The sequence below is a fragment of the Micromys minutus genome (genome assembly GCF_963924665.1).
Source record: "Micromys minutus genome assembly, chromosome: 27".
NCBI lineage: Eukaryota > Metazoa > Chordata > Mammalia > Rodentia > Muridae > Micromys > Micromys minutus.
The window spans coordinates 21,276,745-21,331,144 of record NC_137962.1 but is presented as its reverse complement, the minus strand read 5'-3'; the positions used below and the strand labels follow the sequence as shown (position 1 = coordinate 21,331,144).

The 54,400-nt window shown below is 50.6% G+C and overlaps 2 protein-coding genes across 2 annotated transcripts in view; one reads left to right on the top strand and one right to left on the bottom strand.

The window, feature by feature from the left end:
* Positions 1-8,854, top strand: part of TMBIM6 (transmembrane BAX inhibitor motif containing 6) — a 16,241-nt gene extending 7,387 nt beyond the window's left edge. Inside the window, exons 2-10 of the mRNA XM_080939134.1 lie at positions 943-1,028; positions 1,390-1,498; positions 3,280-3,400; positions 4,530-4,578; positions 4,676-4,773; positions 4,932-5,011; positions 5,308-5,408; positions 6,000-6,075; positions 7,322-8,854. Coding sequence (XP_080795260.1) covers positions 973-1,028; positions 1,390-1,498; positions 3,280-3,400; positions 4,530-4,578; positions 4,676-4,773; positions 4,932-5,011; positions 5,308-5,408; positions 6,000-6,075; positions 7,322-7,345 — 714 coding nt within the window. The 5' untranslated portion in view covers positions 943-972 and the 3' untranslated portion in view covers positions 7,346-8,854. The remainder of the gene's footprint in view (positions 1-942; positions 1,029-1,389; positions 1,499-3,279; positions 3,401-4,529; positions 4,579-4,675; positions 4,774-4,931; positions 5,012-5,307; positions 5,409-5,999; positions 6,076-7,321) is intronic.
* A 9,624-nt stretch (positions 8,855-18,478) lies between these two features.
* Positions 18,479-53,756, bottom strand: NCKAP5L (NCK associated protein 5 like). The gene is made up of 14 exons (XM_080939093.1): positions 53,658-53,756; positions 53,315-53,367; positions 31,400-31,459; positions 29,716-29,865; positions 29,244-29,312; positions 29,120-29,158; positions 28,522-28,641; positions 25,833-25,946; positions 22,324-24,938; positions 21,018-21,177; positions 20,779-20,860; positions 20,209-20,517; positions 19,989-20,131; positions 18,479-19,764 (listed from the first exon to the last, which is right to left on the bottom strand). Exons 4-14 carry the CDS (start codon positions 29,824-29,826, stop codon positions 19,555-19,557), a joined length of 3,972 nt encoding a protein of 1,323 aa, XP_080795219.1. The 5' UTR covers positions 29,827-29,865; positions 31,400-31,459; positions 53,315-53,367; positions 53,658-53,756; the 3' UTR covers positions 18,479-19,554.
* Between the last annotated feature and the right edge of the window lie 644 nt (positions 53,757-54,400).

Sequence of the window (54,400 nt, the reverse complement as noted above, 5' to 3'; positions counted from 1 at the left end):
ATAAGGGAGTATGTATATGATTATAATCTTTCTATAAGAAAGAGTCCAGGGAAGCCAGGCACAGCGGATGCCTTTAACCCTAGCATTTGGGAGGCAGAGGCAGGCAGAGCTGAGTTCAAGACTAGCCTGGTCTGCATAGTCAGAGCCTCATAGACAAACAAACAGAAAGGTTTGGAAGGAGCAGCAGAGGTGAGTCAGCAGTTAAGAATGCTTGCAGCTCCTACCGAAGCTCGCACTGGTTACAAGCACCCGTATTAGGTGACTCATACTCTCCTGTAACTGCAGGGCCAAGTAATCACATACTCTCTTCTGGTCCTCGGGAACTATGTGCATGTGGTGCTCATGCTCATATCTATTCATGTGTGTGTATACATGCATGTACATGTATGCATATATACATGCATGTATACACATACTCAGGTGCGCACATGCCCATGAGGCCAGCTAGAACTATGTAGTGAGACCATGCCTGAAATGAGTAAATGCCCTTATAGCTTTTATTTTAATCTTTGAGGTTCCTTTTCTGAGAGCGTGCTCTAGTATCTTAAAGCGGTGGCATAGTTGTTCCAAGGCTCTGGAGGTCTTAGCTGTGCTGCCCTGAGTTCAGTCCTTCACACCAGTGCTGTGCTGCCTTGGGAGGTGAGGACTCACTCCCCGAAGTTGACCTCTGCTCTCCATGACACTCACTCAAAGAATAAAACCCAGGGGGGAAATGCCCTAATGGTCGGAGGTTCCTTTAACTAGATTGCTAATTGAAAGTTTTTCTTATAAACTGTTTTTTTTCAAGGAGAATGATAGTAAAATACTTTTAGGGAGAAGGTGTTTCATATCTTTTGAAGAGTGATGGGGAACTTTTAATTTTTCAAAACTTTTTTTTTTTAATAAGAACAGTGTCTGTGCTGGTGTCCACATGTCTATAAATACGCTTTTCTTTCTTCTCAGCGGAGGCTGTGCTGAACAGACTTTGGAGCCATGAATATATTTGATCGGAAGATCAACTTTGATGCCCTCTTAAAATTTTCCCACATGTAAGTGATTTAACCTTGCTGTGGCCCTTGGGTTTCTGGTCATACCTGGTTTCTTTTCTCTGCATCAGTAAACAGATCTGCCAGGTTCTGGGGATGCTTCGTAGTCTCTGGCAAGTCATTGGTTTTAGTTTGGTCACTTAGTGCTCGTGTATTTTGGGTTTGGGCTCTTCTTGAGCATTTAAAAATTCTGTTAACTTGATTTTTAAACATTCCTTTTTAATTATACTATGTTCTTCCCAAAGTATCTCAAACTGTTTCTTAAACTTGCACTTACTCCTCTGGCAAAGGGGAGAGAGGAGTAGTTTGTAGCTTAGGTGAGTAAACTCATGGAGCCTTGACGTGTGACACCATTCTTTCCTAGAACGCCCTCAACACAGCAGCACCTCAAGAAGGTCTATGCCAGTTTTGCACTTTGTATGTTTGTGGCGGCAGCAGGGGCCTATGTCCATGTGGTCACACATTTCATCCAGGTAAGTTTCATTCATTCAGTCCTTCATTCATTTCTGTCTCTGGGTGCAATAGCACAGATTCTAACAGGCCTGTTCCTCTAATATCTTTATCAGTAGTTTGATTTCAGAACTCAGCCAGTATTCAGGACATTACTAAGCCTTTTGAGTTTATATTTAGTGGATGTTTCCCTCTGGACACTCACTGAGCACTGTAATCTCTTCCACTGGGCACTTAAGACTAACCCTAAAGGTACATGGCTGATGTCAGCTGACGGACAAGACCCCATCCATCCTCAGCTTAAACTAGGTGCTGGCACTCGTTGTCATGGTGCTGTCCCATCTTTTCTTTTGTTGCCTCAGTGACTGTGGAACACTTAGAACAAGATTTCAGTTAGACAGTTGTCAGAAGAGGCAAGGGTGGGGCGTACAGATTTGACCCATTTAATTATCTTCTTGCCTGGGTGAAACCTTTAACAACCCGCTGTCTTACAGAAGAGAGTTTGGGTTTGGATCTCTGGAAGAGCAGTCAGTGCTCTTAACCTCTGAGACATCCATCCAACCCCAGAAGGCACATTTTTTATTTTTAAAGAATAACCAAGAAGTTTGAAGTTTCTTAGCAGCCAGGTTTAGAGTGCCTGTTTTCAGCATAGGCACAGAGGTGTGTCTTTGTTGGCATATGCCACTGTCATGGACTGCCTTTTGTTCAGGCAGTCCCTGCCAGGGACTATATGAAAAATTGCTCTAGGCACTCAGAAGGGCAAGTTCTGGGTCGGTTTATCTTCTGGTTGTGTGTTCTTTGTTTGAAGTAATGTAAAGGCAGTCCATTGATTTACTAAATGTGTGACTGGAGGGTTGCAGATGCCTGTTTTCTGGAGCCCTCAATTCCTAATTCAGTCCACTTGGACTTAGACCTGCTCTCAGCAGTCAGAACAAAGCTTCATCTCTAAGGGCCACTGAGCATCCTCAGTGAGTTATAATACCTGTGGGCATGGTTTCCTTTAAAAAGATTATTATTGTCAACAAAACTGATGTTTACTGTAGGAAATTCAAAAGTAGCAATTTTAAACTTAGAAGGCGGGAGCTGGTGAGATGGCTCAGTGGTTAAGAGCACTGCCTGCTTTTCCAGAGTTCCTGAGTTCAATTCCCAGCAACCACATGGTGGCTCACAGCCATCTGTAATGGGATCTGATGTTCTCTTCTGGTGTGTCTGAAGACAGCTACAGTGTACTCATATACATGAAATAAATAAATCTTGTAAAAAAAACCAAAAACCTTACAAGGCAGACAGTACTATGTGTACCTGTGATGGCACACCGCAGAGGTGGATCCCAAGAACACCCACCTCCTACCCACCAGTCTTCCACAGTCCCATCAGCCATGAGGATGTGTGTGTGGGCCACAGTGAGAGAGTTTCTGCCTTTGTTTGAGCCCTGGGGATCAAACAACTGAGCTCAAGACATGAGATGATTCTTTGTGATTCCCCCTTTTTCCTCTAAGTGGACAAAGGGGTCGTTTCTGCTTATGGCAGATGCAGTGTCAGTCTAGCACTTCATGGTTTGGCTCGTCTTCTGTCTGTCTTGAGTAATTCTGTAATTGATGGACCACAAAGAGCCTTTGGCACCAACCATGATCTTAGCCCTCACCTTCAAGGCTTCTGGTTTCCCTGCCCTGTTCACTCCGAGAACAATGCTGCCTTTTCCTCTGCTTCTAGGTAAAGAAGCAGATGTTAGAAATGTCAGATGAGTGTTTAAACATATAAGTGGGAATCTTTCAACTATGTGTTGTTTGGCTGGCTCCCACAGGCTGGCCTCCTCTCTGCTCTGGGCTCCTTGGCCTTGATGATTTGGCTAATGGCAACACCTCACAGCCATGAGACCGAGCAAAAAAGGTTGGGACTTCTCGCTGGCTTCGCCTTTCTTACAGGTATGTGAACATGCTGTCCCATGGGCAGGAGAAGGTGTTAATATTAACTCTGACTGATGTACCCAACTGGCATATCTTTTTGTCTTTGTACAAATCTTTCAGAACAGCTCTCTGTGTAGTTTCCCTAAATTCCATTACATTGCTGGGATTTCTCCCTCCCAGGCTCTTTTCTCTGTGCTCACTGGTCCTGGTTGGTTGGTTGCTTTGCTTTGTACTGTTTCCTTGTTTGATGCGGGTCCATCTTGCATATACAGTTAAACATCTTCTAGTAGCACTTTGTAACTAGTAACTGAGTTATTTTTATATATTAAAAAAAAAAGATGTGGCTCAAATGAATGAGGCCCATGACTTTAAATGGTAGACATAAACTAAGAAAATCTAGGCAAAAGTTTTTGAGTGTGGTGACACATGCAGGCAGATCTCAGATAGAGACCAGCCTGGTCTACAGAGCAAGTTCCAGGACAGCCAGGGTTACACAGAGAAACCCTGTCTTGGGGGGTGGAGCGGGGTAGAGTTCATCTCTTTTAGAATTCTCATTAAAGGAAACAAGTCTGGAGCAATGTAAGTAAAACACTTTAGAACGCTGGCTCATAGTAGGTTCTCAGTGACAGTCTAATCTATATGGTGTTACGGGAATTGTAGAAAGGAAGAAACTTAGGAATTAAGACATAAGACTCAGGGAACACTAGCTTTTAAGGTATTAGGGTAGATTATCAGGATAGAAGTATTGGGCTGAGACAAATTGCTGCCTGTTGCCATGTGACACCCTGCACAACTGGTCTGGTTGATCCTGCAGGACTTTCAGTGAGGCTGCTGGCTTACCAGACCCTGCCTGCTTTTACCCTGTTCTCTGTTCTGGTCTGGCCCACGTTATAGTCTCAGAGACACCTTTGACATTTGCCCTTTGCTGTTTCTAATTTCTAGTCTTCCTGAAGACATCATAGTTTTGAGCTACAAGGATAGATATATCAATTACTCTAGCTGTTTATTCGCTTGAAAAATGAGGAAAGGGTAGAGTAAGAATTGTTTTAGTTCATGTGCTTGTGCTGTGATTCGAGTGAATGCCTGTGAGCAGCGTTTAGAGGCCCTCTTGAGAACTGACGGGTGTGTGTTCCGGGTTCCCTTCTAGGAGTTGGCCTGGGACCTGCTCTGGATCTGTGCATTGCTGTCAACCCCAGGTAACGGTACTGTCTGTGTCTTCACACCCTTGTGATATGCCTGCAAAATACAGGCCTCACAACTGTCGCTCCCAGCTCACGGCCTTGTCCTTCACAGCATTCTCCCCACGGCCTTCATGGGCACAGCCATGATCTTCACCTGCTTCAGTCTGAGTGCCCTCTACGCCAGGCGCCGGAGCTACCTCTTCTTGGGAGGTATGGGCTGGAAATGGGCTCTGGGCTCTGCTCTAGCCATGCAGTCGGGGATTCGGGTGAAATTAAAAGCCTACATTTGAGGAGAGGTTAAAAATGGCCTGTGGTTGTTTGTGGCCTGCTTTGGCTTTTCTCATGGCAGCTTTTGCCGTGTCTTACAGGTATCTTGATGTCAGCCATGAGCCTCATGTTCTTGTCCTCTCTGGGGAACCTTTTCTTTGGATCCATGTGGCTGTTCCAGGTGAGGTTCTATAGAGAACTTTCCTTACCTAACTCTAAACCAAAGGAGGTGGACCTTCTACAGCACTCACTTCCTTTGGGCAGTGCCCTTCAAACCTTCAGAGCCGTCACAGGACGTAGCCTCTGCATCAGCAGGAAGGCACATGGCTAGCAGCTCAGGAGGAACGGCTTTCCTCAGTTCAGACTAGTGACCCCAAGGCATGACGGCAGGATTGTGTTCTGGGTCAGTGTGTGATATATTTGCAAGTTCGTTCGTTGTTTTTCTACTGCACTAACTACATCTCTTACTTTTGTTAGGCAAACCTGTACATGGGGCTGCTGGTCATGTGTGGCTTTGTCCTCTTTGATACTCAGCTCATTATTGAAAAGGCTGAAAACGGAGATAAGGATTACATCTGGTAAGTGTGAGACCCACTCTATCTGGTGAGCACAGGTTGAAGCACACCGTTCCATCCCATAACTGTACATACGTGTGAACTCATTGTATAGCTAAGTATGACCTTGAACTTAGTATCCTCTACTTCCTGAGTGTTGGGTTAAAGGCACCAGCAGTTCATGCGGTGCCGGGGATTAGAGACGGGGCCTGACCGGTGCTAGGCAAGATTTGGACTAGCAGGAGACCAGGCCTTCCACCAAGCTCCACCCCCCAGCAGGGCACAGTGGTAACAGCCTCCACCTCCAGGCAGCCAGAAGTAAAGGAACAGCCTTCTTTTTTCTGCTTTCCAGTGTACTGAGAGGGCATCCTAACTTGTCAAGTAGAGCACCTTTCGGCCTCATCACTAGGTAGTGGTACTGGGTTGTTCCAGGCTCAGACTTGGTCTCTGTTCAGAGTGTGGTCTTCTGATGCTTTGTGGATTAATTGAGTTTAAAAGGATCCCAACTATTTCTTGGTTGGGTGGAGTGTTGGAGAAGTGACCCCCGAGTTGGGTGGCCCCCTGGGGTTTCCTGCTGAAGGAGAGAGCCGAGAGTGAACTGTTCTTCTCTTTCAGGCACTGTGTTGACCTCTTCTTAGATTTCGTTACACTCTTCAGGAAGCTCATGCTGATCCTGGCTTTCAATGAGAAGGTTAGTCAGCCTGCCGCCTGCACGGGAGAGAGGGGCTCCTGCTCAGCCTCTGTAGATGGGAGCTGTTGAAAAGTGGGTTGTACATATGTAGGACAGAAGTGTGTGAGAGGTAGGCCGCTCACACAAAAGGTAAACCATTTTACCTTTTGTAAATTTTGTAAATTTTGCCGACAAAGTAAAAACACCTTTCTTAAATCTTAACTAACTCCTGAGGTGAGTTTCAAATGGCAGACAACTTTGGTGTCTGAAAGCAATGTTGCACCTTATGAAGAATTTAAGGTTACAGAGATGGTTAGGTCTCAGAAAAGGATGTTTCATTAGATGTGTTGTGACAGCTATTATTGTGAATGTCAGAAGTGGATCCGTTTATCTATTTGTTAATTTCTTTGAATTTTTTTTAAAAGTATTTTTGTTTGTTTTGTTTTTGGAGACAAGGTTTCTCTGTGTAGCCCTGGCTGACCTGGAACTCCACTCTGTAGACCAGGCTGGTCTTGAACACTGGGATCTGCCTGCCTCTGCCTCCCAAGTGCTGGGATTTAAAGGCATGCACCCTACCCTGCATTTTTAAAGGCTGTTTTTTAATGAACATGTGTGAGTGCCTGCATGTATACCACATGCACTGGATTCCCCGGAACTGGAGTTAGAACTATGAGCCGAAGTGTGAGTGCTGGCAATCAAACCCAGGTGTGCCTGGGCAGCCAGTGCTCTTAACCACTGCTTGTCTCTCCAGCCCGGTCGTGGCTGTCTTCAGGCACACCAGAATCAGGCATCAGATCCCATTACAGATGGTTGTGACACCCCATGGTTGCTGGGAATTGAACTCAGGACCTCTGAAAGAATAGTCAGTGCTCTAACCACTGAGCCATCTCTCCAGCCCCCAGTCTTATTTTTTAATCTTATTTTTGCTGATCTTAATTCTTTCTCCCCAAAACTAATTTACTAGTCAGTGTAGTCCAACGGTAGAGGAAGGAATCTATGAGCTTTTATTTATAAACACGATTTAGAAATACCAGACAGTGTGCAGTAGAGGTACCAAGCCATGTTTGCTGGTTCTGTGAGGTCACAACTGGGCACGGTGACGCTGTGTGCTTGGTTCCTCCCGCTGCTGGGCTGGGTGGCTGTGTGTTGGACCCACACCTAGGGTTGGCAGGGCTCTTTTGTGTTCCCCAACACCCTTGGCCAGCGCTCACTCATTTGGGTTTGTGCATGGGGAGGAAAACTAACTGGGTGATTGCTTCCTTTGTAGGACAAGAAGAAAGAGAAGAAGTGAGGTGGCCGCCAGCCCCCCAGCTCGCCTTCTCCCTCCACCCCTTTTCTTTGCGCCCATCACAGGTGTCATGTTCTATGATAATGAAAAGCATCAGGAAACCTTTTGTACTTTGTGGTTTTCTCTACTTTGAATTTTTTGATCAAAAAACTGATTAGTGAATATAGTTTGGAGTTTGGCTTTGTATCCTGGGGTTCTTCCCGCTCCCTTCTCTGTCAGCCATCGTTCACAGCTACTCGCTCTGCCAGGCAGCCAGTGCACCAGAGTGAGAAAAGAGCAGATGGTAGTGCCCTGCCGAGCCTCGCAGACGGACCCCTGCACCGCTGGCCCTGGGGTTCGGTTCTCACAGTTCCAGTGAGCGCTTGCCTTGGAAAGGAGCTTACCTATCCTGAGCTGCCAGGCCTGCCAGAGTGGACGCTGGGGGTGCTTCCTTCCTCGACTGCCCAATTCAGTGTGGCAAATGCCTTTCTTCCTGCCTCGCCATGATGAAGGGATGCAGCTTAGTGGGTGCTCTTTCCACTCCTGAGTGGCCCTCGGATCTGCCTGCTTCCCATCGGGGGGAGGGGGGAAGGTTTGAGTGCAGGAGGGACATGCCGTGGTCTGAGTGGATGGCAGGGCAGAGAGAACAAGGTTCCCCATTGTATCTTTCTTTGCTGTTTTTCACAATTATCAACCTTTGTTACCGATTGGTCTCCACTAGGTGGCTGTGGTTAAGTCTTGGGAAAGGGTAGGAAAGGAGACTGGCCGAGCCCCAGGGCTCATCATACTGAGTCCTGCCAGACAAGCTTAGGTAAGGGCTGCAGCTCCGGGTGACCATGACCATGCAGGGTCAGTGCATTTTTATCTGTCTGCCTAGACATAGTCGGGAGTGCCAGGCCAGGGCTGTGAGGCTGTGGGTAACAGTCGCTAACAGATGCACTTTAGTTATTTGGGTTTATCCACCTGTTTCCAGAAATTTTTGGTCTCTTAGGCGGAAGCCTGTTGACCAAACTGTGGGCCACCACAGTCTGCACAGAAAGGTGGCACCCGGAGTGGTCGTGGCCCTGGCCACCAAGCCACTGGCAGCCCATTCCCAGTAGGAGGGAGGTTTTGGCTTTCTGTGCTCACAGCCAGTACAGTTGACACAGTGCACTAAGGTGGCACCCTGTTTGCCTGATGCCTCCTCCTGGCTGGAGCTTACCTGAGGGATGGCGTTGTGGGGCCTCAGGACCTGACCGAGTTCCACCTTCTGAAGCCAGACTCCATCTCTTGTGCTTTTTTGCTTGGGAAAAAGGAGTTTTTCTTTAGAAACAGTGCCAAGAATGATAAAGATATAAAAAACTACTTTTAAATAAAATGCCTAATAGGTTTTTAACACAGGTATCCCTGCCGTCTCCATTCTGTCCCTGGTTCTTTGTTTCCAGCTCAGGCTGTGTTCTCTAACTCATACTGTGAAGACAACGGTGTTTTTGATTAAAAAATATATCTACATAGTCTTAATTTGTAAAAAATAAAGAAACTTCCTTAACCTTTCCTGCTGTCGTAGTGTGTCAGTCAGGGGCAGGCTGGGTTGGGGTTGGCGCTCTTGTCATTGGTAGTGGGAGCCGGGAGCTGTGGCCAGTGTGTTCTTGGCAGACAGAAGCAAGGAGCACGCTTCGGGCTCCCGCTCGGGAGTCCCTAATGCCACTAATGGTGAAATTTTCTCTGTCCAGCCCAGGCCTCCTCCAGAGCCCTCTCCTCAGCCTGGCCTTTGCTGGGGTTGTCTGTGGTTGTGGCTGCTACAGTTAGGATGAGCACCAGCTTCCGGACTGGAGGTGCAGCTCACTCACCCTGCAACACTTGGGTTCACTTCCGGGGGCCAGGCTCCTCCCCAGGAGCATTGGTGAATAAGTTGTGTCAGGACTTGTGTCATGGCTTCGGTCTGCTCTGCTCGTCCCGTGCAGCTGACACATAGCCATAGCTACATGGTGTAAACTGTAGGACCTTGTTCATAGTGACTTAGTTGGACCCATAAATCACCATCTGTAGCAGCACCGAGACTGGAGGAGGGAGGAGAGTGCTTACAGTGACTGGAAATGGTGAGAGTCTAGAACTCGCAAGAACCTTCACAGACCTCTGCCCAACATGGTCACACCTCCCAAACTAAGGGCCAACTGTTGCGGTGTTCAAACCACCACGCTATCCCAGCTAAAGGCAGCTAGTTCTCCCAGCTGAGGAAAGGCATATTTATCCTTGTGTGGGAGGGAGGCATGGACACACTTTTTTTTAAATTTATTTTTAATTTCAGAGTGGGTCCCTGGAGCTGACTCCAGAAAAATGATGCTCTGAGTCCTTTTCACAGAGCCCCCGGGCAGTTTGACCTGCTTGGTGTGCATGCTGGGAATTGAACTTGGGGCCTCTACTGCAGACCATCTCTCCAGCACATCGGATTTGACTGCTTACAAATGTCAGGTACCTCCAGAGAGACGTGTAACTGCATCTTTGAGGCGGTTTTATTTTGTCTTCAAGCACCATTTCTTTCATTTTAACCATTTTAAGTTTGTCAGGGCGGGGGCATGACAGTCTATACACAAGCTAGGTCAGAGGATGGCCGGAACAGGTTCTCCACATTTCCGGGCACGCTGGCCGCAGTTCAGGCCCCCAGGCCTCTTGTAAAAACAGAATTGGTGGGGGCAGCTTCTGCGAGGCAGACATGGAATCCCCGGACACACACATACTGTATGGGTGGCCACTGAGAGAGCAGTGGAAAGCAGTCCTGCTGGGTCCGGGATACTCTTTGGAGATGAGTTAAGGCTAAATCCTGAAGGTTGAGTCAACGTGAGACAGAGTGAAAGGATAAGGAAGGCAATGGCGGGGAGGCTTCAGCTAAGAAAACACATGAGGCAAGGCGCATGCGCGCACCTGACTCTGCGTGGGAAGCACGGGTTTTGCTGGCTTTAGAACAGCTGGAAATGGGAATTAGGGTTATAATTAGTAAGTAGGCCATCGCTTACCAAGAACTCCGATGGGAGGCACTAAGAAGTAGACTTTCCTGTGGACAACTGAGGGAACCAAAAGCCGGAGAGAAGCTAGGTTTGATTTTCCACCCCAAGACTGGAGACTGGCAGGCTAAAAGGCCGGACTTCCTGTTTCCGGCTAGAGTGGATCAGGTCTGTCAGCGTTGGTGCTGAGAAGTCTGTGAAAAGAGATGCAGAAAATGAGCCTGGGATGCTCCCTCCGAGGCAAGCGCAGCAGGCCCCTATCACCTAATAGAAGGCAAACCTAGGGAAATGAGCTCAACACAGAACAATTTAGGGATTAGTAAGAATCATAATGGGAAAACATCCCTGCTCCATCTTCACAAGTGCTGGAATTAAGACATTCTGCCTGTTTTATTTTACTCCATTAGATTTAGTTTATGAATATGTTGCCTGAATGTATGAGAGTGTGCGCACCATATATGTACCTGGTGTCAATGGAGGATGTCCCTAGAGGACTGGAAACACTGGAACTGGATTTACTTGCTCTCACTTGCTAAATTGCCTCAGATGGCCTTGATCTTCTGACCCTCCTGCCTGAACCTCCCAAGCACCCGCCACTGCCTCATCCGGTTTTATTTGGTGCTGCAGTTTGAACCTGAAGCTCTTTACTAACAACTACATCCTCCGCCATGGCATGGTGTGTGTGGATCAGTTTTACCTGGTTTTGTGTGTGTGCACGCGTGTTTGCTATGTCTGTGTGGGGTCGGAGGACCGGCTATAAGGTGCATCCCCGAGGTTCCTGTATCAGGCTTGGGAGCAGGCGTTTCCCAGCCCCATCTCACAATATTCTTAAGATACCGACCACCTTTGGAGGAGCCTAGCAACCAGCCACTCTAAATACCTGGAAAGGGGAACAGCATTTTACCCTTCCTTTTCTATTCTAACTTTATTTCCGGGGATGTGGGCAAGTATCCCCCCAACACACACACACACACACAGACATTGCATCAATGTATCTTTAATTTGAAGACCACCAGTGTCATAGTACTAGAGACGATGTAATATTATGCACCTCCAGGCAGAAGTAGATAACTACCAATAAAAGTTTGTTGTTGGAGCCTGAGGAGTCAACATATGCAAAGCCCGCGCTCCTGAACGTAAGAATTTTATGGACGGGGGTTGGAGAGATGGCTCAGCAGTTAGGAGCACTGCCTGCTCTTCCAGAGGTCCTGAGTTCAATTCCCAGCAACCACATGGAGGCTCATCTGTAACGGGATCAGATGCCCTCTTCTGGTGTGTCTGAGGACCGCAACAGTGTACTCATATATAAAATAAATATTTTTTAAAAATTTGTTATGGACAAGAATTTATCATCATTGAAGTTAAAGGTGGCAGACATATACGAGGAATGCTACAGGGCTCTGCTCCCATTATGATTCCTGTGATTGGCGAGTGGGTGGAGACGGTAACTAGTGGGCAACAGAATAGCATCAGAATGGTGGTCACCCAGGAAACAGCATCATCACCTGAGAAGCCTTGGGAAGAGTTCAAACACTGCTCAGCAGCGGTATCTACCTCTCTCTCCAAAGGCCTGTCTGAGTGTGAATTGGGTTATGGACATTTTCTTTTTCTTTTTCTTTTTTTTTAAAGATTTATTTTATATATATGAGTCACTGCAGCTGTCAGCAGCGGTATCTACCTCTCTCTCCAAAGGCCTGTCTGAGTGTGAATTGGGTTATGGACATTTTCTTTTTCTTTTTTTTTTAAGATTTATTTTATATATATGAGTCACTGCAGCTGTCTTCAGACACACCAGAAGAGGGCATCTGATCTCATTACAGATGGCTGTGAGCCACCATGTGGTTGCTGGGAATTGAACTCAGGACCTCTGGAAGAGCTGTCAGTGCTCTAACCACTGAGCCATCTCTCCAGCCCATAGACGTTTTCATATGAAACCTTTTGCTAGATAAACTTTTGTGATGCCCAGAAAAAAAAAAGTTTGTTGTTTTGTTTTGTTAATAATAAATCTGAATCACGGGAAGCTCTAAGGCTTAAGTACCGTTTACAGAAAGATGTTAGAGGAACATTCGGAACCTCTTAATATCCTGCCTCATCCAGAAGCTGTAACAAGTAAAACCCAGTAATGGGTGGTAGTGCTGTGGAGAGATGCTCAGCAGTTAATAGCATTTCCTGCTGCTCCAGAGGATCTGAGCTCCTTTCTAACACCGCTGTCCAGCACTCAAATATAGTTCCCATAGATCTGACGCCCTCTTCAGGTCTCTGTGGGCACTGCACCATGTGCACATAACCCCACACAAATATACATGTAATCAAAAATAAGAAAATATACTGGGCGGTGGTAGCCTTTAATCCCAGCACGTAGGAGGCAGAAGCAGGAGGATCTCTCTTAGTTCAAGACCAGCATGGTCTACAGAGTGAGTTCCAAGACACCCAGAGCTACACAGAAAATTCCTGTCTCAAAAAAAAAAAAAAAATAAAATAAAATAAAATAAAATAATGTAAAGGCACTTAGTGGCACACTAAGAAAACTGGTGCATTGGTCGTATGTTTGGTGGCAGAGTGCTTGCCTAGGATGCATAGGATGAGGCTGGAGGTTTGATCCCCAGTATATTATGTGATATGATTTAGTTCTACAATGGATATACACATTGTGATAAAATTTATGTCAGTTAAAATTAATTTTAGGGTTTTGAATGAACTTCAGTGCTACAGCCCTTGCCTAGGCTGTGTGATACCTGAATTCAATTTTGAACTGAAAAAAATAAAAATAATTTTAAAAAGACAAAATTCTAGCTAGATCCGGTTGCTCATACTTGTGATCAAAGTATTGAAGAAGCTAATTCAGGGGAATTGCCAGAGGCTTGGGGTTATCCTGAGTTATACAGTAAGTTCTAGACTAGCCTGAATTGTAAATCCAGCACTTGGGAGGTGGAGGGAGGCCAGAGTATAGCAGCAAGTCTAGTCTAGCTGTCATGGTAGATTAGCTCATCAAACACTAGGGTAGTGTAAGTTAAAGCAGGCATAAAATATAGCTAATACATATGCATATTATAATATATGAAATTATTACATGGATACATATATGTAATATATGTATTCAATGTATATATATATGTGTGTGTGTGTATGTGTACATATATGTAAGTATTGATAACACTGAGTGTTGCTGAAAATGTGGAGCAATATGCCCCTCACTGACGATTGCTGCATTGCCTGATGTGCTAAGAGGCCTTGGAGAGAAGTGGCTAAGGGTTTGTATTGCTCTTGCAGAGGACCTGAGTTCTGTTTCCAGTACCCATGACCTGGCTCAAAACTGCCTATAACACTTCCAGCTCCAGAGGGTTTTTCCCCCTTGGCACTGACATTAACCATTCAATCCAGCAATTACAGGGTTAGGTACAACTGCATACTACCCCTGTGTGCATGTGTGCATACACCTGGAGATTCGAGTTGTCAAATCCCCCGTGGAGCTGGTGTTCCAGGCAATCGTGAGCCGCCAGGTACGGGGGGAGGGGCTGGAAATCAAACTCAGGTCCTCTGCAAGAGCAGTGAGTTCTTCTAACTGCTGGGTTATCTTTCCAGTTCCATATTTTTATTTTGAGACAAGGTCTCATATAGTCCAGGCTAGCCTCAAACTCACTATACAGTAAAGGATGAACTTCTGATCTTCCTGCCTCCATTGGGCTAGCTCTGGGATTACAGGCACCTGCCACCACATCTCGTTTTAGGCAGGGTTGGAAACTGAACCCAGGTCAGGCTTTGTGCATTTTAGGCAAGTGCTCCCTCTACTTAGTGAACACAGCTCGAGTGTTAGTTCTAATAGCCTAAAACTGGGAACAATTCGGTTATTCTTCCAGCATTGACTGAATAAACAGGCTGTATATCCTTGGTATGAAAATTAACCCTGTCATCTGCAACAACTGAGACGCATCCGAAGGCATTTTTGTTGTATGGTTTCCAGAGAGCAGAGGATGTGAGGGCACTTGGGAGAGGAAAGCAGAGGTCTCAGCACTCTGAGCCCCTCACACGCTGGTCCACAATGCAGCTCATAGTCAGTGTCCATCTGCAGGCCGCACGGTGCTTCCCACCTACTGGATGCCCCTGTGAATGTCTGTTGCAGACCTAACAGGCATCAGGGACAAATATGGGCAGGTCACCCATAAATATCCTGACTTCACAAGGGTTTGTTCGGAGTGGTCCAGCTGCCTTGACATCCCGTCTATGTTGAGACTGGCTGTAGGAATTATGTCTCCCGTGATGCAAGACTGGTGGGGAGAACTGACGGAGAGTTTCAGTCGTGCGAGATCGACAGAGTATTCATAGTCCCCGGCTTCATCCAAAGCTTACCGAAGCTGTCAAGAGGTGAAGGGTGGACACCCTGTATTTCTCCCAGTAGCCACACAGGGGCAGTGCAGCCCCGCAAGCCGAGAAGCTGACTCCCTTGCGCCATCTACTGGTAACATTTTCCCAATTGAAGAGAAAGAAATTTTAAAATTCTGCTTAAAGAATGGAAGGTTTGATATGGTTGGTGGCCCAGGACTTTCAGGCCTAGAGCGGTCACAGTAGGGACAGGAATATTGGCATGAACTCAAGGATGTCCTTGGCTACATGGTGAGACCCTGTCTCAAAACAAACTAACAAACAAAAGATACATTAACTTCTTGATCTTCCACCCTAAGACCCTAGCTGCCTTCTCTTGGCTTACACAGTTGCTCCTCCTCCACACATCACTTTGAGACCCTCCCCCCTTGGCTTCCTTTGACAGTTCTTACCTCTGCCTCATCTCATTGGCATGAGATGGGCAAGGCTCCACTGCTAATGACACAGCTCATCCTCCTGGCTCGCCACCCAGCAATCTCTCCTCACCCTTGCTTTTCTTGCTGTAGGAGCCCAGCCCTCTTTTCATTTTTCAAACTCAGGGCATTGTTGCTAAGCAAACATCCTACCACTGAGTGAGTGCCCCGGTGCATGCGTGCGTGCGTGTTAGGTTTTTTTGAGACAAAATTTCTTCTAAAAAATATAATTATATGAAGGGGGGACGCTGTTGCTCGTGAGTATAGGTGCTTGTTAGAGATGCCAGAGATGTCCGATCCCTCCGGAGCTGGAGTTACAATGTGATTGTGAGCCAACCAGTATGTGTACCAAGCTTTAGTCTCCTGAAAGAGCCCCATTCAGTCTGCACTACGGACCCATCTCTCTAGCCCTGGAGGTGGGTGGGGTAGAGTGGGGTGGGCTGGGCTCTTGCTTTGGCTTTGTCGTCCAGGCTGGCTTGGAACGCTCCATCCTCTTGCCTCAGCCTCCCAAGTGTTATCTGGTGTCGTTTTTGAGTGTGCTCTGGAGCCATCGTGTCTGGGCTTGCATCATGGCCCTTCCGTGCACAGCTTTAACCGTTGCAGCTCTCCCTGCCCCATCAAACCCGGGTAACAGGATCACACACATGAAGAGACTGTACAGAGGATTAGCTGAGTATCCAACATGCACGGCTGAGGTGCTGGCACACTGTAGGCGAATGTTTGCTCTTGCTCTGAAGCCAGAGATCATCCCTCCTGGCCCCAACTTGACACCCCGGTTCCCTCACTGGAAACTCTTCCCTTGGATTAAGCCCACAGTCTTTCTTTTCTAGACCTGAAACCAGTGTGCACACCTGCTAGACCCCAAAGCCTGGTGCCAGAGACTCCTCGACTCTGCTCTCCACTGGCTCCAGCCCCGTGAACATGGGATGAAAATATTCTCAGAACTCCATCTTTGGGTAACCTCTCCACATCCCTTACCTCTGACGTATGAAACCAAAGGCTCAAAGTGTCCATTGGCAAACTGTAAACATGGCTGCCCCTGAGGTAATGGGTGGCAAGATGGTATCACACCAGAAACATTCATACAACCATTGCTTCAGAAACACAGCTTATCAGTGATGCACACCTGTGAGCCTCACACTGGTGAAGCGGAGGCAGGAGGATTGAAAGTCTGAGTCAGGTCTGAGCTACATAGCAAGACTATGTCTTGAAAACTAACAATCTAGAGACTGGCCTGCTCCTGTCTCCTGAGTGCTGGGGTTAAAGATGTAGATCACCACTGCCCAGTTTTTAAACAAATATTTATATATATACATATTTAACGATTTATTTATTACATATAAGTATACTGTAGTTGTCTTCAGACACACCAGAAGAGGGCAGCAGATCTCATCACAGATGGTTGTGAGCCATCATGTGGTTGCTGGGAATTGAACTCAGGACCTCTGGAAGAGCAGTCAGTGCTCTTAACCACTGAGCCATCTCTCCAGCCCCCTATATTTTTATAATATATGGTTATATTTTATATTTTTAATTTTTATTAAATATATTTATATGTGAGCAAGTGCATAGCACACAAAAGTCAGAGGACAACTGGCAGGTGTCTGTTCTCTCCTACCATGTGGGTCTGGGTTGTCGGTTGTCAGACTTGGCGACAAAGGCCTTTACCTGTGAGCAGGGTCTTCTGAAGCTGAGGCTACCTACATTTTGTAGCTCAGGAAGGCTTTGGAAACCTGACTCCTGCAAGACTGTTGGGTTGTTCTCTCTTTTGCTTTTTGAAACAGGGCTTCTCTGTGTAGCTCTGGCTGTCCTAGAACTCTCTGTAGACCAGGCTGGCTCAAACTCAGAGATCCACCTGCCTCTGCCCCCCAAGTGCTTGGATCATCAATCAGTGTGTGCCCCCACACTGGGCCTTGCTTTTTTAAGATAGTCTGCTATTGAACCCATGACTTACCATTTGACCAGACTGGCTACCTATCAAGCCCTGACATCCACCTGGTTTTGCCCTCCCTCCCCAAGTACTGAGGTTACAGGCACACACCTTCAAGCCTGGCTTTTATGTAGGTGCTAGCTATTTGAAACTGGGGTTCATGTTCCCACAGCAAGAATGGTACCCTGAAACTGGAGTTAATGGCTGGGAACCAGCCCAAATTTGTAGATCTTTAATAATTAAAGTTTTTTGTTTTTTTTTTAAAAAAACTGGTCCCCACGCTAAAAATCACACACTCACCCGTGAGCACTTACCGTGAACTTGTGGCTTTAAGAGATTTATTTATACACTTGAATTACCCCAGAGAATAAGGGTGGGATCTAGAGTTTGCTGCGGAGCAAGTTTTTCTTTTTAAAAACTTTTTTAAAAAAGGAAACAAAACATACTATCTGTAGGAAAAAAAGGGGGGGGGGGAGAAAAAAGAAAACAAAACCCACAGTGGCTGTTTTTTTCTTTGATTCTTTTTTGGGGTGTGTGGGTGTGGGAGGGGGGCTTCCTGCAAACGGAGAGGTACCAGTTTGGAGCCCGCCTCTCCTTTCCCGCCTTTTTGCTTTGGCCTTTTGGGGGGAGGGCAGCTGTCTGGCAGTCTGAATTTCCTGTGTTTGGGAAACCCAGCTACAGTCTTCCATGAACATTCGCCCATTGTTCTTAGGAGAGTGAGGTCACAGCAACTTTACAAGCAGCTGTTGCAAACTGAGACTCCAAGTGTTCTGCCCTGGCCACACTTTCCCCGGTGGCCAAGGAACTGGGTTCCCTGGAGTATCAATTAACTTACCCACAGGCTCCCTTCCCCAAATCGCCTCAGTTGGAACGGAGTCCTGGGCGAGGGCAGGGTATCTTCATGTGGGCTAAGGCTGACTGGGATCAGGCCGGAGAGCCATGGTGGGCAGGGCTGCCTCCAGGGGCCATTATGGTCCATGACCCAGGGACCGAGGTGGCACCTGGTTTTTTCAAGTTCCTAGCACACTGAGCAGATCCTGGAGAGAACATGAATGGACCCTTAGCTTTGAAGGAAAGAAGATGAAACTGAAGCCCACCATGGCCAACTCCTTTCCAGGTTGCCAGAATGGTTCTAACAGGAAGTGATGTAATGCCATCAGGCTTAAGCTAATAATAGGTCAAGGAACCAGTGGGAAGGATGCAGACTTTGTTCAGCCCACCTAGGAAGAGCAGGAACAAAACTGCATCATCAGACCCTGCTCTGGTCTTGCTAATTTCTTCAGTGATGTCAGCCAAGGGAAGAAGTCAGACATGGGACAAGCATGAAGGAGAGAGAGGCTGCTGACAGGGCCCACCTGGCCTTGAACAATCTAATATACAGACGAGGAAACCCAACATTTGTAGTGATATGGTTTTTTGGAACACCAGCTCTGGTGATAAACACCTTGGCTGCTAGTGTTCCCAAGCCATATAGACGGTTGATAAGGCATGAGGAAATGGGGAGAGACTGCACGGTCTGCAGGTGTGTGGGTGTCCTACCAGGCTCCTCCCCTCACGGCCTGGTGACTCTTCTGATCTTCACGCAAAGTCAGTGAGACTGCTCTGAACTGACCCGTCCCCAACCTGGCACACGGAAGAGCTTCTTCTTTCCAAGGCTGTCTGGCCTTGTGTCCCACCTGGTCAGGGACATCAGTCTCCCTGGAAGTCACCTCCTAGCCAGCTCTAACCGGAGAAGTGCACACACAGCCTCGTAGGAGCACCCGAGGCTCCCTGGACCTTCCCCACCTGTCCACCTGAAGGGTTCCAGAGAAGCCAGCATAAAGGGGGTGTGCTGCCACACAACTGTCATGGTGGGGAGAGGCCTCCACATTTTATTAGGGATACCGCAGAAGCAGAAGCTTCGGGCAGAGCAGGTGCTTTTCAATGACAGATAAATTAACCGCAGTGCGGGTTGGGCGTGGGGACTGGACCGGGCGCTTTTATATATATATATATAAAAACAAAGATGAAGACAGACAAACAGACCCCACAATGTGGGGAAGGGAGGCAGCACCATTCAGACAGCAGGGAGGACCAGGGCAGAGAGAGAAGGCAGCTTGTCCCCCTTGCCCCCAAACTCCGTAAGCCTGGGGCTTCCAAAAATCAGCCCCATGGGGGCTTTGGGGCAGGGTTGCAGCCAGGTTGGGCAGAGGTGGCACAGCTGGTGGGCAGGAAGCCCAGCACCGCAAGATGGCTCAGCCTGAAGTGGGAGCTGGGACAAAGCATCCTGGAGCCCCTGGTCCCTTAGAGCAGAGCCTTACTCTGGGGGAGTCAAGGACTAGGGGTGAGGTCTCTCCCTGAGCTGAGCATGGTTATCTCATCCACAGCAGCGGTGGCATATGCCAGGGACCCCTGTCGCCTTCTCATCCTCCTTCTCCTTGGTCCCTTCAAATCAAGCCTCACTGGCTCCAAGGCATGGATGGAGCACGGAGCACGGAAGCAGGCTGTCTGGGGTCTCTAGCTCCAGAGGAGCTTAGTGGGTGCATTCCCTCAGCCCTGACTTCCACAGGAGGACAGTGAGTCATAGAGGGAGTCACTTAGGGATTCTGAGGTCTCCAGCCCGGGAGCGCCCCCACTGGCCACTCTGCCTTCCTCTCCCATGTCCGACGTGCTGGGCGTAAGACTGCCTCCAAATGCCGGGCCTTGAGGCATGGATGTGCGGCTGGGGTCCAGGTTCTGTTTTCGGTCCATGGGCAGGGCCTGCAGGAGAGGTACTGCTCAGAGAGGAATTGTAGCCACATGGACTTCTGAGGGGTCCACAGAGGCAGAATTCTGAGGAGTAATGAAAGCCTTCTCCCCAAATGGGATGGATACCCAAGCTTATCCTCACCTCCTCTGGAGGTGCTGGCTGTAGGCACCTCACAGACATCCACTTCCCAGTCTCTCCCTCCAGGCACCCAGCTCTCTTCCTTTTCCCTTCTTACCATGGCGGTCCTAGGCAGTCCCTCCAGTTGTCGGGGTGGGCACAGGAAAGGGTCACTGGAGCTGCCAGCTGTTCTGGTGTTGGGGAAGGTCCAGTTCTTGGCCAGTGGGACAGGAGGAGGAGGGCCTGGGTCTTCACAGGGATCTGTGGAGGGGCAAGTGGATGCAGCTGTCCAGCTCTAAGGACGCTCTTAGGGATGTCCTGCTTCCCAAGACACTCACCGTCATGACAGGTCTGATGGCTTCGGTGACCTGGAGCAGCGGTGAGCAGCGCGGAAAAAGCTGGCATGCTGGGGTGCCGCCCGCTCACCAGCAGCTCCTCTATGCCTGGCACCTCCCGCTCTAGTGTGTGGGCACGGCGAGGGACTTTGGTGAGGCCTGGAGGCCGAGCTGGGGGTGCCCCTGGCGGGGGATCCAGACGCAGTGACTTGGTCTTGGGGAGATTCTTGCTGGGGGTTCCACTGCTGCTGTGGTCTGGGGGCGGGAAGGTCCCAATCCCACTGTCCAAGGTTCGAGTCAAGGAGCCACAGGCTGTGGAGGAGAGGGTACACAGAAGTATGAGGCCCGGGCCATCTCTGTCAGGGTTTTCCTGGCCCAAAAGACTCCTGCAGAACTCGCCCCACCTCTGCAACTCCCCCTCAGCTTCACACAAGGTGCCCCTCAGGGCAGGGAGAATTATTCCTACATCACCGCCAAGACCCACCTCCCCAACAGTCAGGGCTGAGCACCAAGATGCCACCCAGGACTTGGCCCTGCTGAGGTGACAGAGAGTGAGAAGGGGACCCTGCTGACCTGTGAAGTGCGTGGTGGAAACTGGCTCTGCCAGGTTGTCTTCTGAGGGTATCTCTTCCCGCCGTCCTGGCTCACTGCTGGGCTGTGTGGGTACAGGAGACCTGAGTGTCTATCCTGGTGCCTCCCCAAGGCCTTCATAGCACCTTTTGGGGTGTGGGAGGCTGGAGGCAGGCATGATGTAGGCTAACAGTTTCTGGGTGCCTAGAAAGCCTAGAGCCAGGCACTGAGCAAGAACTTACCTTCCCAGGTTTTCCACAGCCCTGAAGTGGGCCTACCAGGCCATTCCGAGGCCCACAGGCAGGCCAGGGGCTCTTGGGGTCGGCGGATACTGGCTGAAAATCCCCATACTCAGGCTTGGGCTCCCGCCAGCTCTTGGGGGGCAGCTCCTTCCCATCCACCCTAGGGACAAGAGTGTGATGGCTGTCAGGGAAGCTGGTGCCTCGCAGTTGCTAAGGTCTGTCAGGCTTTAGGTATTGTAATGTGCCGTTCCGAATGAGGTGTGAGGATGAAAACGCTGTTGGGTAGCACGAGGCAGAGGCAGGCGGGGCTCTGAATTTGAGCCAGCCTGGTCTACACAGAGCGTTCCAGCCCAGCCCATATACTCAGACCCCATCTCAAACAAGCACAGAAGATGGAAATCCTTTCAGAGGTAGAGCCTCTCAGGAAGCATCTAGGATTAGTCATGGTTATGAGGACACAGACCCCTGTGACTGGTGGCTTTTACAGAGGCCAAGCATCACACTCCCTGCCTCATCCCACGACAGACACTCTGGGATGCTACAGACTCTAGAAGCAGAAGCAGTGACCACCAGACAAGGCCCCTCGATCTCTAGAGCCATGGGCCACAATGACCCTTTTTATAAAAGTAGTTTGTCTCAGAAACACAGTGATACAGACTAACACACCAGCCACAAACCCTCCAACATGGCTGGCTCCAGAGAGGCGTCTTCTGCTGCCCATCCTGGGGAGAGGGACCTGTGGATGCTCTCTTCAACATCTCCTGAGGCTTAGGAAAGGCAGGGTGGGTGGAGGGGCAAGCAGAGAGCCAGGAGGGGCAGGAAAGAACACGGGAGCCCACCTTCCACTCTTCCCAGCGTCACCGTCCCCAGCTCACTGACAGACCAGTTTACACTCAGGACTAGGTAAAACAGTCCTGGCTTTCTTGCCGAGATTTCTAAGAACAAGGTAGCCCTAAATCAGTGCCCTTCTCAGGGCCTGAGTCCTTCAGCTTTTTTACCCAGTTGGCCTAGACATAGTAAACACTGTTAAGTGGTCCCCTTTCCTAAACCCCTTCCCTGGCTCTGTAGTGGCAGGAGTCAAAAGGGGAGCAGGGGCGGGCATCTGGGAAAGGTAATACAGTAAGCAAGAGCTCATCTCGTCTCGCTGAGTTAAAACCAGCCAGCCAGTGGGGAGGACGGGGGAGTAAACCCCATCTTCTGAGTCCTAACTTCCGTTTTTGGCCAGGTCACCAGCTCACAAGTGTCTAACTGGCACTGTACTCCCCTCTGGGAAGCTCAAACTCCAAGGGTGGCCCCAGGCTCTCACCTGTTCAGTAGCTGTTGCATGAAGGTGTCTGCACCCTGATACATGCCGGCTAGCTGGCCTTGCGCCTGCCCTAGACTGGGGCTGGCCACTGTGGCTGGGCCCCCAGGCCGAGGGCGGGCTCTGCTCAGATAGGCCTTCTCTTCCTCTAGTGCTCTGCGAAGGTCTTCTGCCTTTGCCATCAGCTTGGAGATGTTGAGACTCTCGGCCTCCAGCTTCCGGGATTCTGTCTTGACCTCTTTCCGGAGTGGGGAGCCGCCACCGGCCCCTTCCTTGTTTTTGGTAGCCTCTGTGCGGCGGTTCAGAGCCGGCAGCTTGCTCTTTTTAAGGCCAAACCAGCTGGCAATGCTGCTGGTGTTGCGGTGCTTGGCTTCGGAGCCCGGCGCCCGCTCCTGACCTTGAAGGCGCAGCACGTTCTCCTCGATACCCTTCATCACCTTCTCCTCGATGGCCGAGTGTGGTGTTGGCCCCTCAGAGCCCTGGCCTGGATCGGGGGGGTCAGGTACTGGGGATGTGGGCTGGCCCACTGTGCTGCCACAGTCTGCCCAAGGTGGACCCTTCACTTTATCAGGCTTGGGGGGCTCCTTGGTGCCTAAGGGTGCCGCAGGGCGGGGCACCACCTTGGTGGGTGACTTGGAGGGTAGCTTTGTTGGGCTGCTGTGAGGGCTTTTGGGTTTGCCCAGGCTGGGGGCTGAGGTTGGCACTTTCGCAGGTGTGCGGGGCATCTGGGGACACAGAGCCCCTGCTAGCCGACTTTTGGCCAGCTCCACTTTGGTGAGGCAGCTCCTTGGTGAGATGGGCTCCAGGTCCACTCGAGCCCCCATGGAGTGGGAGGAGTAGACTCTGGCGCCAGGATCCGGAAGTCCGGGTTCCTGCTGCTTCAGGCTGCTTGTGCCCAAGGCCACTGCTCCCCGAAAGATGCCCTTAGCTTCCGGCTGTTCCAGAGGTCTCGTGCTGGGAGCCATGTCTCCAGTACACTCCCCTGACCGCACTAGTACCCTGGCCTTCTCAGTGCTCGACCGGGCCGGCACTCCGTTCTTTTCTGTACCCAGAGGCCCCTCAGGGCCCGTCTTCAGTTTTCCAAGTGCTGCCAATCTGTCTCGCAGAGGTGTGTGACTAGGATCACCAGGTCGCCGCCCTGATCCCTGGCCCGGCTTCTTGGATGAGCCACCTGGGGTCCTGCGGCTGGGATGGGGAGACTCGGAGCCTGTCCTGTCCCCACTCTTCTCCTGGGGGCTGCTGTAGGGACAGGATTCTGGGAGGCCAGGGCTGGGGGCCCCAGGGCTCCTGAGGACCTCAGGGGTCTGGGGCACCTCCAGAGTCAGTTGTGGGTAGGTGGGCACCTGCAGCGGGGATGGAGGTGGCTCTGGGGAAGAACCCCTAAAGGTGCTCCGGGAAAGGTCCAAGATGTTTTCAAAGCAGGGAGCTACCACTGGTCCTGGGGACAGTGTAGTGGATGCAACTGACTGGGCGGGTCTGAGCTGCACAGAGTCTGGGACTGCAGAGCAGAGCAAAGGGTTGCTGGGAAGGCCCTGTCCTCCCTCTGGGGACAGCTCTCCTCCACCCAGAGCCCTCCGAGCCAGCAGTGGGGAGGGGCTACCATCTGAGCCGCTGTTGCGACAAGGGATTCGAGAACTCCGGGGAAGCTGGGGACTGAGTTGGGGACCTCCTGGGCTGGGGACCTTGTCTGAGGCTGGAGGCAGCTTGAGAAATTTGAGACCTCTGGCTGGAGAGGGCAGAAGGGGTCCCTGGGCGTCCCCGGGGGAAGGGGGCCCAATCTGGAGCTTGCTTTTCACCTGAGAAGAGGAGTGGGGATGGCCAGGCCGGGAGCCCAGCGGGGCGTCCCCTGCACCCATGAACATGCTGAGGAAGGGAAGGGGCCCCTGGCCCTCTGAGGTAGCACCAAAGCCCAGCCTGGTGGCCTCTGGGGTACTTCCACCCCAAGCTGACTTTGGGAGGACTTTGGACTTGGATGCCTGTGGGGGTCCAGGATCTGGTGAGGAGGGCTTCCCAGCACCTGGGTGGTCACCACTGAGAGAGCCTGTAGCCCCGGCCAGGAAAGCTTGGAGGTAAGTCTCTGTATCTCCAAGGAGTTGGCCCAGGTTCAACTGCTTGCGGGCCAGGGCACCAAGCACGTTATCAGGGCTCGGAGCCTCATTGGGGTCTCCTGCTTCATCAGAGGAGGATGAGGAGCTGCTGCCCGGAGCACAGTGTGGGCCAGTGCTGGGGCCCTGGGCTGGCAGCGGGACCCTGCTAGAAGCCCAGGGTTGCCTGATGCCTTCTTCTTCCCCAGAGCCCCCTAGGACATGCTCCCAGTGCAACAGTGCCCCTAGGCTCCCAGGACCCAGCAGCAGGTAGGGTGCCCACGGTGAGGGTTCAGGCTGCTGTGGGCCACAGAGCTCGCCATTGATGGGCTCTGGGGAGCCCGGACCTTGGCCTGTGGGTCTCCAGGGAGCAGCAGGTGAGCACAAAAGCAAAGGGTCAGTCTCCTCCAAGGCTCGCAGCACCTCCAAAATCTGAGCTTTCTTCCGAAGAAATGGGGACAGGGCATCCAACGCTGGGGGTGGAGTGGCTGGGGGGCCTGGGCCGCCTGGTCGTAACTGCTGCTCCCAACATACCTGGGAGGAGAAAAGGTGTGAGGAGAGACTGTGTGCTTGGTACCTGAGGCCCAGGCCTTAAGATAAACATTTCATAAGAGTATTCTAAGAACCTCTCATGTCTGTGTCTGTCCCACAAGTGAATCCACAGCTCTTGGGATAAGATGCCTTGGCTTCCTCAAGGATCGCTGAACCCTGCCTAGCCAGGCTGTCGTACCTCACACTCAGGGCGGATTGGGTCCCCCATGTGCAGTCTCCACCCCGCTACTCTTTTTTACACCGGCACCTAACCAGTTACGGTGCTGTGCTGTGCTTGTTCTGGGAGGGAGGCCCGAGTGTGTTCTGGCTTCAGAAAGAACAGACGTTCAAGAATAAGGTGTATCACAGCCAAGATCTCAGTCACTTGCGGCAGGCAAGCCGATGCCTTGCCCAGTCAGAGCTGAGTGGCAGGCAGGGGTGCCAGCAGGCCTGGGGATGGCCCCATGTAAGTCTTCTCTGTACCCAGCCCTGCCCTCAACAATGCTGAACTACGTGTGCTTTGGAGTCAGGATATCAAGTCCGGTTCTATCTCGTTCACGTCACCTTCAGCAAGTCCTTTGATCTCTAAGTGTCACTGTGTCGGCTGTGAAAGGAGACAGTGATTATGTTTAGCACCATAAAGAGCAGGGGTGTCCTGCGTGGTTGGTGCCAGCATGGAATGAGTCTGCAAGTGTGTGCTGTGACTCCTGCGCGACTTCACACATTTCCTTGCAGACCATGACTGGGGGGAGGGGTGGGCCTGTTTTTCTTGGTATGAGGCTAACAGCTGAGGGCTCACACTTCACTCCGGACAAGAGTCTGCATAGGAAAACAGCCTTTCCCCTGTTGGAGCCTCTAGTGGAGGAAGACATAAACCCCAGCGCACACTGCTCCTACCTCTCTTTGCCCAGCACAGTGTCCTAAGGGCAGTGAGGTGGCCGGTCCCTCAGCAGTGTTTGGGGATGGGGAGGCTGGTCGCTCTGATGGTGGCTGGATTGGGGTGAGTGGGATCTGCAGAGAGAGAACAGTTGTCATTGGCCCCTCAGAGCCAGACAGCAGCAGGTCTAACCCAGGGCACTTAGCTTTAGAACTATGCTTTCTCACTTAAAAAGAACACGGCGTGAAGGTCCCTTCCTGTTCTGACCACCTAGGATCTAAGAAAATGAAGCCATGCTAGGTGGTGGCAGCACTTGGGAACTCCATGAGTTCGAGGCCAGCCTGGTTTACAGCACAAGTTCCAGGGCAGCCAGGGCCACACAGAGAAACCCTGTCTTGAGAAAAGGAGCACCTCCCCCAACCCCTCTCCTCCAAAAGCTATGCAGTGGCATGCACAGTCACTCCATCTTGCAGCCTCTCTTGGTCCTTGAGAGTTGTTCTTGCATGTTGAATGGGGACAGATCCGCTTTAACCCTTCACTCACCCCGTCCCCCATAGCCTTAAGGCCTCTGTAGCATCTTGGCCTTGCCTTTGGCCATTTGCAGCGCAGATCTGCACTTCTGGCCTGACAGCGCTTGGCATTCCAATCCTTGACCTCATTCAGTGGCTTTTCGTCTTGCACAGGAAGCTAACACATCCTTTTCCTAAAGAGCTTCTGTGCTACAAAGCCTCTTTCCCGGCCACTGGCTGCTGTAGCTCTTTCTCCTCACTTCCTTTCACACATCCTTCATCTACCCAAGCTGAAAGCATGCCACCCTCTGGGTATTCTTTCCATGGGGAATTCCTTCTCCACAGCCATCTACAGACTCTTTGTCAGGCTCCCGTCCACCTGCACTCAGGCCCAACGTCATTTCCTTGCAGGAACTTTCTTAAGTCTGTGTGTATGGAGTGCATGCGTGCACACACGCACACTTGCTCACAGACACTGTTCCTCAGGAATCGCCTGCCTTGTCTCTTAGAAACAGAGTTCATCACTGGGACCTGGGGCTCAAAGAATAGGCTCGGCTGGCTGGCCAGTGAACCACAGGGACCTTCCTGTCTGCAGCTCCTCAGAGCTTGCATTGTACATATAGAGGATCCTGCCCCGTGTTTTACATGGGGAGCTGGGGTTACACACAAGCCCTAACGTTTGAATGTCAAGTCCTTTACCATTGAGCAAAGCATCTCCCAGGCTTCCCAGTCCTCCGAGGGCTAGTTGCCCCTATTCTGTACCCTGGGACAAGTAGGGCTGTCACACTTGACTCTGTAACATGGCTGCCCCTAGACTGTCTCTTAGCAGTCTCAGCTTCCTGAGGACACGCACAGAGTGTTGAGATCAGTTCAGTTCCTCAGGCCTTGGCAAAGGCATGGCTCCCAAGGAAAGCTTAATTAGTGTCTGCCCAATGACAACCTAGCGAGGCACACCCTGGGGGTCACATCAATAATACTAAACTGCTGCTGTTGACTGACTTTCTGTGAACCAAGCACTGTATATTACTTCATTTAATCCTTGCAAGGACCCGTAATGCATTGTTTTTGTGCCTATTTGTAAAGGGGAAACCCTATAGTTTATATATATAGTTTGATACTTTGCCCAAGGTCGCACTTAGCTAAAAAGCAGTTTCGGTGAGAAACCCAACCCCAGTTTATTTGAGACCAACATTTAATGCTTGTAATTTTCCACTGCATTGTGGTAACTTGGGGGAAGAGATCATTCAGGTTTTTTAAAAAGTGACTTTAGGTTTTTCCGAGTTTGATTATCATCACTGGAATGGGGGAAGCCTGGTGACAGCTAGGCCCCAGGGGTTCCTGCAAAGCACAGGGGTAACAGCGGATTACCCATTGCTGCCTGGGATCTGGTTCACAGGGAATCAGATTCCAGGTTGTATCATTTGGACAGAGAGACAAGGCTCAGCTCTGCCCTGATAAAGCATTTCTTTTCTTGTCAAAATGGGAGCAGGGCTGCTGCTATTCTCCTTGACTTCCAGACTGCTCTCTTTCTGTCCTTTTCCATCCTTACAACTGACCCCGAACTCATTCCCAGAGCCACCCCCACCTCCCCAACTGCCCCCAGGGTGGGCAGGGTTCAGGGTGTCCGCAGAAAACAGTGCCTATGAACCTGCAAGCCACTATGTGTGGCCATCCACATTCAGTTAACGGGGTGACGTGCCGTTCATGTCCTCTCTGTGACATGCAGCTCTGGGCTCCTTATGCTTAGCCCTGCCCTGGCCCTGGCCAGGAAGAAGCCACGTCAGTGGCCACAGGGGCCTCTAGGGAGCTGGATAAAACTACATTTGCAGCCTCCACCCAACTCCCACACTGTAGGAGCAAATCTGAACTTTCTCTGTTAATAAGGGCCATGCTTCTCAACTCCGTATTTGGGTAGCTGAGGCAGGAGGATTACCTGAGTGTAAGCCCAGCCGGGGATGCAGAGTGAGACCCTCCCCTCCCCCTCCTCCAAAAAACAACAACTAAGGGTACTGTGTGGCTGGGAGAACCTGGGAACAGCGTGGCAGATGAGTTTGTAGGGACTCATATGCAAGTCTGTTAGTCCGAGGATGCCTTCCCTGCATGGCCACGGGCCCTGTGTTGAGGACAGCTGACACCCTGCTCCTGTGAGGTGGACAGAGGAGAGAGCTGATGCGGGCCACAGGAGAAGTGTTCTGCCCACCTGAGGGAGGGAGTTGGTTGTGAGCTGTAACTTCTGCTGCAACAGTGCACTCAGCATCTGATTCTGCCGCTCCAGGTCAAACACCCTCTTCTTCAGCTTGATACATTCCTCCCGCAGGTCCTGTCCACCCAGGAAGGACAGGAAGCAAAGGTGAGGAGGCAGGAGAGGGCCAGCGACTTCCCGCCCCAGCCAGCTGAACTCACAGCTACAGCCTCTGGGGATGAGTTTTCTAGGTTTACTATCCTAATGAATGGTAAAGGTTAGTCTCCATCCTTCCGCCATTTCTGCAGCTGGCTTCCTCCCTCCTGGAAACTGTGTCAAAGGGGAGGGGCATCTAAGACATGGGAGACCCTGAAGTCAAAGTGGCTCAAGTCATGGTGACCTGGAGAAGGCATTCAAGGCCGCTGAAGTTCACAGCGTTGGTAGTGTTTTGACAGCGATCGAGAAATCAGCTGGGGTCCAGGTAAGGGAAGGTACCGGTGGCTGAGGCTTGGCTGAGCAGGTCTCTGGAGTCCAGGGCAGGGCCTCCTGACTATACCCTGGGTCTATCCCGCAGTGGGTATGTGTGGGGGTGTGAGATAGCCCTGAATCCACCTACCTTCTGGTTCAGCAGTGCCTGCACCACGTGGTTGGCAACCTGGAGACACAAAGCCCGGAAGCTGAGCTGGTGTTGTGCCCATCCACCCTGTCCTCAGCCCTGTCCTTTGGCAAACCCTACAGACCTCATCCAGACAGCGTTCGTAGGTCTCCCGCTGGTTCTCGTTGGCCTGTGCAAGCGCCGAGTTCTCTGCCTACAGGGGACAGGTAGAAAAGGGGAACTTTGAGGTTCATCTGTACCCTGGGAATAAGGGAGGCAGAGTGGACAGGGGCAGGCTTTGCCCTATCCATCAAACTCCTGGGTCAGGGCTATCTGACCATGTTACCCAGTAGCCTCTACAGCCACCACTGTCCCTGGAGCCAGCAGGGCCATAGAGGTGGGGGAGAAAAGATACTCGGAGCATAGGACGGCTGCATACCTTTTGCTGCCTGGAGAGTAAAGAGGAACCAGGGGCTTCCCAGAGGAGCTTTAGTAAAGAGACACCCAGCCCTCTCCCGCCTGGCAAGCCTTCTCCACCCTGAGCTCCGAGGTAGGCAGCCCTGACTCCCCAGGGTTCGGCTCGGCACTGCTACCCTACCGTGTCTGCCACCACATACCTCCAGCTCCCGAAGTCGGTGCAGAAGCTCCTGGCAGGTACCGAGCTCCATACCGCTGTCTTCACCAGACATTGGCCTGAGGTTTCCAGTGCCTCCGGCTGGCTGGTCCATGGCCTTGGGAGTCAGGTTCTGGGAACAAGGCCTGGCAGGCTACTCCCAGGCAAGAAGAGAAATAGGCAAGAAGAGAAGGCAGGAGGAGGATGACAAAACTCTCTAGTGACCTCTGTTACACTCGTGATAACGCAACAGCTCAAGGTCAGGCTGGGCAACTCTTGTTTATTCTTCCCGTCCTGAGGCAGAGGCTGTGCCTATAGAAACCCAGCTCTCACACACCCTGCACAGGGGCCCAGACCCCGAATTCTCTGCGAGTGAATCAGCTGCCCTGCGACCCAACACCCCTGTTTAAAAAAAATCACCAACTTCAACTAAAGTAACTCAGTGTTACATTAAGTCTGCCAAGGGAAATTTATTTGGCGTCACGAGGCAGGGTTCCTCTGTGTAACAAGCCCTGGCTGTCCTGGACTCACTCTGTAGGCTGGCCTCGATCTCAGAGATCCGTCTACCTCAGTCTCCTGAGTGCCGGGACTAAAGGTGTGCACCACCGTGCCCAGCACCAAGGGGATTTAAGAAGTAAAGATGGGCTGAATCTACGGCTCAGCAGGTAAGAGGGCTGGATGCTATTCCTGAGGGCCCAAGTTCACTTCCCAGCATCCACAAGCCACCTATGCTTTGTCTCCTCTTAGACAGACCTTGAAGCACCCTTTGTGCCTCCAACGCTCCCCCTTCTGGCTCCAAATAATCCAGGCACCCTGAGAGAACTAAGAACACTGCCACGTAGGTCCCAGTGGTCCAGCAGCTTTGCACACGCTGACCTCTCCGCTGGCATCTCTTGATGCCACCTGCCTTGCAGCTTGGCCAGGACTTCCTATTGTTCTTGGGCTCTCGGTCTCTATTTGTGCTCTCCCAGATGCTCTCAGAGGTTCTGTGATGGTCCCCTGACCAATCTCACTCTTCCTGTGTCATCTGGAATGCAGGACACCGACTGAAGGCCAGAGACTAGTCTACCCCAGACGTAGCAGAGCTCCGACTGGCCCCGAGCTGGGTCCTCCTCAACGAGGCTCTTGTCGTTGCTGTTAGCTTGAAATGGCAAAGTCTTCATCTTTCATCTGAGACCCTTTGTGTTATGAATGTCACAGCTGGGATCTGAAATGTCCCCTATGGGCTCATCTGGAGCTCACATTCCCTGAGCAGCAATCTTTAGGACCTCTGGAGAATACAGCTCGGTGTCTGAGCTCTCGGACCCCAGCTTCCTGGCCAGCAGTTGTGAACAGTTTTTACCTCAGACTTGCCACCACAGACAAGGCCACTTTACACTGTCCTCCTTGCCAAGAGCCAAAAGAAAGTATGGCTTTTTTTTTTTTTTTTTTTTTTTAAATGTTATTTCCGTCAGGTATTTTGGGCACACTGTTATAAGGGGAATGGATACATCGCAATGTGGAACCTTGGTGCTGAGGGGTGCATGTTCCTTAGCCTCCACCAAAATGGCTCCACTGCCTCGTCCTTGCCCGATTAAAGGCCCCATAGAATTAGGAATTGTGGATCAGAGAAGAGGAAGCCTCTCAGCTCCTAACCCTCACTCTCCCCAGCCCCTGTCACCAGCATGCACGGGCCTCAGGCTCCTCACCGGTCTCTGTCCCGCACTGGGCTGGCACGTTCACGCTGACAGCCAGACGCCTCACCTCACCTGTAAAGAACCAGAGGAGCGGTGTCAGTGCTGCCTTCCTTCGGCACGTAGTAGGTCTGGAGTTACGTAGTGGGTCAGAGTAAGCTGAGAGCCCTGCAGTTTTGCTTTCAAAGCTTCCACGTAACGGACAAGAGAGTCAACATCAGGAAGACAGCACTAAGCTCCGGCAGCAGGCAGAGGCCTGCACAGGGTCTAGATGAACCCCCTGGTGGGAAAGCCTTCAGAGCCAAGAGCCAGTGCCAACCTTTAAAATCCGCTCAACCTTCCCGGTTTCTGTCTGGTGACGTGGTTCCACTTGCCCCACAAGGCGCCCAGATTCAAGCCAGAAGTCATTTGCCTCCCAGGTGAGACTTCAGTGCCCTTCCAAACCCACACTGCCTCTAATCTTCCCGATCACAGGAGGAGATAAATGCCATAATCAGTGCTTGTATTTAGAGCAAATTAAGGAATAGTAACCCTCGCATACACTGAGTCTACCCCGTGTGCTTTAGTGTCAGAACGCTTTTCTGTACCCCTGCATTACCGCCTCTAACAACGCTGGCTGGGGTTACCAGTGTTCTTAGGGTAAAGGATCTTGCTGCAGACCCACACCTGGTTCACACAGCACACCGGACAGGCATGGGTGCCCCCTGCTCTGTGGTCTCAGCTGTACACATCCAAACCTTACCATCAGCTATATCGAACAGTTTATATGTGAGCTCTGCCCAGCCCGGAGGCCACAGTAGGCAGAGCTTGCTGTATGAAATTCCAGAGCTTTACGGCTGGAAAGACTTGAGTTAAGACACTGACTCCAGAGAATTACGTCCCTGGCTTCAGAAATGGGTAAGACTACTCAGTACAAAGGGCAGGCAGAGGACATACTGAGGTAACAAATTCAGCGTTCAGCATGAACTCAGTGGACACTGTTGATCAGCTAATACAAAGCCTGCAGTGGTCGTGGATTCACAGGGAACCCGAGTTCCAGGGCCCCCACACTGGAGTCTGAGGTGCAGGGCATCTACATGCCTTAGGCACTACCTAGCCTGGCCTGCTCTGTCCTCTGAAGTCCTCCCCTTCCAGGCCTCTCCTCGGTCAGCACAGAGCAGGCCCAGTTTTCCCAGGTCTCTGCCTCAAACACTCAAGAAGAGTCAGCTAGTTGTGCGTGTGTGTGTGTGTGTGTGTGTGTGTGTGTGTGTGTGTGTGTGTGGCAGTGCCAGGGGCTTGCCAGGCAAGCATTCTGCCACTGAGATATTCCTTCTTAGTGTATACATGTGCTACATAAGGGGTGTGAGCCTCTGAAAGCAGAAAACAAAGAACTATGTAATCTTTATATATATATATATATATATATATTTTTTTTTTTTCCCCCCCTGAGACAGGGTTTCTCTGTGTATCCCTGGCTATGCTGAAACTCACTCTGTAGACCAGGTTGCAAACTCAGAGATCCACCTGCCTCTGCCTCCCGAGTGATGGGACTAAAGGCGTGTGCTACCACTGCCTGTCTTAATATATATTTTTGGGTAAAGATTTATTTATTTATTATATATGAGTACACCTCAGCTATCTTCAGACTCACCAGAATAGGGCAGCAGATCCCATTACAGATGGTTGTGAGCCACCATGTGGTTGCTGGGATTTGAACTCAGGACCTCTGGAAGAGCAGTCAGTGCTCTAACCACTGAGCCATCTCTCCAGCCCTAATACTAATTTTTAACACTCCACAAAAACATAGTCCTGGCAGCTGGAGAGATGGCTCACTTTCTGCTCCTGTAGAAGACTAGGGTTCAGTTCCCAGCACCCACAAGGCAGCTCACAAGCACCTGCAACTCCAGTTCCAGGGGGTTCATCACCTTTTCCTGACCTCCAAGGGCACTGCAAACACATGGTGCACATACACAGTGCAGGCAAAACACTCATGCACATAAAATAAATACCATAAATCTTTTTTAAAGTTAAAGACCTTTGTTCTCTTAACGTTGTAAAATGAGTTCAGTATAGCTTGATTCCCCCCCCCCCCCACATCATCTCATTTGATATATTTAGAAATGGAGGCCTGGGAAAAAACGCAAACAATCTTAAGAAGTTGTTTCCCTTCCCACACACAAATGTAAAGGCCTCGGGTTACATCCTCCATTCAACAGCTCTGTTCTCACCCCTGTCTGTCATCCCCCAGCTCCTGATGACCAGGAACCATCAGCTTTCCCCTCAACCCGGCACATGTGCAGCCGGCACATGTGCGAATGTCTGCTCTGGCAAGGTGACCGGGATACAGAGGGAAGCCCAGCGCCTGGAAATGACAGAGCTGGGGAGCTCAACAGCTTCTGCTCTTCACAGAAAGACAGAGCCCCAAAGAGCGCAGGCCATTCACCAGGACGCCTCTTTAGAAAACCATTAAGCAGCATTCGGGGCAGGAATGAAGGCCAGAACTTGAGGTCACTGTAGTCTTCCTTACTGATGTGGAGACATCGCACCCCAAAGGTGGCTACAACCCCTCTCCAAATGTGACCCCTGCACTGGAGATTTGAAGTGTCTCAGCTATGTGAGAGTAACAGTTGCTCCTGCAGCACTCTTTGCAAATGTTTGCTGGAGGAATATCGTGAGTCACTCCCACTGTGGGAGAAAGGCTGCTGCACCCTGCTCCAGAGGCTTTGGCCAACCCAGGGCGGGGTCTGCAGGCTGCCACCAGCAGAGAGGGGGAAGCTGACAGTTACACTGGGGAGGAGTCACAGGAAAAGCCCCGGGTTAAACTAGTGGTATGGGGAGAGGGGCACATCTAAATCCACGTTACATTTGTGTGCTTATATGCCTGAGCATGTGCCACGTCTCACACATGGAGGTCAGCTAGTGGGTAACTTGTAGCAGTTGGTTCTCTCCTCCCACCTGGGCCTAGCCTGGCAGGCATGGAAGAAAGCAACTTCACAACCTGGGAAGCTGAGAATTTATTAAAGGTAGGTGTGGTGGCACAATGCTCAAACACTTAGGAGCATAAGGTAGAAGTGTCACGAGTTCAAAGCCAGCCTGGGACACATAGGGACAGTCATTTAGTCTTAAAATTTTTTTAAAGATTTTTTCAAAGAAAACCCTTCCTGTGGCCCTCTAGGGAACACCAAAAGGCATAGTAACAGGATCACCTGGAAAAGCCCACGAAAGTCTTTTCCCCAGAGGCTAAACATGTGGAATGTGGCTGAGCCTTGGCCAAGCACTCTTTCTCCCCCTCCCTTGTGGCTTAGCCACACCAGTTGCTGGGGAAAACCCAGGCTTGGATCCCAGGATGGCCCTGGTTTCAAACATTCCTTTGTGTGGTTCCACAGCACATCAGAAAGGCTGGATCAGAGAACTCCTTGCCAGCCAGGCTGGGTAGTGGGGAGGAGGCTGGGTTTGGAAACTCTTAGCTGGACCGGAAGCTTCTGCTAGAATTGCAAGCAAGAATTCCCCTCCCCCCACCCCACCCCCACCTCATAAGGGGCCTGATCCACAGGGAAGCAACTTCAGTGGGAAGTGAGGAAGGGACAAGCAGAAAGTTCTCAGGTAGCAGAGAAGGGGAAACTGCTGAGAAGTGTCTGGCCAGGAGGATTGTCTAGCAATGGAGAGGTCAAGGCCAACCTGCTCAACAGAGTTCCAGGACGGCCATGGCTACAAGAGAAGCCCTGCCTTGAAAAACGTAAAAGGTGGAGGAGGAAGAGAAGAAGAAGAAACCCACAAATGAACAATAATAATTTGGGGCTGGAGGGACGGCTCAGCGGTTAGAGCACTGACTGCTCTTCCAGAGGTCCTGAGTTCAAATCCCAGCAACCACATGGTGGCTCACAACCACCTGTGATGGGACCTGACGCCATCTTTTGGTGTGTTGAAGACAGTGACAGTGTACTCATATACATAAAATAAATAAATCTTTTTTTTTTTTTAAGTCCAAGTAAAATCTTAAACTTCAAAGTCTGGCGGCTCATGCTGGTAATCCAGGGATTGGGAGGGGAGGCAGGAGAACTGGGTCAGTCCGGGCTGCAGCAGACCCTGCTACAAGCCAACAAAGAAATGCCACAGTCAGGTCTTGTACATGCAAAGCACTGAGCCCTTAGCCCTGCACCCCAGACACAGACCTTGCCATACTGGCCTTTAGTCAGCCAAGGAGAGCAGAGGGTCTGTGCCCCCAGCCCCTCCTGTCCAGTGTGTGTAGGGAAGCATGGTTTCCTGGTCTCTCTCATCACCTGGGCCATTAGCCAAGGCCTTCTGGCCTTGAGGAGCCCCTCACTTCCCAGCTGTTCCCCAAATAGTCCTCCTGGGAGAAAAGCCAGGGGCAGGGGGTGAGGAGTGGGCAGCTGCAGGGAGGAAGAGACGGGGTTGGGGGGAGTGGGGGGTGGGAGAGTGCGCATTACTTAAATTAAAGACTCATCTGTGACACCAGCCGGTTCGGCCCCCTGGCCAGCTGTTCTCAGGACTCCCAGCCTGTCACACCCAGGGATCCACTTATAAATAAACAGCAACCTTCACAGCAGGCACAGAGCAGCTAAGAGCAGCCCAGGCTTGCAGAGGTTGTGAGGGTTGGCTGGGTAGGACCTGAGAGTCCACTTAGTCTCTGGTTCAGAGTCCCTAAGAATCCCAACTGGACACACTCCTTCCACAGGGAAAGAAGGAAAGGAAGAATGGCTGTCCGTCCCTCCAGATGGTCCAGAGACACAACGCCCTTTCTGCAGTAATGCCTACTGGATTATCCTTCCAGCTCCGTTCATCGGTTTTCTCAGAGCCTAACTAAGAGCAGGACCGGGCTTATCCTAGTAGGCAGTGTGTGGGGTGTTGGCCCCTCGAAGACTTCTGGATTTCAACACACATCTCAGTGCTCAGAGATCTCCTGTTCCCTGTCCAAGGCATAACCCAACAACAAAAACAGCAGCTGCTGGAGGTGGGGAGAGGAAAGGGGTTTCCACACAATGGGTTTATTTGTAGGACTACACACCAGGGGCTCAGCAGCCAAGCAGCCGAGGCCCCACTCCCAAAAGGCCAGCCAAGAGTTAGGCCAGCCCAGCTAAGGAGACTGGGAAAAAGTCATACCAGAAGGCAGAGGTAAGGCTTAGCCCAGCTCCACAATTGAGTTGCTGTGTGACTTTAGGCAAATCAGTCTCTCAGAAGGGGATCCTTCCCACTATGTGGAGATTGTTCTAGAATATTAACTCTCAGAGTGACCTGGGGATCCCACGAGGTCACAACTATTTTTACAGTGATGACACCGTCTACCCACAGGACTCCCTGCCTTCTCCAGTGGCACTTCCCAAAGACTGTGTTGCCCATGACCACAGCAGATGCCCACGACACAGAAGCAGATTCGAGAATCTCGCTGTTCCCTATGACGTCAGACGCCAGGTTTGCCGACAGTAAGAACACGGGCATTCTTCATGTTTTGTTTCAGAATCTATCATTATTTTCATAAGATGTGTTATCACAGTTATTATTTCTAACATTTCTACTTGACTTTATTACTTTTTGTTTGTTTGGTTTGAGACAGGGCCTTGCTGTGTAGCGCTGGCTGGCTTGGAACTTGTTATGTAGACCAGGCTGTCCTTAAACTAAGAGATCTGCCTGCCTCTTGAATACTGGGATTAAGATCACAGCTAGGTGGTATTATTATTATCATTATTATTAATTACTGCATGTATGCGTGTGTACATATGTTCTCATTTTGGAGCATGTCTGAAGGACAGAACTAACTACCAAAAGCTGTTTCTCTCCTTTCATGTGGGTCTTGGGGCTCAAACTTGGTCCATCAGACTTGGTGGCAAGTGTTTACCTACTAAACCTTCTCAACGTACCTGTTTTTACACATCTGTCTGTGTGTGTGCATGCATATGACGGTGCATGTGTGGAAGTCAGAGGACAACTTTTGGGAGTCAGTCCTCTCCTTCAACCACAAAGTCTCTGGAGATCGAAGTCCAGATGTTGTCAGGCTTAGTGTCCGACGCCAGCATAAGCCGTCTCATTGGCCTTAGTGTAAGGAAACGGGATAAGCATTTAAAACTCTCCTTACACAGTGTAGGAAAGGCAGCAAGAGGGCAGAGAGGCTCTGCCCTGTGGCTTCCTGGTTACCACATCTCTACCTTGCCACAGGCCTAAAGCAATGGTTTGAAGCCTATGAAAATACAGACTAAATAAATCTTGCCCTAAAAAGAAAGCTTAGAGTTCAAATACCAAAAGGCTTGAAAATTGTCTCAGTCAGGGTTTCTATTCCTGCACAAACATCATGACCAGGAAGCAAGTTGGGGAGCAAAGGGTTCATTCAGCTTACACTTCCACATTGCTGCTCATCACCCGAGGAAGTCAGGACTGGAACTCAAGCAGGTCAGGAAGCAGGAACTGATGCAGAGGCCATGGAGGGATGTCACTTACTGGCTTGCTTCCCCTGGCTTGCTCAGCCTGCTTTCTTATAGAACCCAGGTCTACCAGCCCAGGGATGGCACCACCCACAATGGGCTGGGCCAGGAATGGCTCCACCCACAATGGGCTGGGCTCTCCCCCCCTTGATCACTAGTTGAGAAAATGCCTTCTAGCTGGATCTCATGGAGGCATTTCCTCAGCTGAGGCTTTCTCCGTGACAATTCAGCTTGTGTCAAGTTGACACAAAACCAGCCAGTACAAGAATCATGTTTGGTTGGTTTTTAGTTTTGTTTCACAATGTTGGGGATCAAACCAACCAAGGGATGAACATTCTACCAACCGGGCTCCTGCACAGCCCCTGAGGATTGCCTGTTCAGAACAGCCACCCAGGGCGGAGAGGGATAGTTCAGTTTATCAGTTACCACTACCTACATGTAGGAAAGGTGGCTAATCCAACTGAGAAGTTACACGCTGCCTGTCTGTTTATCTATCTTCTATTATCTATCTTCTATCAATCACCTATCATTCATCCATATATCTACCTATAATCTATCAATCTGTCTGCCCATCTGTCCACCTGTCTCCATCCATCCATCTTCTATGTAGTGTAGCTGAGGCTGGCCTGAATTCCTGATCTTACTTTCCCACTTCCCTAGCTGTGGGATTCCAGGGAAGCACAAGCTAAGCCCGGACTGAATCCACTTTTGAAGAGTTACTGTAGCTTATGGCTGGAGACCCACAGGTCCCCTGGCGAATCCTTTCTATAGGGAACGGGAAAAAGAAGGGCAAAGGACAGCCGCTCACTCCTGTCCCCAGCTTTTGTTTATCTACTTTTCTCACTTTCTCTGTGCCAACCACAGGGGTCACCAGTGCTCTGGGTCCCGGCCTGCTCTCCACCAAGGCCTGCAGCCGGAACTACTCCTCCAGTCATGAAGCCACGATTCCTTCTCTGCTCTCCTCAGACTTCTGTCAGCTACCCACCCCGTTCCCCCAGAGGGGAAACGCCAGCAGCAGGAATCCCCTCTATTCTCCTGCACGACATCTGTGTAGCCCTTCAAGAGTCTTCTCACCAGGCTTGGTGGCGTTCATCTTCAATCCCAGCACTCAGCAGAGGCAGAGACCAAGGCCAGCCTGGTTTGCATACTAAGTTCCAGGCCAGCCAGGGCTACACGGTGAGACGCTGTCTCAAACAAACCACAGAAACAAATCATCCGTCCTTACCCATCACCCATTAGAGCAGAGAGCTGTCTCTTCTCTGCCAAGGCCAGTTCATTTTGACTGACACTTTTAGTTTTGATATCTACCTTCTAAAGACGTTTTCCCAATCACTTTTTTTTTCCGTGTTAGAAATTACCCTCAGAGCCTCGAATATGCTAAACATCAGCTCAAAAACTTCCCATGCAACTTTAAGATTATTTTATGTATGTGAGTGTTTACTTATGGTTGCACTTATGTGTGTATACCAGGTACACGCCTGGCGTCCACATGGAGGAGGACATCAGATTCCCTGAAAATGGGGTTATATATGTGAGCCATCATGTGGGTTCTAGGAATTGAAGAGCAGCCAGTGCTCCACCACTGAACCACTGCTCCAACACAAAGTTTTTCAATAACTTCCTTCAAAGACAAGGGTTGTGGTACAGTTTCCTCTGAAGCTGAAACATTCCATCTCTCAGGGAAGCTCCTTAAACAGGAAGGTGAACAACTCAATAGCTTTAGGAAGTCCCTGAAACTGACCAGATTCACTAGGCTCCTTCCCGGCGGAGTGTGAAATAAAAGCTGAGGGTTCCCCTCAGATCGGGAAAACTGAGTTGCAGTGAAGGCTCTCAGGGGAGAAAAGCTACAGAGGACTCCTGAGGCCAGCCAAGCTGCTTGGCGAGGTTTAAAACTCTGAAACACATAGAGCACGTGGAAGGACACTGCAGCCTACGGAGCAGTGAGCTCCAGGTTCCCAGCTGTGTCAGCTGCCATTCACGTGGAGCCTCCTTTGGCAATGCAGCTGTCTCTCCTATAAGTAACTCCAATAAAACTGAACAGTTCACCAGCTTGGACTTTGGATGGGTCCCCTATCTAGAGTGAGTAGAGGTGTATGTTGTGTCTCCCCAGAAAAAGTTTTGTCACACATCACCAAGTTTCTCAAAAAGAAAGAAAAACAAAAGGAAACAAGCAAACAAAAACAATACAAAAATTAAAAAAACCCAAAGGAGGCACCCTCAGGCGTGAGAGCCAGCCGGCTGAACAACTCAACTTCCACCTAGGCCCAGACCCAAGGTTCTGAGTTGACCACCCCCACAGACACCACATCTATGAACCTCTGAAGCGTGTGAAGGGGCTGGTCCTGCAGATGTAAAGCTGCAGGGTCTCCACACACAGGATAACCACAGAATAACTGGGGGGGTCCCTGTGAGGATCCAGTATTGATGTAGCAGAAGCCAGAGGCCATGAACCAGACCAATGAGTCACTGCAGTGAGCATTTGTAAGTGAAGCTGTTTGGAAAAGGGGGTACTGTGCGATAACACTGTGGCAAACAGCAGCTTTCACTGAGACATCTCGTTGTTTTTCCTTTTGTTTTCTTTGGTCCAGGGGAGGCTGCAAGGGTGGGGGCTGGGTATGGAGGGATGGGAGATGAGTAGGATTGGGGAAGAAGAGGTGAAATTCACAAAGAATTCATTAAAAAAAAAAAGAACCTAAAACTTAAAGAACAAAACGGAAGTGGATGGAGAGCGGAGGCTGCGGCTCACCCCTTCCTCACTCTGTCCGCTGCCACACTTCCTAGTCTTCGCTGCCTTCTCACATCTCCAGGAATCCCTTCTACCTGCGCTTACGTTACCAGAGCAGAGTCCCCGTCCTGTACAATCCACTGCGTGTACGCTGGGTATGGTGTCACACCATCTCAGCCTTGCTCGGGCGCAGGTGAGAGAGGCTCTCACGCTGAAAGCCAGCCTGAGATACCCGAGACCTGGCCTCAAAGAACATCTACAAGTTACAGAGGAACACGGGCTTCACTGTATTCAGGTAAGTGGCCGAGCGCATCAATTTCAGACGGTTTATTTACTTCTGCCTTTTCCTTAGCAGCGTCCGCCAGGCTAGCCCGAGGGAACCACTGTGTAGCTTCTGTCTTCGTATGCTCCTTTATTCTGGACATTCTGTTTGAGTGGAATCACACAGTAAGTGGCCTCCTGTGGCTGGCTCCTTTCACCCTGTCACAGTCTGTTCAGAGTTCACCCCGCTGTACGTTTTATTGCAGCTCATTCTGCACGGATAGGCCTGTGTGCACAGCCCAGGGTCTGCTTATCCGCTCCAGGAAGGTGTACGCCAGGGCTGTCTGCACCCTTGGGCTATTATAATATAATCTACGAGCACGTTTGCGTATGGCTGCATGCTTCCAATTTTCTTGGGGAATCTATGAGTGGAACTGCTGGTTATATGACTTCCTTCTAGTTGTCCAAGGAAGTACCAGACTGCCTTCCAAAGCTGACACAGTCTTACCATTTCCCCAACAAAGTCTGAGGGCTGCGGTTTCTCTACCCTCACCGCTTGTCACTTGCTTTCCTTATCCTCGGCACTCTTAACTGTGTGAAGCAGTTCACACTGTGGTCTGGTTTTGAGAGTCTCACTGTACAGCTCTCGATGGCCTGGAACTTGTTCTGTCTACATAAAACCCTAGCCTTGAATGTACAGAGATCCCTCTGCCTTCTGAGCGCTAGGGTTAAATATGCATACTACCATACACACTAGTGCCTGCAAATGGCCAGTAAATGTATAAATAATACCATCTCTAACCACCAGGGAAATAGAAATCCAAACCACAATGAGATGGCACCGCCTACCTGCTGTAATCGATTTATGAAATGGGCAAAAGCTGGCAAGAGCTGGCTACACACGGGGGGGGGGGGGGGCTATGGCTGGCAGGGATGTAGATGGTGTCACACTTACCAGACACAGTGCAGAGCTCTTCAAAATACTAGAGTAGAAATGACCCATGGCCGAGCAATCCCATTCTGAGCCAAAAGACATAAAATCAGTAGGCAAAGGGCTACCTGGGCCTGTGTTGACTGCCCACCATACACAACAGCCAGGAGAAGGAGTCAGGGTAAATAAACAGGTAAGTGATAAACCCAACCAGACAGACTAACACCAGAATACCATCCGGTCCTAGGAATGAAAGAAACCTTGTCATTTGCCACAGTGCAGTCTGAAGGACATGGCGTCACATGAAATAAGTCATGTGCAAAGGTAATACTTTACTTACTATATGCTCTCCTTCATGTGTGGAAGTGGAAAAAGTGGGCACAGAGAGTTCAGAACAAAACGGCAGTTTCCAGGGGCTATGGTTTTCTGGTGGGATCACACTGGTCAAGGTGTACAAAATTTCAGTTACATGGGAGGCAACGCATATACCAGTCAGCTTGACTTAGCAACTCTGAAAACATACCAAACCATCATGTTAGGTTGGGCCTGCAGGCACAGTTCTGTAATCCCAGCTACTCAGGAGGGTGAGGCAGGAGGATTTGAAGGTCAAGGCCATTCTGAACTGTAGATGGAGTTTATGGCTATCCTGGGTAACTTGGTAAGGCCCTAGATTTAATCCCTATTACAACAACAATAACAAAACCCAAACAATAACGAATACATTGTAAATCAGGAGGTGGTGGCATGCTTTAATCTTAGCACTGAAAGGCAAAGACTAGTGGATCTCTGAGTTTAAAGCCAGCTTCATCTACAGAGCAAGCTCCAGGACAGCCAAGGCTACACAGAAAAATGCTTGCTTGAAAGAAACTGAAAACCAGACCAAACAAATTCAAAACAAACAACCAAGCAAGCAAGCAAACAGCATTGTGACTCACATCTCAAATGTATGTGCTTTTTATTTGTTGATTAGTTCTCAGGGGATGAAGAAGTGCACATACAGAAGTACACATACAACATACAGAAGAGTACATACAAAAGTGCACATATAGAAGAGCACACATAGAAGTGCACACACAGAAGAGCACATACAGAAGTGCACACACAGAAGAGCACAGACAGAAGAGCACATACAGAAGTGCACACACAGAAGAGCACACACAAAAGTGCACATACAACATACAGAAGTGCACATACAACATACAGAAGTGCACATACAACATACAGACGTGCACATACAACATACAGAAGTGCACATACAACATACAGAAGTGCACATACAACATACAGAAGTGCACATACAGAAGGGCACATACAGAAGAGCACATACATCATACAGAAGTGCACATACAGAAGAGCACATACAGACATGCACATACAGAAGAGCACATACAGACATGCACATACATCATACAGACATGCACATACAGACATGCACATACAGAAGTGCACATACAGAAGAGCACATACATCATATAGAAGTGCACATACAGAAGTGCACATACAACATACAGAAGTGCACATACAGAAGGGCACATACAGAAGAGCACATACAGACATGCACATACAGAAGAGCACATACAGACATGCACATACATCATACAGACATGCACATACAGACATGCACATACAGAAGTGCACATACAGAAGAGCACATACAGACATGCACATACAGAAGAGCACATACAGACATGCACATACATCATACAGACATGCACATACAGACATGCACATACAGAAGTGCACATACAGAAGAGCACATACATCATATAGAAGTGCACATACAGAAGTGCACATACAACATACAGAAGTGCACATACAGAAGGGCACATACAGAAGAGCACATACATCATACAGAAGTGCACATACAGAAGAGCACATACAGACATGCACATACAGAAGAGCACATACAGACATGCACATACATCATACAGACATGCACATACAGACATGCACATACAGAAGTGCACATACAGAAGAGCACATACAGAAGTGCACATACATCATATAGAAGTGCACATACAGAAGTGCACATGCAGACATGTACATACAGACATGCACATACATCATACAGAAGTGCACATACAGAAGAGCACATACAGACATGCACATACAGAAGAAAGGAGGCAGAAAACTTTGGGTGCATGTGTAAATGGAATGAGTCAGTGCAGCTAGACCAGAGGTCACCCAAGAGTGAGTATTTCTCATGTTCTGATCCAGGGTGGACACAATCTGTGTTCATATCCCCCAGACACACATAAACCCAGACATGACCACCTCTGTTTATGACCCCAGCACTGGGAAAGCAGCAACAGGTGGATCCCAGGGCATCACTGGCCAGTCAGACAAGCCAGAACCTGTGAGCTTCCGGTTTAGTGAGAGAACATGTCTCAAGGAATGACGGCAGAGTGATAGACAGACCACATGCATGCACGCGCATGTACACACACACACACACACACACACACACACACACACACCCCAAACACATAGAAAGGGGAGTGGAAGAGATACTGGTATAAGCAGAGACATGCTGGGGCTTTCAGGAAAGTCGGAGGCCTTGGAGGGGATACAGGGCTGAGCTGGCTGGGTAACAAAGATGACAAAAGCCAGGACAGCTGCTCCGAGGCTGGATCAGGCTCACCACAGTCCCAGGGATGTGGCCAAATACCCTTTCAGCTCCCCATACTTGACCCCAGGACCCACTCCTCCAAGTTCTGTACCTAGTTCTCTTCTAACAGGAACAGGCTCTGGTCAGCTTCTGTACCCAGGCAGCGCCAGCAGGGCAAGCCCAGAGGTGTTCCTCCTAAGGGGCAGCCCAGCCCTGGGGGAGACAGCAGGTCTATTTCACTGGCTCCCACTCATAAGTTTTTTTTCCCCTTCAGCCTACAAATCAAAGTGTGATTTCCCAATTCTGATTCTGGCCAGAGCCTGACCAGAGGAAAGACTGAGAAAATCTATGAACTCCTCTGGGCCTGGATTTTATTCTCTGTAAAATGGGAGTAAGCCCGCTTAGACATCTCTGCCGGCAGAACACAGAAAGGTCTGTGATTGGCTGGAGCCTTCCAGCTGCGAAGGACGGCGGTCTGTGATTGGCTAGAGCCTTCCAGCTGTGAAGGATGGCGGTGTGGCTCCTGTAGCACTCAAGGTGCCTTTGGGAACTAGCAGCCTTCTTTGATGTTGCTGTTCTCAAGGCCAGAAGGCTTTCCAGGAAAGCAGTGGGGGAGGAGAGGAAGGGAAGGCAGAGCCAAGAGTGTTAGCGTCTTCTGGGGAGGGGGGCACAGGAAGTGAGGTGCTGTCTACACAGGAAATGAGAAGCAAACACCCCCAAACTTCCCTCCAGCCACAGGGAGGGAAAGCAGGTTTCAATGGTAGCACAACAGTGGGCCCAGGGTTGGGAAAACATAAGGCTCAGCCCAGGGTGGGGAGAAGGCCAGGAAGCACCTTTAGCATCACGGGTAGAGAAGGGAGAGTCTCTGCCTTGGATACAAAAGAACTCAAGGGCCTAGGCTGTCCCCACACTTGGGAAGCAGAGAAAACAGAGCCACTAAGCCAGGCTGTGAAAGCCAGCACTCTCACGTGGTGCAAGTCTTCAGCCTTGGCTGGCGCGCCTGCTCGGCACACGCCTCCGCTCACTCGCTCGTGTGAATTCACACCAAGCTGGGGCAGGCCGTGTGAGTACTCACTCCTCAAGTACCTGCGGTGTCTTTAAAGCTGAGGATTTCTGATGATTTATGGATACAGTATCGTAACTCAGTACTCGCTAGGTGTGACAACCGCATCGGGGCTGCCTTGGCCTCTCTCTGCAGCCCTTACCGTGGCTGCATTTGCAATTTACAACTGTCGAGTTGCTTGATAAATGTAGACTTTCTGGATAGGAAGTTCTGAAATATCTGCTTGCTTCATGAGTGGCCTTGCAGAGCTTAAAAAGCAGCTGGTTTGGACATGAATTCTGGCATCTGAGTGAGGACCAGCATTTGGAGGATGATTTCTGACAGGGATGTGCACTCAGGTAGGGGACCCCCGATGGATGCAGGGGCAGAGATATCTGTAAACCACTCCCCATGGAACGCTCACTTCCAAGGTCAAGGAGTGGGGGGGTGTCACGGAATGGTGATGAGGTTAGGGGTGGCGTTCTTTGGGATGGAATAAGTGTACTTATAAAAGAGGCCACAAGTTCTGGGTCTGGGGAGATGGCTCAGTGGTTAAGAGCACTGCCTGCTCTTCCAGAGGTCCTGAGTTCTAATTCCCTGCAACCACATGGTGGCTCACAACCATCTGTCATGGGATCCTGTGTCCTCTTCTGATGTGTCTGAAGACAGCTACAGCGTACTCACATACATTAAATAAATAAATAAATCTTATTAAAAAAAAAAAAAAGCCACAAGCTAGTTTATGGTGGCTCTTGCCTGCAATCTCAATGCTCAGGGGTCAGAGAGAGAGGTCCAAGATCAGCCTGGAACACATTGTGAGATCTGTTTTGAACAAGAACAAAAACAAAGCACAGACCTTAATTACAGCCTGGCTCCTCAGACCTTCCTCTAGACACTTTCTAGCCAGGAGAGTACAATGGAAGGGCTTTGTCTCTGAACCTGAGACCCGCCCCCTCTCTCACAGGACAATGACTGTGTCACAGACTTAATATTGGACTCCTCAGCCTCTAGCTGTCAGAACTTACTGTCTGTGGCCGGTGACAACTGAAGCTCATGGGGTGTTGTTAACGCAACATGAAATCCCTCCAACACTCCGGCTAGTAAGGTAACGGATGAATGGTACAGGCGACACTGTCTTTTAGAAAGATGGGGAAGAGGATTTGTACAAAGAAACTCCAGGGGCAAGCATGGCGACACATGGATGTCCTGCTAACACTTGGGAAGCTGAGGCAGGACAGTTATATTTCCAGATCCTGCTAGGCTGGCTCCACAGTGAGGTCCTTCCTCAAAAAACGAAAAAGAAGGGAGAAGAGGAGGAGGGAGGGGAGGAGGGAGGGGAGGAGAGAGAGGAGGAGGAGGGAGAGGAGGAGGGAAAGAAGGAGGAGGAAGAGAAGGAGCTCTAAACCGCAAGAATAACACACACTTCTCATGCTATAACCCCAGTACAGACCTACTTAACACCTGCTCTAAAATATCTCCCCCGCCCTTTGGAGACAGGGTCTCACCCTATTATGTAGGCCAAACTGGCCTCTTAAAGACATGTGTCACCATGCCTAGCTAAAATAACTTTTGAAATGTTAGAAGGATTCTGGGAGGCAGAACTAGACACATCCCGAGTTCCAGGACAGCACAGGGCTACATGGAGGGACCCTGTTTCAAGGTGTCTCTGGACGTAGTTTAAAAGTACACGCCTTGTGTCTGGGATGTGTTCTTAAGGCCCTGGGTCCAGTCAAACAAAACCCCCAAAACTCAACTCAAAACAAACAAAAACAGTAAAAAAAAAAAAAAAAAAAAAAAAGCCAAACTACTTGACCAAGTATTGTTTTGAGACAGTCTTGATGAATCACATGCCTGGACCATCACGATGGGCTATGTTTGATCTAAAGCTTCTGCCAGCTGTGTTCATCTATAGTCCTGTGAAAGTAAGTAGAGAAAACACCCCAGGAGCAGGTGAGGCGGCATGTGGGGGCCTTTGACCATGGGCATCTGTGCTGGCTGGTTTTGTGTCAACTTGACACAAGCTGGGGTAATCATAGAGAAAGGAGCCTCGGTTGAGGAAATGCCTCCATGAGATCCAGCTGTAAGGCAGTTTCTCAACTAGTGATCAAGGGGGGAGGAGGGGAGGATCCAGACCTTTGTGGGCGGTGCCATCCCTGGGCTGGTAGACCTGGGTTCTATAAGAAAGCAGGCTGAGCAAGCCAGGGGAAGCAAGCCAGTAAGTAACATCCCTCCATGGCCTCTGCATCAGCTCCTGCTTCCTGACCTGCTTGAGTTCCAGTCCTGACTTCCTTTGGTGATGAACAGCAGTGTGGAAGTGTAAGCTGAATAAACCCTTTCCTCCCCAACTTGCTTCTTGGTCATGATGTTTGTGCAGGAATAGAAACCCCGGCCAAGACAGCACGGCTGCCTTGCTTCCTTTTTCCCGGGGGAAGAGGAGGTTTTTATAACCTCATCTGGAATGGGCACAGCAGCACCCACTTCTCAGAAACTTGTGAGAGCTACTTCTACATTAGTAAGAGCTGTGTTCATGTGGAACAGCGGTTTTAACTTTCCTAAGGCTGTGACCCTTTAATGAGCACAGTTCCTCGTGCTCTGGTGAGCCCCCCCCCCAAGCCATAAAATTATTTTCGTTGCTACTTCCTAACTGTAATTTTGCTACTGTTATGAATTGTGAGCCACCACATGGTTGCTGGGAATTGAACTCAGGACCTCTGTAAGAACAGCCAGTAACTCTTAACTGCTGAACTATCCCTCCAGTCCTTATGAATAGTAAAGTAAATATCTGTGGTTTCGGAATGTGTTCGACCCGTCCGAGAACCACGGGAGTAGACCCTTGGAAAGACAGCAGAGTCTAGTCAACAGTGGGAAAAGCAGACTCCCCCCAACCAGGCTACACTCAACTTGTGAGCTAAGAAGTGGGTCCAGGGGAGACTTCTAAGTCAGGTGGGGATGAGATACAGCCAGCCTGCTGGAAATGCCTGGCGTTACTGTGGGCAGGTTCCAGGGGTGTCTCAACAGATCTCTGCACAAAAGGACCAACTGCAGCCCCTCTATCAACCCAGCTGGTGTGAAGTGAATCAGCCTTCAGAAATTTAGCCCCTGAGAGTCCAGAGCCCTTCACAGCTTGCCCCTGGGTTGGGGGTGGGGGTGTCAGAAGCGAGTTAAGGCTGAAATAGCAGAGAAGTGCAGAGCGGCAGGAACTGCTCAGGCTCTGCAGGCTACAGTACAAACAGCAGCGTGGTATCCAACCTCCTCCAAAGGGCCTTTTGTTTCGCTTTGTTTGTTTTGTTTTATTTTAAGTGTGTCTGAGATGGAACCCAGGGCTTTTCAGGCTCTTGACTACTGGTTTGTATGTCCCTGTATTTTTTCCTTTCTAAATTAAAAAAAAACGCTTAGTCGAGTACTGCCAAACTCCCAGAGCTCAAGGACCGGCACGAGGCTCAGGGTGCCGTGCCTAACTGGGTCCTTGTAAGCTCCTACCGGGATTTTAGAAATCAGTAATGACAGCGATGATAATTCACCTTAATAACAGCCTGGCCTCCTCGGATGCCTTTCATCTGCGTAGCTCCCAGAGCTGAGAAGAAAATGGTAATTATGGAGCAGGTGCCACACCCCAATGATGATGTGTTATTAATTCATGAGGACTGGCTGGGAAACTGAGGCCCAGAGAGAAGGATCTCACTCCACGGAGGCATTAGTTCCTCTTCTCCAGGTTTGGGAAGGCGTGAAAGGCAAGCAAGTGTGTTCACTCCAAATGTGGGCTGGGAAGAAGGTAAAGACAGCCTCCCATATGTGTCCCAAGCTACCCTAAGGCTGCTGCAGGACCAGGCGGACAGCCCGGGCAGGGAGTTAGGGCCTTTGTCGTTGAGTCCCTGCTCCACTCTTGGAGTATAGAGAAACAGGCCGACGGCTGCCTAAGCCATCCTTAGAGTGCACTCAGAGACCACCAGGTAAGATAATCCCACATCACAAGCACAGTATAAGAGGCTGCAACAGTGTCAGGGAGTGGGCAACCTGCAGCTGGGTGGGGCTCTGAGCAAGAGCATGTCAAGAGGTGTGGGGACTTGGAGCTATACAGCTCAGGGTGCCCTGGCATCTGTTCAGTCCCCAGCACAGAAAAAAATGTCACTGAAGGCCATTTCCTGGGAGCGAGCTTACTGTAACATCTACCCACCTTTGGCTGTCCCCTCTGCACACGGCTTCAGGCCGGCCAGCCTCAGCCATGCCTCAAGACGGGACTGTCGTTTCTGCCTAGCAACAGCTGCACCCTTCGCTCTCTCAGGGACTCCACCAATAACTGCTTTCAGATAATGAGATACTTCCCACAGCAAGGCCCGCCTGGTCCCTACTGTGGGATGTTGCAGAGGCTGCCCAGATAGCGTGATGTTCAAGAGGGCAGGCAGAGACCCACAGTGGCTCTTTCCTGTTTTTATCCAAGAAGAGAAGCAGTGAAAACGCAAACTAGGAGAGCAGATAACAAGATCCTGCAGGTACAACCCACTGTGTGCCTGGCACTGTGTCGCCGTTGGGACAACCAAAACTGCATCTCTCGGGACACCGTCTCTTCTGGTGTTCCAGCACAGGGTCTAGGGCATAAGATGTTCAATGGGACTCAAAGTTTTCCTCCGTCGTGAGAAAGCTGACCAGAGAGAGGACTTGGAGAACCCTAGTCCATCACTCTACAGCTACCCAGGCTCAAGAACTGGCTTTCTCTGCTTTGAATACAACCAGGTCTCTCAGGAACCGGAAACTAAGGCAGTACGCAGGCATGTGGAGGCACTGACCAGAGGCCGGACTCCCACCTTGGAGCCTCACTACCACCTGAATCACATTTTACCTGACTGCTAGTGTCCGAATCTGTGTGCGTGTGAGGGGAGAGCTGTCGAGTCAGAGTCTTACTATGTAGTGCTGGCTGGCTATGTAGACCAGGCTGGCCTCAGTCACAGAGATCCACCTGCCTCTGCCTCGGGAGTGCTGGGGTTAAAAGCGTACACCACCACTGCCTGGCCAGTTTTCCCATTTTAACTTGAAGGTGGGTCTTGGACTACATTTTCTCTCAGATCCCTTCCAGCTTGTGGAAGCTCTATGTTGTTTTGATGTGGTGGCAGATCTCGGGTTGATTTACATAAATTTGCATGTTCAGTCAAAAAAAAAAAAAAAAACCCAAACTTTAAGTATAGAAAATCCAATCAGTCCATTAGTGCAGCCAGACAGGCTGGAGGAGCTTGCCAGGTTCAGGGAAGGGGCTGTCAAGGCAGACAGTGGTAGCAAGGGCACTTGGGGGAGGGGCTGGGGACTCAGGAGGCAGAAAGAACCTGCTCTGAGAGATACAGCTCTGGTGACCCAGGTCTGGGCACCAGAAGCCCTCACCCTTCACTTAGGCTGTCCTTTCTCCTTTACAGGGCCTTGGGCTGCCAGCCTCAGAGCCATTCCTCAAGATGGGATTGCTGATTCTGCCTAGCAACAGCTGCACCCTTCGCTCTCACAGGGACTCCACCAATAACTGCTTTCTGGGAAACTGACTTCCCTGGGAGTTTCCATTATCCATGTCAAGGGCTTCACAACAGTGAGGGAGGTTTCTTAGGATTTAACCTACAAGCCTTCTGTTGATGCTTCACTCACACAGGCTGCCAGGGCTGGGGCTAGAGGGCTCCCAGGACCTAGGAAAGCTGACAGTGAAGGACAATGCAGGAGAATGTGCCTCACAACCCCCTTCAATTGAGAGCCCAAGGATGAAAACAAATGAAGGCATGAAGCTGTTTGGTTCTTGGGCCGGAAAGCAAGTTCTGACCTGGAGCTCCAGAGTCCTGAGAAAGCCCTACCTCAAAGAGGTAAGTGGCTGGGCAAAGCAGGGCAGGGGCAGCTTACCCCTGCTGCTCAGGCGCTGGGGCGAATACAGAGGTGCAGTGTGTAGAGCCAGTAGGCAGGATGGGCAACAGCAGTGGGGCCCTGCTTGCCCTCTTCCCACAAGAGGGTGGATGAATGTGCTGCCCTCCCTGGCTCAGATCCTAAAACAAGTCCCAACAGCTGAGATACAAACTGTCTGCTGGGAATCTGCCTACCTCTCTGGCCCTTGGCTGCCTCCTCCTCTCTCAAACCCTCCCCAAAGACCCAACTCAAAGACTGGCCCAGTCATGATGTCTCACCTTGATGGGTGGGCCGAACCTGAGCCAGCAGGAGTTCATATACCCCAAGGCACCAGGGTAAGCAGAAAAGACCTATTCACAAGCAGAACAAAGTTCTGTTTCTCTCAATCCAAAATTCTAATCCTAATAAACTGTGGCCCAGCATTTTAGCTCTCTAGTCTGCTGGAGGACTCTTCTCCCCTTGAGTCACCACCTCCCAGTGGGGAGTGGGGAGGGGGAAGGTTAGATCTTTCTGGTCCTACTACCGAGTTCTGAAAATGAAGGAAATTGGACCCAATAGAAGCAAACTATCTTGCTCAAGGTCACAGCCCAGGCTGCAAGTCCAGGCTGCAGAGCTCCTGACTGGCTATCCTGACAGCAACTCAGTGCACATACACAAATATTCTCCACCTTAGGATGGCTTGCCTCCCTCTCTGTGAAGCTGGACTCTCTCCCAAAGCCTAGAGCTGGAGAATACTGTAAAAACAAAGACACCTTAGGTAGTCCACAGGCACTGGAAACAAAACCAAACAATCTATGTGGGAATACTTCTCTTTAGACCAGGAACTCCGCTCACCTCACACAAGGGATGGGTTTTAAAAATCTGAGAGCCAGGCTTTCAGGCCAGATTGGGAAGGGGTCCTGTAAGATAGAAGAGGGTCTACAACAAAGCAATTGTGTAATGCTCACTTCCCCTCAGAGGCCTGAGCATACAATAGTGAGAGATTCCTTCCTCACGGTTCCTCAAACCAGTCCTGGTTGCCGGCCTCTGTCTCCAACCACTTCCTCTGGCTGACAATTGTGTTTAAGCAGGAGGGCCCACTGGAGAAGGGGAGAGTTCCCGGAGAGGGAAATCAGAGATTGTCTCCAAACCCAAGGAAGCTCTCAAGCCTAAAACCTCCAGCTCCTGAGGAAGGCGGTCTTTTTTAACAAGCAGCTGTTGGGCAGGCTGGGTGGGTTCATCTGAGCCCTCTGAAAAACCAGACCTATGAGGAGATGAAGGCCTTCTGTGCCCTTGGGACAGCGCCAAGGCTAGAGAGACAAGAGGGGCCTTCCGCCCAGAGAAGGGAGGGAGCGGGGGTCCCAACTGCCGCTTTCCTGGGCCTACTAAACCAAGGGAATGTCAGGTACAGATAAATTCTCTGCATTCTTTTTAGCACCCCAGCCAAAACCCAGAAAGCCTTTTCAGTCAGGGCTGCCCTGTCCCTTCTCCAACCCAACCCTTCTCCAATTCAGCGTGCAGGTTGTCGGGTTCCCTTCTTCCCACAGCCCCTCAGAGCCTCAGCAGGGTTGTTCCCAAGACCCGGTCACTCCGCCTTTCCCCGCCTCCCCCACGCCCTACAGCCCCGGGCCACAGGGACTGGAAGGAGTACGAAGGGGTGCCCCGGGCTGCAGTCTGCGCCTGCGCCTTGGGGAGAGCCCCCCTCCCTCCGCAACCCAGCACCGCTAAACGGTACCGGGACCGTGGGATACGGGGAGGGTGGGATGCGCAGTGGGGGCAAGGTCAGTGCTTTCAAAGAGGGAGGGACACCCGCCACCGGAACATCCCCCACTCCCGAAAGTTTCCCTTCCGGGGCCACCGAGTGTGCGCGAGGATGGCGCAGGGGGCGGGAGGGGGTGGGGTGGGGGGGTGGACAAAGTCACAACAGGACCCATCCTGGGAGAGTGCGGCGCCTGGGGCTGGCAGGCGTCGAGGTGTGGGCCGGAAGCCCCTTCCAGTCAAAGCTGCCACGAGAGCCTTTCACTCCACACTCCGCGGCCCTCGCCCGGGGCACGCGGCCCCCCACCTCACAGCCCGTTAAACGCCAAACAGGGCTAAACTTACCGAAATCGGGTGCTGAGCTCGGCTGGCTTGGTCCACAGGGTCCATGGCCGCATCTCGGGGGCGGGCGAGTGGGGGGGGGCAGAAAAAGGGGGGTACCGGAGCCGCCTCTTGATGTCAAGGCTTTAAAGGGGCCAATGAGCCCCGCCCCTCGCCCGGACTCCGCCTCCCTCTTCCCACTCAGCCAATCCGAGCCCAGTCTGGGTGCGCGCCCCTCCCAGCTCTGTCCAGATGTTCCCAGGACGAGAGCTAAGTCTGCCGGGCCGGCGCGCGCCGCTTCCGCCCGGGTGGGCAGGGCCTCCCCTCCCCCCTGCGGAGAAACACTCTTCCTCGGGCCGGAGCTGACCTGCAAAACCTACGCGGTGCTGGGTGATGGGATGCCAGGCCCGGCCGAGTGGGACCGGAACCGGGGCATTTAGAACAGAGAAAACTAAGTAGGTTCGCGCGGGCCCACGGGCATGCGCGTCTGCTTCTGTGGGTCTGGGCGTGCACGTGTATGTGGTTGAGAGCGTGTTTGTAATTTGCTGCATACGTGTTAGGTGCAAATCTACAGGAAGAGGCTTGGGTGTCTCCCTGGCCTCAAACGCACCCGCCTCCCTTTTCCATCTCTAGGTTGGGGACCTCCTAGAAATCTGGAAACTGGAAGCGAGGAACAGGCACATGGGTAGTAAGCAGTGCTGGCTTAAGAGGCAAAGCAGACCCAGGCGTGTTTGCTCATGAGAAATCCTCGCACTTGTGAGGCAGAGGCAGAGGCAGGCAGAACTCTAGTGCAGAAAAAAGAGACTGTCTTGGTTTTTAGCTACTCTCTATCAGGGACGAGGGAAGTGCAGTTCAGTCACTGGTACGGAGGAAACAAGCTAATTAACTCATATAGGCCCTTGCAGCTTAAGCGCTCAGTACTGTTGTCATTGGTCTATTTGTTGTTACTGTTTACTCTAACCCTGGTTAGCCAAGAACTCAAGATATAGGCCAGGCTGACCTTGAACTTGCCATGGTCTTATAGCTTCTGTCTCCATTTTGGTCCTTAAATACTTATTTGCCCTTCGGTGGATACCTTATAATCCTCAACTACCTGATCTGTACTAACTG

Bases quoted from the DNA above. Each gene is read 5' to 3' on its own strand.
- NCKAP5L (XM_080939093.1), bottom strand. From the start codon at position 29,826: ATGGACCAGCCAGCCGGAGGCACTGGAAACCTCAGGCCAATGTCTGGT. The intron at 29,159-29,243 runs GTCTGTAGGGTT...TTGTGTCTCCAG, and splicing joins ACGAACGCTGTCTGGATGAG to GTTGCCAACCACGTGGTGCA. The intron at 20,861-21,017 runs GTAAGTTCTTGC...GTACCCACACAG, and splicing joins GCTGTGGAAAACCTGGGAAG to CCCAGCAGTGAGCCAGGACG.